This window comes from Mastacembelus armatus, chromosome 21 (genome assembly GCF_900324485.2).
Source record: "Mastacembelus armatus chromosome 21, fMasArm1.2, whole genome shotgun sequence".
In the NCBI taxonomy this organism is placed as follows: Eukaryota; Metazoa; Chordata; class Actinopteri; order Synbranchiformes; family Mastacembelidae; genus Mastacembelus; species Mastacembelus armatus.
Window position 1 is genome coordinate 26,591,977 of NC_046653.1, and position 72,089 is coordinate 26,664,065.

The 72,089-nt window shown below is 42.1% G+C and overlaps 4 protein-coding genes across 4 annotated transcripts; all 4 read right to left on the reverse strand.

The window, feature by feature from the left end:
* Window positions 1-18,798: 18,798 nt before the first annotated feature.
* Window positions 18,799-19,725, reverse strand: LOC113123182 (olfactory receptor 6N2-like). Its single transcript, XM_026295002.1, has one exon. It carries the CDS (start codon window positions 19,723-19,725, stop codon window positions 18,799-18,801), a length of 927 nt encoding a protein of 308 aa, XP_026150787.1.
* Window positions 19,726-24,379: 4,654 nt separating this feature from the next.
* Window positions 24,380-25,279, reverse strand: LOC113123011 (olfactory receptor 6N2-like; the record flags this gene model as incomplete). The annotated part of the gene is made up of 1 exon (XM_026294718.1): window positions 24,380-25,279. A coding segment is annotated over exon 1 (900 nt), but the record flags the coding sequence as incomplete, so codon positions are not given.
* Window positions 25,280-55,203: 29,924 nt separating this feature from the next.
* Window positions 55,204-56,121, reverse strand: LOC113123183 (olfactory receptor 11A1-like). Its single transcript, XM_026295003.1, has one exon. It carries the CDS (start codon window positions 56,119-56,121, stop codon window positions 55,204-55,206), a length of 918 nt encoding a protein of 305 aa, XP_026150788.1.
* A 14,978-nt stretch (window positions 56,122-71,099) lies between these two features.
* On the reverse strand, window positions 71,100-72,008 carry LOC113123184 (olfactory receptor 6N2-like; the record flags this gene model as incomplete). The annotated part of the gene is made up of 1 exon (XM_026295004.1): window positions 71,100-72,008. A coding segment is annotated over one exon (909 nt), but the record flags the coding sequence as incomplete, so codon positions are not given.
* Window positions 72,009-72,089: the final 81 nt, after the last annotated feature.

Sequence of the window (72,089 nt, forward strand, 5' to 3'; positions counted from 1 at the left end):
GCACGTCACAAACATGCCTCTGGGCCCTGGGCTCAATACTGACTCTTCTGCTCTGTTATCTGTAATGATGGTGATGATCTGACCTGTTGAATGTGTTTGTAATAAATTCCTGATATGGTGAATGTATTTTGAAATGTTTTTTTTTCTGACCTGTTGAATGTATTTTTTTTGAAATGTTTTCTGATATGGTGAAATGTTTTTTCTGACCTGTTGAATGTATTTTTGAAATGTTTTCCTGACCTGTTGAATGTATTTTGAAATGTTTTTCTGACCTGTTGAATGTATTTTGAAATGATTTTTTGACCTGCTGAGTGTGACCCATAATAAATTTTTCTGACCTGTTGAATGTATTCACGAGATATTTGTTATCCTACTGTATGTGTTTTTTTGAAATATTTTCTGACCTGTAATAAATTTTCTAACATTTTGAACGTATTTCTGTGTACAAGGTCTTTATTTTATCTCATTGTTAAAATAAAAACACACCACAAATCAATATACAACAATATCATTTATTATCATCTCAGAAATACACATTGAATACATTTAAACATGCAGTGTACTGGTTCATTACACACACACACACACACACACCCACTATCTTTAATATCATTTATCATCATCATCTCAGAAATACACATTGAACACATGTAAACTTGTTGTGTACAGATGCAGGTCTAATTCCAGCGACAAAGCTTGAGACCCTCTGGTCATTGCGAGCCAGGTTGCTGCCATATTTTTTAATAAACATACTGTAGCTCATGCCTTTCTGGATGTGGCTCAAGAAAAACAGACAGTGCTCCCCACAGGTCACAGAGAAGGGCGCCTGAACCTGTCTACGTGAATAAAGCACTCTGCTGGCGTTTTTCAGGAGAAACCGACCAATATGGGGATTGAATCTGTCTGGGGTGTGTCCGAAGCTGTCAAAAAAATATGCCTGCCGACCACTTGGCAGATATATGGCCACCCAGTGCTCTCCGGGTAAGGTTGAAGGATCGGTGTTTACAATCAGAGCGGCAGGACGTTTGGTTATTTTGAGCCTTGTCAGACGGTCACAGGGCTTCACGCCCACAAAATAGGTCCTGTCGCCAATTATCTTTTTAGCAGCACCAGTCAATTCGATAGTGTTCATGTCTCAATAATAATCCACCAACACCTGTCTGCTGTTTGACACTTCAATAACTGAATCGTAGACTGCATAACAGATCAAGTTAACGGTGCGTGCCAGGGGAGTCCTGAATCTCACTTCCAGGCGGACATTTCCGGTTTTGATTAAAGACACATTTCCCCCACTCCCGCCATCAGGCTCCAGGTTAAAGCAGAACAGCGCATAGCCCTGGCCGAAATCATCCCGCGTGATCGCCAGCTCCCTGTCTTTAAGATGGCGCCCGGTTGTCTGAATTAGTTGGTAATATTCACGCACGTACTGACCCCGGGGGAAGTGGGGCTGAAACGCCTTAGCGGGGTGGGCCTGGCCGTCAGCATAGAGACACAGGTACTCCACGTCCATATGCTCAAAATTGAACGGGTTTCTCTTGAAACTCCCTGTGAACCCCTCATTATCGACGAAACCCAGGATGACAAATTTAGGAATCTGACCCAGATATAGATTGTCCTGCCAGCACACGCGGGTTCCGGGCGGAATCGAGTGTGTTTTCAGCGCTACTCTGTCGACGCTGTATTTGGCATTTGTGTGTTGTAACACACGGCTATGTGCGAGTTTCACCTGAGCTGACAGTGTGACCTTTTTCACAAAAAGACTGGCGCTCAGGATTTTAACACAGAATTGCGTATTGGGCGTGGCCATCAGGCAGAATTCGTCTTTCGCCCTTATGAATTTCATGGAAATGTCGAGTCCGTTTAGCAGGAATTTTTCCTGAAAAAACAGGTCCACATGCACCGGTGCAATTAATTCCACAATCCTGCTGTTTTCTGTATAGCGGCCTCTGGCCCCTAAGCCCCTGTTTTCACCGTCCAGGGTATGATTATTCATGTGGCCGCTGGTGTCCTTGACAAATAGCGCGGTGCTGAACTGGGATTCCAGGGTATCCCGGCCATAATTGATTAAGCATTCAATCACACCCCTATAAGGATATGTGTTTGATGCCTGGGTGATTAACCTGTCACCCAGCATCACATCCACCTGCGAAAACAGTGTACATCCTGGATAATTCACAAAGCCCACGTCTACACCGTTTCCAATGTTTGTCCCGTCTGGATTTGTGATTTTCACGCGTAAATACAAATGAGTATCATTTAGATCCAGGTAATCTTCCCCGCTGCATGAGATGAAAAAATCAATAGGCGAGTTGTCGTTGATCGCTGAGACTGGGGGGATTTCAATGAATGTATATTTTTCGATGCTCGTTTGTGTACACGGCACCGTGAACAGATCCAGCTCAGTCTTTACACATTCAGCGGACTGGTTGTGAATGAGCGACATTGTTAAAATATGTCTTTACTCGCGCTTCTGCTGTTAGATCTCGATCTGCGCCGCTTGACAGCTGGAGCCTTTCTGCCCCGTCTGACAGAGCCACTAGCTGTTTTACGCGCCTTTTTGCTCTGACTGTGAGCCGGCTCCCCAGGAGGGCGTTTAAGGCTCCGGGGGTTATACACAGCAACACCTCCCCCCTCCTGCTTCCCATTCATCAGCTTGCGTGAAATATTACTCATTACATCTCCTGCAATATTAGCCGCTGCTGATTTTAAATGCGGCTTTGCGAGGTTAAAACCGTTTCTGAGCAGCGGAACCGCCCATCTAAACAGGTTCCGGAATAATCCACCGAGCCCATTCCCGTATTGGGTGTGGGCCCCAGCGAACCCGTGCAGCTCTCCACCGGCCTGATTCTGATAATATCTCAGCAGCCTGTCACCGTTATCGGGCGTGTATGGGCACCTCATCATGGTCTCACAGGGCGGAAATGTAATTTCACGATAACCTTTCCAAAGAGAAACGGGACGTGTTCGTCCTGGTCGTTTTTCAACGACAGCTCTATGCAATCGATCCGGTGTTTGGCGAGGCGTGTATAGTCTGGCTTGTCAAAGTGGACTGTGTGTATTTTCCCTTGTTTCTCCGCTGTTATATTAACGCATCTGAGTAACGGTGCACACGTGTCACCCACCAGCTGATGTTCGATAATGTCTGTATATACAAAGATATTATACAATCCTGCATGGATATCCGCAGGGTGTGGTGCTGTGAATATTCTCGCCCAGGTCGGGATACTATGGGCTGGTTCATCCGGATCAAAGCCCAGTATCCTGGCAAGCCGACCTTTAAATTTCAGCACCAGGCCTTCACCACCAGATATTTGGACTCTGTGTGAAATCTGATTGTAGCGCATTTTTATAAACATTGTGCCTGCGTCTAACGCACACGCGTTGTTGAATTCTTGTGCTATTCTGTCCACACTGTCATAATGTCCTACAGGGATTGTGATGGTATTTTCCTTCCCGGTTCTTGGTGCTTTTATCAAAATAGATGCGTCATCTTTGGGGAAGCTGCGCCACGTCGCGGGGTACTGTATTTCTGAAAGCCCCACTTCATACGTGTCGTCCAGTTGTATTGCCTTGGCTAAGTGTACCCTGTAACACCAAATCTTGTTATTGGGATATAATTTTGTCGATGCATTACTTGGGAGAGTTACATGGAAGCTTGCAGTCCGGCGCTTCTCCATGCTGACACTCTACTGTTTACAAATGTTCCTTTTGATCCTTCAAGCCTCTGATCACAGTAGGTGTTAATCCACCCCCCAGGTTTTGATAGTTGACAGTGCTGTAGGGTGGTGGCGCCGGGGCGCTCTTGATTACAGTGTGATCGTACTGTCCTATGGTGCTTATCTCTCTCAGATGTTCCGGATATCTCTGCCATCCACCCAGGTGTTAAATTTCTCGGGCCATCCGAGCCATTTTACTAGAAACTTGCCACGGCGTCTGGCTCTTATTTCCTCTATCTTATAGGATTTGTCTGGCTCTACAATCACCGGCTGCAGCTCCTCCTGATAAAACCCCCCTTTCACAGACTCGCCAGATAAATCCTGAAGGCTGTAAACAGCGGGGGTTGTCGGTCGGCGTCCTTTTATAGTGAAAATTTCATCTGTGAATGTCTGATGGTACCCCTTCCTGAACGCCCCTCTATGTTTTAAAATCCTTACTGTGTCGCCTATCTCAAATTTGAATGGCTGCGGGCGGATTTCATCCTTGGTCCTGTACAGCGTCTTGATCACCTCTTTCTCATTTTCTCTATTCACAGATACTGGGGATCTTTTAATTGACCTGTGATATGCCGAGTTATATGCCCGCACCAGATCGTCTATTTTATCAATATATCTTCGTGAATTAACATCTGTTAAATAACGCCACATCCGCCCTTTAAACGTTCTGTTAAACCTCTCCACGACGCTGGCTTTAGTTTCGTTATATGTAGAGAATAGTACAATGTTGTGCTTTTTCAACAACTGTTTAAAGTGACGGTTGTGAAACTCTGTCCCATGGTCAGTCTGCAGCCTAAGTGGCACTCGCCCTTCATCGAGTATGCTCTTATATGCGTCAGCTACAACAGGCCCGCTCTTTGATGTTAGACAGCGAACCCATGCATATTTTGAAAATACATCGATGCACATTAATAGATAGCGTACTTTATCGTTTTCTGATGCATATTCGCTCATATCCACAAGATCACACTGATGCTGTCGGTCCAGCCCTCCCACCAACACTCGTCGCCTGGGGAAATTTTTCCTGCTGGGTGCGTGTAAAGTGTAAGCATCTTGTCCCCATAGATATTTTTTGACATCAGATAATGCAGGATTAGCCCCTACGTCTACTCTAACTGCACTGCGCAGCTTATTAATGCCTGATAGTCCACCGGGGTGGGATGGATCATGATAAATTCTGTGCATCACCCCCTCCATCGTGTAAAATAATGACTAGTTTCTTTTCAATGCTCATGTTTTTTATTCACAATCATCATCATCAGCATGGTACAGTGTTAATGATTGAATACAGTAGCGTTTAATGAATACAGCTGTGATTAATGATGGAGAGCTTCACAAACATACACAATGAATGAACAAACATCAAAACATATAATGATGGAGAGCTTCACAGATATTTAATGAATACAGTGACGTTTAATGAAAAAAACAGATATTTAATGAATACAGTGACGTTTAATGAAAAAAACAGATATTTAATGAATACAGTGACGTTTAATGAAGAAAACACAATAACAACGGATAGACATGGTACAATGCTGTTTTCACACTACCCCTGCTGCCCAGGTGTCCACGAGGACTGACAGATTTTCAATTTCAGCAAAATTCTTGAAGCCCCAGACTTCTTCAGGTTTGATGCGTTTCTCTGAGGTCTTTTGGTTTTGCAGAATAACTTCAGCAGCCCCTGCGATCCTGGCGTTTTCGACAGCCATCCCATTCTTCCGCAGGTATGCTGATAGAGCAGGAATGAAGCGGGCCGACCACAACCTCTCCATAACAAAGTCAAAACGACGCTCCATGAATTCTGCGGGGAACCCGTAAAGACACTCGTGGTTTTCCTGGGACAGACAGTCAACCTCGCAGGCCCGGCACCATTTCTCCCGCTCGATCCAGCATTGAGCTAGCGCTCTGTACAGCAAATGCACCACTCCATTCTCCATCATCTTTACAAAGGCCGCAGACTCCTCTTCATCTCTGGGGCGCGGCGTTGATGTTGGGTGAATCCAGCGATACAATTCCTCCTCCGCCTCCAGAGTCATGGGCCCGTCAATCTCTATTTTTTTAGAAATATGAAATACAACGTTAAACACTATTGACCACACACACACACACACACACACACACACACACACACACACACACACATGACCCCCGCATAGGTCTGCAGATTCTTACCGTCCTGTCTCACAGGCTCTGGGTCGCACCTTGCTCAGCAGGCGAGAGACATGTCATCATAAAGCAAGCATCTCCTAACCCCACTAGCATCTGAGATACCCGGGTCCTCACTGATTGCATTGTCAATCTTGGCGAACACATCTTGCAGGCCCCACCAGTCAGCCCACTGGATAAAATAGAAGTCCTTAAACCATGAGATATTGTCGCCAGACCACACCGGATAGGGGTGTATGTCCCACTCTGTATGGTTACGCCGCGATACGATTTGCTCTCTGTCATCACACACTCTTATCAGAATGAAATCTGACGCATGCGCATCAAAACGATTGGCAAATACCCTGAATAACTGCTGACTGTCAGGACTGGCCCACTGTATGACATATGTATCGTTCTCAGCGCCTCGGTGGTTGAGATCGCTACATATCTCAGTGCGGAAAATCATCCAGTCCTCCACAGTCATAGCCCGCGACCCTCCCTGACCCCAACGCTCCCCGGTACACACATTTTCCCCGAGAAACATGACCCTCCCCTCACTATATTTAAACTCGTAAACATACCCTAGCGAACCCTCGTACCGCCAAACGCGGGGGCCTGCAGCATCGTCAGACAAATGCCTTCTACGACGTTTGATTGGCGCGCCAGGAATGATCGCGGGACACGTACCTAGGTCACACGACGCATGCGCCCTGTCACCGTTTCCGTCGACGCGCCCACCGCCGCATCCGCCCCTGATAACGACGTCACTAGAGATTCCGCTGCTGCCCATGGTTGCTCGATGTCGAACTTTGATAAAATCATACTGAATGACCCACATACACCTACATTTATACAACATAACTGACACATCCCATGAGTAACGTCATGACCAATAGGAAAATCGCGCCGCCCTGTGGGTGGGGAGCGTGACGACGATTTTATGGTTTATTATCTTTATGACTGTCATAAATTACGGCCATAAAAAGTGACCCCCCTTAATAGCCCCCGCCACATAAACCATTATATACTACTCATTTTCCAGCACCATGTAACTCTGACACTGAAAGAAGGTGAAACCTATGAATTTGACTTATGTGCTTTCATTCTCTGCCAAAGAGAACTATGGCAGCAACAGCTCAAAGTCTCTGTTGTGATGTGTGATGTGTACATGTGTGCAGTTGAGGGAATACCCCCCAGATGGGACTCCCCTTGTCCCAGTTGTGGTCAGGTGTGGTGGAATACCAGGCCAGGAGGCTGGACGTAGAAACGAATTCTAACTCCTTGATCTCATTGAAAACTGCAGTGGAGTAATCACCCCCCCAGGCTGGGGGTAAAAAGTGTAATTCTCTAATTCTCACTGTGAACCAAGCTACTTTGTGGATGAAAAGATATTAAGTTCTAGGGGTTGATCTAACAGGAACTGACCCAATGGGCAAATTCAAAATAAATGTACTGAAAAGACAACCTACTGCTTCTCCGGGTGTGACTCCCACTTCAGTGGAGAAGGAAAGCACAACCCCTAGTGAAGTAATACAAAAGGGCATAGTGAAGGTATTATCTGTAAATACAGTAAATAAGGCTCGAGAAATAGAGACTGGATTCACTGAAAAAAAATGAATGTTTAAATTGGATTAACCTGTACTGCACAGCAATTCAGAATGTCTGTTTTGTTTGTGTGATGGCCAGGCTACAGTTCAGCCATTCAGATTGAACCCATACAATTATCCTAAAGTACTTAAATGTGCCATTCAATTGATAACAAACTTCTGCGCTCCCCCCAATTGTACCACCGAGCGTAATTTGTTGCCGCCTGTGCAACTGGCCTCCCAGTTTCATGATGGGAATTATACTTGCTATAACAGATCTATTGGTGGTGGCCAACAGATTGGAAAGTTTGGAGTGTAAAGAAAAATGGTTTCTAAACCATACCACACCAAGAGCCGCGCTCTGGTGGATGTGTTGGAGTACTGAACAGCTGAACAGCTCAGAACAGCTGAGCGAAGTACTGCCCGAGAATAGGACTGGGATATGTAACCTAGTCCAGTTAGTGCTCCCTCAACAGAATGGACTCCTGCAGGCTGACCAATTGCACCTGAATCGAGAGGTGCAGGACAGTTTTGACAGTCTTGTGTATATCCAGTGGGTACGGAAAGTATTCAGACCCCTTTAAATTTTTCACTCTTTGTGTCATTGCAGCCATTTGCCAAAATCAAAAAAGTTCATTTTATTTCTCATTAATGTACACTCAGCACCCCATCTTGACAGAAAAAAAACAGAAGTGTAGAAATTTTTGCAAATTTATTAAAAAATCAAGGATTCACTGCGACATCAGACCAATTGTTGTTACTACAAACTGACCTGGGGGCTTGTACTGTAAACCCCCCAATATCGCACGTTCCTAGAGCACCCGTGAATTGTGAAAAACCACAAATTTTGGTTGTGGTTAATAAAATGTCTATAAATTCCTATTTATATTGATTAAACCCTAAATAAGCTTCCGAAAACACTTTAATTTCATTTCACATTGAGCTTTGATTATTAGTAAACAAATTAGTGGCCTAAATTTTTAAATTATATTGTTCTTAGTAATTTAGCATTAAAATGCATGAAAAATTATATATTGCCTTGAAAAATCCCATAAAAAATTGTGGAGGATATTTGCGGTTTCCGTGAAATTGCAGGGGTTTCCACAAACAATTATTAGTTAGATTCTAAGGAAAAATCCGTGAATGACTGAGGTCGCAAACTCTGAACCGCGACTTCACGGGGTACACTTTACCTGCTCAGAATTTGACCCGACAAAGGTGGTGTACATTAGCTGATCTATCATTCACCCTCAAGGGTCTTTGTCTACATATGTTAGAACACCTTCTGAATAGTTTTTTAACTGTACTTCAGCTGGTGGAGGAAGAACTGCAGTCAGAACACACTGTGTTGGAATAGATAGTGAACAGACCCTGGAGGCTGACTGTGTATCTGAAGGGCCTAGTTGCATTTACTACTTTTAATACTTATGTCTTTCCCTTGACTCATCCTATATTTGTTGGTGCATGACATGACAACATTGCCTGCATTTTTTATTCAACTGAATGCAAATGTTTTATTCATTTAGTTATTTATTTCACCATTTTGTTGTTTTGTATCACTGTGTAAATACAATTACAGTAAAGATTTATTCATTCTATTTTGTCCATTATAAAATTATCATTACCTACTGATTCATTAATAATTCTAAATTATATACCAGTGTGTCCTGCTGCAGAGGGTGTGGCCCCCACACAGCCCTGATCTCAACATCAGCCTGGGATCACATGAAGAGACAGATGACACTAAGTCAGCCTGAACCCACAGAAGAACTGTGGCAGCTTCTCCAAGATCCTTAGAACAATCGACCTTGTATTTTCTCTCCTCACTCTGCTGAGTGAAGCTCAGTGTTTCCTTGTGGGCAGCAACAGCATCAGAGTCTAGAAGCCAAACCTTAACACTGTACATATTCCACTTTAATGTGAAGGTCATGATTATGGGCTGCTGATTGACAGGTTAAAAAAGAAATGTGGGACTCAGAACAGAAAAGATGGAATTTGGCAGAAACCGATCAGTCATCACAATAAGAGGAGGGATTGGTGGATGCTGCAGTTGTGATGATTGCAGCAGAGCTTGCTGAGGGATTGGTGGGGCATGCTGCTTTGAGGGGCTTCTGGGTGTGAAAATGTTTGGGCCCAGTAGTGATGTGCTTCATCTGGTTGGTGAGGTTCTTGGTGATGGGGGATAGGATGCCCAGAGAAGATGGTGAACTGGGTGGGGTTTGTGGGCAGTGAATCTTCACAGGCAGTGTCTGCTAGTGGAGGGGGTGTGGCCTCCTCATCTTTGCTCTGACTTCTCTCCATGTTAGAGCATTCAGGGGAGAGTGTTGGCTCTGGATGTTTTGGTGTTTCTTCATTTTGTTTATATTCCCCTCGTATCTTGTCCTTGGAAGAGGGAAGATTGTGGCGCAGACATCACATGCAGTGATGATTCAGTGCTCTCAGTTTATAGTTCGAGGTTTGTGTTTTTAATATTGTTTATCAAACCTGTTTTTTTTTTTTTATTGAAGACATAACATCAACTATGCTATACATAAATTTACAAAACATTATAAAGGGTCATTTACTATTTTATTGCAATTTAGCATGGAACCAGTTTTGTTGTAGACTGTATATACCCAGTTGTCAGACCAAGCTAAAACTTTGTCAGTTTGATCCAACAGTTCTGTAATAAGTCCTCCTTCATGGAGGTGATAATCAGTTTGTGGTCCTGTTCAGAAGACCTTTCTCTTTCTCCATTTCTGTTTGCTGCTGCTCTCTGCACTATGCATTTTCAAAAATAGTTTGTATTAACACGTTCATTTTGACAGCCCTAATATATACAGTGGGTACGGAAAGTATTCAGACCCCTTTAAATTTTTCACTCTTTGTGTCATTGCAGCCATTTGCCAAAATCAAAAAAGTTCATTTTATTTCTCATTAATGTACACTCAGCACCCCATCTTGACAGAAAAAAACAGAAATGTAGAAATTTTTGCAAATTTATTAAAAAAGAAAAACTGAAATATCACATGGTCATAAGTATTCAGACCCTGTGCTCAGTATTGAGTAGAAGCACCCTTTTGAGCTAGTACAGCCATGAGTCTTCTTGGGAATGATGCAACAAGTTTTTCACACCTGGATTTGGGGATCTTCTGCCATTCTTCCTTGCAGATCCTCTCCAGTTCTGTCAGGTTGGATGGTGAACGTTGGTGGACAGCCATTTTCAGGTCTCTCCAGAGATGCTCAATTGGGTTTAGGTCAGGGCTCTGGCTGGGCCAGTCAAGAACGGTCACAGAGTTGTTCCGAAGCCACTCCTTTGTTATTTTAGCTGTCTGCTTAGGGTCATTGTCCTGTTGAAAGGTGAACCTTCGGCCCAGTCTGAGGTCCTGAGCACTCTGGAAGAGGTTTTCTTCCAGGATATCTCTGTACTTGGCTACATTCATCTTTCCTTCAATTGCAACCAGTCGTCCTGTCCCTGCAGCTGAAAAACACCCCACAACATGATGCTCCCACCACCATGTTTCACTGTAGGGATTGTATTGGACAGGTGATGAGCAGTGCCTGGTTTTCTCCACACATACTGCTTAGAATTAACACCAAAAAGTTCAATCTTGGTCTCATCAGACCAGAGAATCTTATTTCTCATGGTCTGGGAGTCCGTCATGTGTTTTTTGGCAAACTCTATGTGGGCTTTCATGTGTCTTGCACTGAGGAGAGGCTTCCGTCGGGCCACTCTGCCATAAAGCCCCAACTGGTGGAGGGCTGCAGTGATAGTTGACTTTGTGGAACTTTCTCCCATCTCCCTACTGCATCTCTGGAGCTCAGCCACAGTGACCTTTGGGTTCTTCTTTACCTCTCTCACCAAGGCTCTTCTCCCACGATTGCTCAGTTTGGCTGGACGGCCAGGTCTAGGAAGTGTTCTGGTCGTCCCAAACTTTTTCCATTTGAGGATTATGGAGGCCACTGGGCTCTTAGGAACCTTGAGTGCTGCAGAAATTCTTTTGTATCCTTGGCCAGATATGTGCCTTGCCACAATTCTGTCTCTGAGCTCCTTGAGCAGTTCCTTCGACCTCATGATTCTCATTTGCTCTGACATGCACTGTGAGCTGTAAGGTCTTATATAGACAGGTGTGTGCCTTTCCTAATCAAGTCCAATCAGTTTAATTAAACACAGCTGGACTCCAATGAAGGAGCAGAACCATCTCGAGGAGGATCAGAAGAAATGGACAGCATGTGAGTTAAATATGAGTGTCACTGCAAAGGGTCTGAATACTTATGACCATGTGATATTTCAGTTTTTCTTTTTTAATAAATTTGCAAAAATTTCTACATTTCTGTTTTTTTCTGTCAAGATGGGGTGCTGAGTGTACATTAATGAGAAATAAAATGAACTTTTTTGATTTTGGCAAATGGCTGCAATGACACAAAGAGTGAAAAATTTAAAGGGGTCTGAATACTTTCCGTACCCACTGTATTTGTGTGTGTGTGTTTATTATTACTTACAAAAGTAATAATAAATAGATATATACTTAAAATTACCCAATGAAAGTCAGACATTGTTTTTGAATTGTGGTTCAACAGGAGAATAAAAAAAAAACAACTATTGAACATGGCCTGGACAAAAATCATGGTATTCTTAACTTAATATTTTGTTGAGGCAATCACAGCAATCAAGTGATTTCTGTAACTCTCAATTAGACTTCTGCACTTGTCAATAGGTATTTTGGCCCACTCCTCTTGAGCAAACTGCTGCAGCTGTCTCAGGTTTGAAGGGTGCCTTCTCCATACTGCATGTTTCAACACTTTCCACAGATGTTCAGTATGATTGCAATAGGTACCACCCTCATGTTCTGCATCACAGCTTGGAAAAGCAGTTATTTGGCTGCAGAAAGGTATGCTGTATTGCTAGTGTCTGCTTGACAGATCATTGGCAGCAGCCTGCACACCAGGACATCTGCATCAGAAGATGCAAGACCTTATGCATCATGACAGATGTCACTCTCCCACACAGGTAAGGTAAACACACTGTTTACCTTACCTGTGTGGGAGAGTGACATCTGTCATGATGCATAAGGTCTTGCATCGAGAAGCACTGAGAAGCACTTCGTGACAGTGGAGAGGAAAAACTCCCTTTAAAAAACGAAAAAACCTCCAGCCAGAACCAGCTCAGTTTGGAGGGCCATCTGTCTCGACCAGTTGGGGTGAGTGGATAGAGGAGATAGAATTACCAATTATACCAATACCAATTGCCAATTACCTGGATCAGGTGTGTTCGGTCAGTCAGAAGCTGGAAGATGGCATCTCAGATGAGGGTGGAGTGGGAAAGACAAAGTGAATTGATATCTTGGAAAACCAGCAGGGTGGTGATGCTTTCGGTATGAGGGGTGGATGACAGTTCAAAGGAGGCATGTAAGATTGAATTTGGTCCTGATCCCCTGTCAGAATTTGTATTGTACATCCTGTTATGGACACTTATTTTGTTTATTTCATTTCCTGTGTTGCCCTGTGTTTGAATTTTTTCTTAATGTTTACACACTAGCTCTATCGCTTCGTTGGTTGCCTGATTCTTGTCATAATTCCATGTTGTGGCTGCCTCTATAGTTTAATTTTAATTTTCTATAATTTTAATTTTTCTGTTTTATATGTTCTTCCTATTTTCATCTGGGCACTCTAAGTTCTTGGTTTTTGCCTTCTATTAAATAAGTATTTATCCTCATCCAACTGTGCCCTGACAAGTTCCTTCTGTCTGGGTCTTATGTCTATAGTTTTAATGTTTATCAAACTGTTTTTATAAAACAAAAAATGGACCGAGTTTTGTTGCACATTGACAATCAGTTTTTTATGAACCCCAAGCTAAAACTTTTCAGTTTAATACAAACATCCTCCTTCATGAAGATGATAATGTTCAGTTTGTGTTTCAAAGAGGTGCAGACTGAACTGTATGATTATTTTAGAAGATGTAGTCTGCTCTCCTGTTGAACTCTGCAGCATTATACAGAGAGGTGGAGTTGTTTTTTAGGCTGAACTCAATGATATGAAAGAGGGTAGAGAAAAGAAAAGAGATTCATGTCAGTACAATGCAATCCAATTCAGCAGCATGACAAACTACAACCTCCAAAATGATCAACCAGTTGAATCAACACGTCTCTGAAACAGTTTGACCACAAACTGAACATTATCACCTTCATGAAGGAGGATTTATTACAGGACTGTTGGATTAGACTGACAAAGTTATAGTTAGGTGGACCTAATAGACTGACAATGGAGTGTTTATACTTTAACAATACACCCAGATATGATGCCAATATGAAAATATTCAGTCAATTAACAGTTAAGCCACAACAAACTGGAAACACAAGAATCAAACTGACAATTAGAATCAAACTGTATTTCTGGGTTCTGCAGCAAATTGCTTAGTTAGTAGTGATTACATAGTGTAGTTGAAGCTGATAATGCTCTTTACTGTGATTTAGGGTTTTAGGAACATCTTTACACTCAATACTTTTCAAGGCTCAGAGAAATCACATCTCTGTTTTATTCTGACACTAAACAATGACTGTACAACAGTTATCAGTGTTAGTACATTAGACTGTTTTACCTGGACAGAACAATTTCCTGAGGTGTTGATAAATTTCTCTCATTTTTAGTCCATATATGATTGGATTGAAAAGAGGATGATACAAAATTGATTGTAAGGACATTATTAAACGAACAATTTTTGGAAAATCAGTTTCTATTTGAAATAGAAGTACATCAAAGGAACCCAAACAAGAAAAGTTGATTAGAACAATCAGGTGAGGTAAACAGGTCTGTACAGCTTTTCTCCTGACTTCTCTACCACTTCGATAGGTGATTATAAATATCCTTATGTAGGTAAAAAGGATGAAAAGCACAGGGAGAATTAAAAGATTAACAAAACACACCAACGCATATATAATTAGCACTTCTGAACTCTCACAGTACAGTTGGCTAATTGTGCTATTACAGGTAATACCTTTGACATCAAACTTACAGAGTTTAACATCACCATTCCATCCACTTATCACTGCTAACTGACCAGCAGGCAGAATCCAAGCTACAACCAGTAAAATACAGATGTTTGTTTTTGTCATGATAGTTGGATACTGCAGAGGTTTACATATAGACACATACCTGTCATAGGACATGGCTGCCAACAGTAAAAACTCTGAACCACCTAAAGAATAACCAACTTGATACTGAAAGAGACATACAGGATATGATATGATCTGTTTTTCAGATAAAACATCAAACAGAATCTTTGGGTAAAGAGCAGTGCTGAAAAGAACAGAGTTCAGTAACAAAGCTGCAATGAAAATGTACATAGGCTCATGGAGGTTTTTGTGAATCACTATCAGACACACAATAGTAGAATTACTGCAGATTATTAGAATATATGCTGTAAACATGATCACAAAATAAACAAATCTGTATTTGTCCAGTTCCACATATGCATCAATAGTTATATATGTTATATTTAGGTTATTATCCATTAAGGTTTAAAAACAAAGTGTTAATGACAAAGACTTGAAGTATCAAAGCAAAGATCACATGAACATATTATACAGTATATCTGTCATTGGATTGTCTAATGTATTCACTGATACCCGACCTTGACATGAACTTGTGTGTGTGTTGAAATATTGCAACAAATACAAACCTCTAGAATACAAAGTGACCTGTTTGACTCTGTGGGTTGATTTTTATCAGCTTGTTTCTCCCTCCATGGATCTCATTAAACTCTCCACCAAGAGCTGTCGTCATGTGAACAACATCAGACTCTACAGGCCTGAACCAGTGGAGGCCCATGGTATAGCTGACACAGGCAGTTTCCTATAGTGCTAATGTGATGGGGGCACAGAGAACCTTCAACATGGTCTGTGGACTGTGACCTCCACTACAGGCATATGGACACTGCAACAATTAATATGTCCATATGTGCCTGAGTTGCCATTGCTCTCCTACACTGTAGTGGGCGCTGTGGACTAAACTACTGCAAACACACAGAAAGGCTTCTGTAGAAGGAGAAAGCATCCATCCATCCATCCATCCATCCATCCATCATCTCTACCCCCTTATTCCTAACCAGGGTCACAGGGATCTGCTGGAGCCTATCCCAGCTCTCTCTGGGTGAAAGGCAGGGGTCCACCCTGGACAGGTCACCAGTCCATCACAGGGCCACATAGAGACAAACAACCTCACACACTCACACTCACTCCTATGGGCAATTTAGAGTCACCAATCAACCTGACATACATGTTTTTGGACTGTGGAAGGAAACCAGGGTACCCAGAGTAAACCTACACAAGCAGAGGGAGAAAATCCAAACTCTACACAGAATGGCCCCTGATGGGTTTCAAACCAGGAACCTTCTTGCTGTGAGGCACCAGTGCTAATGACTCAGCCACCTTGCTGCCCTGTAAGGAGTATTATTATTATTTGTCTCTCACTGCCGAACGGGGCATTTTTTGAAATGGTTCCCATGGGTGAGAACTGAAAATTTACCACAGGCATCTGTTACCACGGTGAGGAGTCACAGACATGGCGCCCCCTTATGACATTAAACTTTCCACCCAGACTGACTAACATGTAAACAACTTTATCAAACTCTGGAGGCCTGATTTCAAGATTGTTGTTAGATCTATTTTAAAAACATAATGTTCATTTCCTAGAATATAACAAATGTTTTAATAAAATACTGTACACATCCATTAATATTTCCACAAAATCTGTTATTTATCACTAAACTATTTTTGTTTTTAAAAAAGTCACACCTTGTTTGTTGTGCCCAATATATCCTATGTCCTATTTTCTTAAAAGATTTTTCCCCTGTAAATAGTGAGTGGACTACTACTACTAGACTTCAATTTGGATTAGGGATCTAATCAGTTGGCGACAGTGGAGAGGAAAAACTCCCTTTAATGGAAGAAGAAACCTCCAGCAGAACCGGGCTCAGTTTGGGCGGCCATCTGCCTCAACCCGTTGGCGTGAGTGGATAGAGGAGAGAGAAAAGAACAGCAACAATAAACAACAAATAGACATTGCAGGTTGGTGGGGCCAGTAAGATAAGTACTGTAAACAACTGTACTGTAAACTTTTTTAAATAGAAACAAGAATAGGAGGTTTCACCTTGAAGTCTGTAATAGACTCTTCTATCCTGTATTAGATTCTTTCTCTTTCTCATTCACAGTTACCTGATCTTCAAACTCACTGAGTGCTCATGTCCAAACCTCAGAGACTAACATGTAAACAACTTCATCAAACTCTGGAGGCCTGAATCCAAGTTTGTTGTTCCACCTGTTTTACTGAGGATTAGGACCTGCTGTTATTTTCAATGCACTGTTACGTAAACGACATCATTCTGTTCATTTCTATAGAAATAAAATATATATATATATCCATTCACCACTGTCATTTATCTTTTCACTCAAAGTGTATCACCTGTTAGCATTTCATGTTATAAAAACATTAGTCCTTGTGATTAGTTCATACTTCATAGATCATCAATTAAAGAATGATAATTCACAGTTTGGTTCTTGTTTGGACCAGTGGGTTGTGATAAGTTTGCTACATGCTTACAATTATCACTCTAAATGCACTGGATATAACACATTTATATTGAATTCTCTTACAAACAAATCTTAATCATATGAGTGGAGCACTGAATGGACTCTTTTGAGCCATACTGCAATCCATATTTTTCATCACTATTTAGGAATGTAGTGCATACACTGCGTGGCCAAATAAATGTCACCATTTGGATTTGCAGTGGATTCAGAAAAGATTCAGACCCTCTTCGCTTTTGTTCATTTTGTTATGGTGCAGCCTGATACTACAGTTTCATTTCATTTGTTTCCCTCATGAATCTACACATGAGATAGTGAACACAGAATTTTACTAACGTTTGTAAATTTATTAAAAACAAAAACTGCAATATCATTTACATTTGGCAGCATTTACAGCCTCAAGTCAAGGAAGATCATTATGGTGTAAGTGACTGTTCCCTGGGAAGACGGCTGCGACGATGCCTGGGAGAGGAAGGCTACTAAATACCATGACCTCGTCCAACAATGCAGGGACAAAGGGTGGCAGACCGGGTTTTTCCCCACTGAAGTGGGCTGCAGAGGAAGACAGCACTTTTGGAGTTGCTGGGAGGGAGAGGGAAGCAGCTATCCACAGTTTAGTGGAAGCAGCAGAGAGAGCCTCATGTCGGCTCTGGAGTAGAAGAAAGGAGCAAAGCTGGAAGCCAGGAGGAGATGATTAGTGACTGGCCATCCTTGCTGACCCACCAACTGGAGGACATAGTGGTTTACTACATGTCTGCCATATGGAGTCCCTCAGGGCTCAGTAATTGGTTCATTCCTTTGACCTTGATTTGCACCTTTATCGCTGTCACCTCTGTCCTGGTCTGTGCTGCACTATTCTTTATTGGCCTTTGCCTTGTACATTGTCCAATGCACTTTGTGAACTGGACCACCTTTACAAAGCTTGGTGCTCTCAGTCTAATTATTAGATACTGTTTTATGGTATTGTTTCATGTAGCACTGTGGATCCTAGAGGAACGTTGTTTCGCTTCACTTGATAAGTCAGTTAAAAACTTCATTTCAGAATTAATATTATTGATGCTTTTACATGAGTATTTTCTTATATCACCTTTTATGGTCTTCTATTATATATTTCTATTTTTTGTTTTTTTATATATGTAGTACCTTTTGATCTTCCATATTTTAGTATGTTATGTACAGTAAGTGTTGTGCATATAAACAAAGTCAACGCCTGAACTATGAAATGTGTGATATAATTTGGCTAAATTTGACTTAACTTGCTTTGCTTAAGTTGCTCAGTTCCAGGCTCATCGATTCTATGTTATAATAAAATTAACCCCACTGAACGTCTTTGGGATGTCCTGGAGAAAACTTTATGGAGTGGTTTGACTGTCCCGTCACCAATAAAAGGTGCTGACTAAAAATGGAAACACTTATTGTTGCATAAGGTTGTCAGGCTAATGCCACAGTGAAAATGCACTGTAATAAAAGGAGGCCTATCAGACTATTAAACTGTTTGACATTTTTGATAATGGGCTACTGATTGACACATAATATCACACATAAAAACAAATAATGAACACATAATTAACACATAAAAAAGAAATGTGTGACTCACAGAACAGGAAAGATGGAATTTGGAGTTATAGCAAAAAAACTGACCAGTCATCACATTATTGAAGCTGACAACGCTTTTTACTGAGTGTAAGGAATCTCACCAAATTCTAACATTGAATTATTTCCAGTGATCAGACAAATCACATCTCTGCAATATTCTTTCACAATAAGGAATCAGTGTTGATGAAATTAGTTTGTTTTACCCTGAAAGAACAACTTCTTGAGGTGTTTACAAATTTCTTTCATTTTTAGTCCATATATAATTGGATTAAATAGAGGATTATACACAACTAACTGTAAAGTCATTACTAAACGTGCAGTTTTAGGGAAATCAGTTTCCAGTCGAACTGTAATAACATCATATATTACTAAAAAGAAATAGTTGAATAAAACCATCAGGTGAGGTAAACAGGTCTGTGCAGCTTTTCTCCTGACTTCTCCAGAGCTGTGATAACATATTATAAGTATCCTGGTGTATGTGAAAAGTATGAAGAGCACAGGGAGAACAACATCATTTACCAATATTAACACACCATATGCAGTTACAGCTCTGGAACTCACACAAAAAAGTTTGTAAATTGAGTTATTGCAAAAAATGACTTTCACAGTAAAACTACAGAGTTTTTGATTAGTAATCAGTGTTGCTGATCCCACAACCTGACCGGCAGGCACAAGCCAAGATAAAGCCAGCAAGACACTGACTGTTCTTTTCCTCATGATAGTTGGATACTGCAGAGGTTTACATATAGACACATACCTGTCATAGGACATGGCTGCCAACAGTAAAAACTCTGAACCAGCTAAAGTATAAAACATATAAAACTGAACCACACAGGCCTGATAAGATATGATCTGTTGTTCAGATAAAAAGTCAATCAGTAGCTTTGGGTAGATATTAGTGCTGAAAAGAACAGAGTTCAGTAACAAAGCTGCAATGAAAATGTACATAGGCTCATGGAGGTTTCTGTGTTTCCAGATCAGGTACAAAATAGTAGAATTACTGCAGATTATTAGAATATAAACTATTAAAACAACCATAAAATAAAGGTATCTGTATTTGTGAACCTCCACATGCCCACCAAATGTTATATATGTTACATTTAAATCTTCCTCCATGTTTGAAGTAAAATAAAAATATTAACACAGGCATAGAAATAAAGAAATATCATAGAGATATGCCAAGAAAAATTGAGAAAATGAAATTCACTTTCAAAGTCATAAAAATGTGTTTGTTGTTTTTGATTCTCTTGTTCACTCACAGTTACCTGATCTTCAAACTCACTGAGTGCTCATGTCCAAAGCTCAGACAGAGAACTGTTGGACCCTGTTGAATATTTTTATCACCCTGATTCATCCTCCATGGATCTCATTAAACTTTCCACCCAGACTGACTAACATGTAAACAACTTCATCAAACTCTGGAGGCCTGATTGTTGTTAGACCTGGTTTCCTGGAGTTTCTGAATTTTCCACTGCTTATTAAAAGTCATAAAATCATTCTTTTTCTTAGAAATTGACAATATGTTTTAATATAGTCTCTTGCAACAAATCACAAAATATCGCTATGTAAATGTACCCAACATTGTCATACAGTAATCCCTTCTCATGTGCATGCTGAATTAATATCTTATGTTTATACATCCTTTTAAAGTTCTCCAGTACAGTGCTACCCTTTAGTTCCTCATCTAGACCACTGCACAAATCTACCCCACACCGAGTGATAAAGGTTTTTAAAGTGGTACAAGCACCCTGTTTTTTCAGATTCATTTTTCCTCATAAGTTATATCTCCCGTTCCTATCAGTGAACATTTTTTGAATATTGTTCAGAAATAAATTGTGCCTTGATTTATACATTACTTGTAGAGATTTAAATTTAACTAGATCTTCAATTTTTATTGTTTGTGGCCTTAAACACAGTGGGTTTGTGTGGTCCCTAAACCAGCTTTATGTACAGTCCTTATTGCTTTTTTTGTAGTATAAATAGAGTGTTTAGGTTTGTACTATATATATTACCCTACACCTCAAGACAGTAACTGATGTATGTTAATTTAAGTGTGCAGTAAACAGTAGTGCTGTTTCTAGCCTGGAAAAAATGTCTATTAACATATAAAAAAGCTCTCCGTAAAGCCAGAACTACATACTATTCATCACTAATAGAGGAAAATAAGAACAGTCCCAGGTTTCTTTTCAGCACTGTAGCCAGGCTGACAAAAAGTCACAGCTCTGTTGAGCCCAGTGTTCCCTTAGCTCTCAGCAGTGATGAATTTATGAGTTTCTTTACGAATAAAATCACAACTATTAGAGATAAAATTCATCAGATGCTTCCTATACCTGCAATAAATGAATCTTCTACTACAGTAGCTCTTGAATCATCTGCAAGACCACAGTTATGTTTAGACTGATTCTCTCCCATAGATCTCTCTGAATTTACATCAGTAGTTGCTTCATCTAAATCATCAATGTGTCTCTTAGACCCCATCCTGACTAGACTGCTTAAAGGCACCCTGCCATTAATTAACTCATCTTTATTAGACTTTATCTCTAGTATCAGGCTACGTACCACAGGCTTTTAAGACTGCAATATTTAACCCTTTACTCAAAAAGCCTAGTCTTGATCCAGGAGTCTTGGCTATTTATAGTCCAATATCCATGAACTATTTGAAGATTTTCAATCAGGATTTAGAGCACATCATAGTACAGAAACAGCACTGTTAAAAGTTACGAACGATCTTCTCTTAGCCTCAGATAATGGACTTGTTTCTATACTTGTCCTCCTAGACCTTAGTGCTGCATTCGACACCATTGACCACAACATCTTATTACAGAGACTGGAGCATGTGACTGGTATCAGAGGAACACCGTAAAAATGGTTCCAATCCTATTTATGGGACAGATTCCAGTTTGTTCATGTCCATGATGAACCTTACACATGCACAAAAGTTAGTTATGGAGTTCCACAAGGCTCTGTGCTAGGACCGATTCTGTTCACCCTGTACATGCTTCCTTTGGGCTATGTCATTTGGAAGCACTCTATTAATTACCACTGCTATGCAGATGACACTCCACAAACCAGTTAACCAGACTTCAAGTGTGTCTAACTGACATAAAGGTCTGGATGACCAGTAACTTTTTACTTTTAAATTCAGAGAAAACAGAAGTTATTATATTTGGGCCTAAAAACCTCAGAAATAACTTTTCTAAAATTATAGCTACTTTAGATGGCATAACCCTGGCCTCCAGCACTACTGTAAAAAAGCTTGGATTTTTGACCAGGACATGTCCTTTAACTCACACATAAAACAAATCTCTAGAACTGCATTCTTTCACCTGTCTCAAAATGCAGAAAAACTAGTCCATGCATTTACCTCAAGGCTAGATTACTGTAACTCATTACTATCTGGATGTCCTAGTATCTCCATAAAAATCCTCCAGATAATCTAGAATGCTGCAGCCAGAGTCCTGACAGGAACTAGCAAAACAGATCATATTTCTCCTATATTAGCTTCTCTTAATTGGCTCCCTGTAAAATATAGAATAGAATTTAAAATACTTCTTCTCACATACAAATCCCTCCATGATCAAGCTTTTCATACCATAAAAACCTCATAGTACCATATTATCCCAGTAGAGTACTTCGCTCTCAGAGTGCAGGTCTACTTGTGGTTCCCAGTTTCCAAAAGCCTTTAGCAATCAAGCTCCTCTCCTGTGGAACCAGCTCCCAGTCTGGGTTCAGTAGTAGGCCGACTGGGTAGTGGTATTGATATGCTGAGTGAAGGAGAGACTACCACATGAACATATTATACAGTATGTCTGTCATTGGATTGTCTAATGTATTCACTGATACCCGACCTTGACATGAACTTGTGTATGTGTTGAAATATTGCAACAAATACAAACCACCAGGACGAGGCCCCAGGGAAGACCCAGGACACGCTGGAGGGACTATGTCTCCCGGCTGGCCTGGGAATGCCTCGGAGTCCCCCCGGAAGACCTGGAGGAAGTGTCCAGGGAGAAGGAAGTCTGGGTATCCCTGATTCGGGTACTGCCCCCGCGACCCATCCCTGGATAAGCAGAAGAAGATAGATGGATGGATGGATATATGGATATATATACAGTGGGTACGGAAAGTATTCAGACCCCTTTAAATTTTTCACTCTTTGCGTCATTGCAGCCATTTGCCAAAATCAAAAAAGTTCATTATATTTGTCATTAATGTACACTCAGCACCCCATCTTGACAGAAAAAAACAGAAATGTAGAAATTTTTGCAAATTTATTAAAAAAGAAAAACTGAAATATCACATGGTCATAAGTATTCAGACCAGTATCTTAGCTGTTCCTAGCACTGCGCTCTTCTGGACTGAGATCTCTGATGTTGTTCCTGGGATCTGTTGGAGCCACTCTCCCAGTTTGGGGGTCACAGCCCTGAGGGTGCCAATTACCACTTGGACCACTGTTGCCTTCACCTTCCACATCTTTTCTAGTTCTTCTTTCAGCCCTTGGTATTTCTCCAGCTTCTCATGTTCCTTCTTTCTGATGTTGCTGTCACTTGGGATTGCTAGGTCTACCACTACGGCTTTCTTCTGCGAAGAACCCTCAAACTCCCAGGCCTCTGGTAGAGGACCCGAGATTGAGGAAGACACACCCATAGGGGTGAGAAGGAAAAAATATTAATTATATTAATCATTATATTATATTATTATATACTAGGTATCTGTCATTTTCCTACATGAAAAGAACATCACTGGGATGTTCATTATGGAAGAGTGAAATGACAACAAACACGTTGTCTGTGTCTGTGTCTGTTCCTGAAACACAACTTTGTCAGACATGAGACTCAATTAGTGGACTTTGAGTGGCCAATGGCTTTAATGTTTCCTTTCTGAATATTGTAAAACCTGAAGGCAGCACAGAAACTTCCAACTAACTATTTCTATAACATTCAACAGCATGGACAACTTTTCCATTTTCATCATTCGGAAAGTGACAGAAACTAAAACTTTGTCACTTTGATCCAACAGTCCTGTAATAAATCTTCCTTCATGAAGGTGATAATGTTCTGTTGTGGTCAAACTGTTTCAAAGAGGTGCAGACTGAACTGTATGATTATTTTAGAAGATGTAGTCTGCTCTCCTGTTGAACTCTGCTGCATTATACAGAGAGGTGGTGTTGTTTTTTAGGCTGAACTCAATGATATGAAAGAGGGTAGAGAAAAGAAAAGAGACTCATGTCAGTACAATGCAATCCAATTCAGCAGCATGACAAACTACAACCTCCAAAATGATCAACCAGTAGAATCAACACGTCTCTGAAACAGTTGGACCACAAACTGAACATTATCACCTTCATGAAGGAGGATTTATTACAGGACTGTTGGATTAGACTGACAAAGTTATAGTTAGGTGGACCTAATAAACTGACAATGGAGTGTTTATACTTTAACAATACACCCAGATATGATGCCAATATGAAAATATTCAGTCAATTAACAGTTAAGCCACAACAAACTGGAAACACAAGAATCAAACTGACAATTAGAATCCAACTGTATTTCTGGGTTCTGCAGCAAATTGCTTAGTTAGTAGTGATTACATAGTGTAGTTGAAGCTGATAATGCTCTTTACTGTGATTTAGGGTTTTAGAAACATCTTTACACTCAATACTTTTCAAGGCTCAGAGAAATCACATCTCTGTTTTATTCTGACACTAAACAATGACTGTACAACAGTTATCAGTGTTAGTACATTAGACTGTTTTACCTGGACAGAACAATTTCCTGAGGTGTTTATAAATTTCTTTCATTTTTAGTCCATATATGATTGGATTAAAAAGAGGATGATACAAACTTGTTTGTAGTGTTATAATTAAACACACAATTTTTGGAAAATCAGTTTCCATTTGAACTAGAAGTACATCAAATGAACCAAAACAGGAAAAGTTGATTAGAACAATCAGGTGAGGTAAACAGGTCTGTGCAGCTTTTCTCCTGACTTCTCTACCACTTCGATAGGTGATTATAAATATCCTTATGTAGGTAAAAAGGATGAAAAGTACAGGGAGAATAATAATATTAATAAAAATAATCAAATTATATATATTTAGCATGCCTGCTTTGTCACACTGAAGTTTCAAAACTGCACTATTACAAACTGTTCCTTTGAAAGAAAACTCACATAGTTCAACATCAGCACTCAGACCAACTGGCACTGCTAACTGACCAGCAGGCAGAATCCAAGCTGCAACCAGTAAAATACAGATGTTTGTTTTTGTCATGATAGTTGGATACTGCAGAGGTTTACATATAGACACATACCTGTCATAGGACATGGCTGTCAACAGGAAAAACTCTGAAGCAGCTAAAGAATAATTGACATAAAATTGAAAGAGACAGGCTGAATATGACATGATCTGTTTTTCAGATAAAACATCAGTTAAAATCTTTGGGTAGACCGTAGTGCTGAAAAGAACGGAGTTCAGTAACAAAGCTGCAATGAAAATGTACATAGGCTCATGGAGGTTTTTGTGAATCACTATCAGACACACAATAGTAGAATTACTGCAGATTATTAGAATATATGCTGTAAACATGATCACAAAATAAACAAATCTGTATTTGTCCAGTTCCACATATGCATCAATAGTTATATATGTTATATTTAGGTTATTATCCATTAAGGTTTAAAAACAAAGTGTTAATGACAAAGACTTGAAGTATCAAAGCAAAGATCACATGAACATATTATACAGTATATCTGTCATTGGATTGTCTAATGTATTCACTGATACCCGACCTTGACATGAACTTGTGTGTGTGTTGAAATATTGCAACAAATACAAACCTCCAGAATACAAAGTGAACTGTTTGACTCTGTGGGTTGATTTTTATCAGCTTGTTTCTCCCTCCATGGATCTCATTAAACTCTCCACCAAGAGCTGTCGTCATGTGAACAACATCGGACTCTACAGGCCTGAACCAGTGGAGGCCCATGGTATAGCTGACACAGGCAGTTTCCTATGGTGCTAATGGACATCAGCTACCTTCAGGTCAAGGTCTGAGGGTGGCTCACTCAGTGACAAGAGGAGACTGGGGCCTGGTACCAGTCGGACATGACTCCAGCTGCGGGTTAGTGGGAGTTAAGTGGAGTTAAATAATTGATGAAGAGGGAATCACGATCGCACAAGGAGGCCTGCAGACTTTCCCAAAGGTCGTCAACATTAGTTTCTCATAACATTACTCAACTGTGTGTGGTGTCCTTTGTCAAGAACAACTTCTGTGCATTATGCTATTAGTAGTATCAACAAGAGCAGAAAAAACAATGTTGATGGTAAAATCGAGACGGAATCTCAGGTCTAGGAAAAGCTCAGCAAAGAAAAGATGATTAGAGAAACCTTCCTAACCAGCCCAGAGGAGAAGAATGTTGGAAAGAAACTTCAACAGGCCAGAGGTTTTCACTGATTACACAACCTGTGTGTCAGCAACACATATTTCAGAGGATGTAGCATTTGAAAGAGGATAAAGAGAATCACCAGGAATATAACAGAGGTGACATATGGCAGTGCGTCCACATGCTGCGGCTCATGAGTCTGCTCTTTTGGTGCCTTTTGCATTGTCTCTTTTCATGACTATCAATGCAAACTATCGCTATAACCCCCAGAACTTACTAGATATTGTCTTTATATCAAAAACACCTATCACAGACAACATTCTGTGTCACGTCTGGGAACATAGATCCCCAGCCGTCTCTTGTTTTGGAATTTTCCCCGTGCGTCTAGGCTCCCCGGACTTCCGGTGATTAGTAGTCTACTCCACTCACCTGTCTCTCTTTCAGGATTCCCTGCATATATCCTCCTCGGTCGCCACAGTCAAGTGTGGGATTGTCTGCTTCGCCAGTCGAAGAACTACGCCGAGACGTCTCTCCAGCTTCTCCGTCAGATCGCACTAAGAAGCTACGTTCCGGTCCCAGGCATTGGATCGACTCACGCCGTCACACTCCTCCTGGTATTTCCCGTGACAGTCCGTCAGAGACGATCTGTGAAGTATTACCTCTTTTCAGTTTCTGAGGAACGGCGTGAGGGTTTAAAGAGAACTGATTTACGTGTTTTGACCTGAAAGACTTAAAGAAGAATTGATCAGAGTGTTTTGCCCTCCACCATTTACCTGAGTTTTGTTTTGGAGGTGTTTTTCTTTATGTCCAAGGAATCAATGTTTGTGTTCTGCCGTTACCCGGATCCCTGACCGAGATTACACTGCACCGCCAGATATTGCTCTGCGGACCCAGCCCCGGTTCTCCCTCCATCAACCTCGACTCCCCGTGGACTTACCCGGTGTGGGCCTAGGTGCAAGCCATACAGCTGCCGACTTCCCCGGAATCTTCATGCTATACTCCTCGGTCTCCATTCAAGTCTCCAGCCCCTTGTTGTTTTGAAAATAAACTCGTTACAAGCATTCTAGTGTGTGGCATTCCTGGTCCTCTGATTTTCTTGAACCTGATAATTCTGTGTTTTTTTAACATCCCGAATGAGGTAGTGCGACCACGTGGATTATTGTTGGGCTGTACAGGAGACATAGGTGGAGAAAGGAGCAAAGTCACAAGTGAGAATGTCAATGCCGGCCTTCTGAAACAACTGAGGAAACAACCTGATGAACCTCTCATACCGAGTATCTTCCTCAACAATGCAAGATCTTTACTTCACAAGATGAAAAAACTGGAAGAACTCAGACAGGAATGGCTACGTTCATGACCGCTGTGTGTTGATAATATCAGAGACCTGGTTGAAACCAGAGATTCCTGATGCTGCAATTCATCTAACAGGACACACAGTACACAGTTGGGACTGAAATGGAAAGTCCGGTAAGAGCTGAGGTGGTGGCCTGTGCATTTACACATAAAACGACTGGTGGAATAACTTATGGACACACACTGTTCGCCAACAACACGTTGATGTCGCCACACCTTCTAGTGGACACACATTGGATTTGGTAATCCCAAGCACTGTCTCCATCAGTAACCTTCTGACGTATGATCTGGGTGTGTCTGACCACAAGGTCATTTCAATGGAGTTGCCTTGTTCCCAAACCAAAGAAAAACATTAAATGTGTTTCTGAAAAAGGACAACCTGGAGGCCTTAGCTATAGATCTTCAGCATCTCTCCTCTGCTGGTTTTAGTTGGTCGGTTGACTTTTACAATAGATCTTTGAGCAGCCTTCTCCCGTTCAGGCTCGTGGTTTACCTGTGAGCTAGGTGAAAGAGAAAGAGAAAGCTGAAAGAGACAGGCCTGATATGATATGATCTGTTTTTCAGATAAAACATCGATCAGTAACTTTGGGTAGATATTAGTGCTGTAAAGAAAAGAGTTCAGTAACAAAGCTGCAATGAAAATGTACATAGGCTCATGGAGGTTTTTGTGAATCACTATCAGACACACAATAGTAGAATTACAGCAGATTATTAAAATATATGCTGTAAACATGATCACAAAATAAAGATATCTGTATCTGGGCATTTCTACATAACCATCAATAGTTATATATGTTATATTGAATCTATCCTCCATTAAACTTCTCCAACCAAAGTGTTAACCAATAATGCAGATCATATAGCAAACATTCATAAATAATAGCTGAGAAAACAAGTGTCACAGTGAGGACTGCAGTAACAGGTTACCTGTGTTGGACTGTCTCATTCATTCACTGACACCACAGTCAGAAAGTGTTTGAGTCTGTGGAAGGTTTTTATCAGGCTGCTTCATCCTCCATGGGTCTCATTAAAGTCTCAACTAACATGTAAACAATTTCCAGAAAATCAGGAGTCCTAGAAACATAAGTGTTGCTAGTAGTATATAATGGTTTATGTGGCGGGGGCTATTAAGGGGGGTCACTTTTTATGGCCGTTATTTATGACAGTCATAAAGATAATAAACCATAAAATCGTCGTCACGCTCCCCACCCACAGGGCGGCGCGATTTTCCTATTGGTCATACCTGTGTCTGTGGGTTGTGGCGTGGTGACGCGATGCCGAGGTGGGTGTGAGGGTCTGTGTCATGTGTGGCGGGTATTTAAACACCTGCAGAAGGCGCCTGAGGGCCTTTTCTATCGCTTGTTTTATTAGCAAGAATTGTAGGGAACAACCATGATGATCTTTCCATCAGGTACGTGCGTCGTTTGTTCCTCGATTCAGTAGCGTGTATATCAGACCGTCTGCAGCGAATACATTGTATTTCAAAATAGCGTGACTCCGTCAGGTATCGCATCCATTTCGTTGGTGGATGAGGATTCTCCACAATCATCATCATCATCATCTGCTGGAGGTATGTATCCGTCATTTATATATATATTTTATAATATGTTTTTATCTTGGGTGATGCTCTTACTGTGGGGATCTAATGGAAATATGGGTCCGCTCAACAGTGACCATCGCTGAGTCGGATAATCGTGGCGAAGCATACCTGAGTGATAAAGGTGAGAGTTATTCTTACGTGTATCCCTGTTTTAAAGCAGGATCAGAAAGTTGTGGTTTTTACAAATGTTGGTGTGCTTCACAGAAAATCCTGGAGGGCCGCAGAGAGGCCGTCTGTCTTTAAAGAGACGCAGAGAGCAGGCTATTTTAACTGAAATTAACAGTCAGGGTGAGTATGTATGTGATGCCGGGTTTATATTAAAAAATAGTAATGGTGTGTGTGTGTGTGTGTAGCTGATTATCTTTTATCCTATCTGGTAATGTAGAGGGTGTCGAGAGCGCGGTGAGCGGAGGACCAAGCCCCAGCGGCCCTGTGCTACCCAGCCGGTCGAGAGTCGCGGAGCGACCGCAGGCTCCGGAGGGGCTGCAGAGGACGGACGAGCTGTGTCGTGAGCGTGTGATAAGCAGAGAGCTCTGGGATTACGATAGTGAGGGTATGAGATTGATATACAATGCATTTCAACACGTTTAAATAAACGAGTTGTTTATAACGCTGTTTTTTAAATGGTTTGTCTGTCTTTATATCTAGATGATTTTCAACCGGCCAAGAGACTGAGAGCTGGCCCTGCGAGATCTGCACAGAAGAAGAAGAAGAAGGAGGAGCAGAAGAAGAAGACCGATTCTTGTGTTACAGCGACACCGGTGGTCGATAAGGAGAGTGAACTTTGGGGATCGGAGTGGGTCGCTGAGACTGCAGCCGCCACTTTCTTTTTGGAGCAACAACAGGTGGAGGACGCTACAGCCTGGCCACTGCATCTTCAGGAGGATTCCACAGCATCTGACTCAACTCGGGGTGTGCTGGAGGATGCGGCTGTTTCATCTCAAGGTGATGTGGCTGTGTGTTTTCCTACCATAAACTTTGATGATTTGTTGCTGAACAGTCAGGACACCACACCACCCGCCGAGGTGGAGCGTGAGAGGTCGCTGTTGTATACGCCTGATGTTGCTCCAGTCCGGAAGGGTGGGAAGCAAATTTCTATGCTTGAGTGGCTAGCTGATGGTGCTTATAGCTGTAGTAGTGACTCTGACTCTGAGAGTGTTCCATCTCCTACTCCACCTCCTGTTGATCCAGTCCGGAAGGGAGGCAAACAGATTTCTATGCTTATGCGGTCGGCTGATGCTGGGTATACTAGTGACTCTGATACTTGTTCTTCATCAGATAGCGAGTCAGACAGTGATTGTTATTCTGCGGCTTCAGAGATTAGCGGTGTGTCAGCTCTAGATATTAATTCTGCTGGTGGTGCATCAGCTGTAGCACCTGCTGTTGCTGCTGTTGCTGCTGCTGTTGCTGCTACAGCAGATGCTAGCACACAGGCCAGTGCTGACAACACGGTCCTGGTAAACCAAGCTGTGTTAGAACTATTGACAAATCTCTGTGCTGCAGTGAAGCACAATGACACAAAACTCACGCGTCTAGAATCGTATGTCACGCATGCTGTACCAGTTTTAGCCGACTGCATAACAGACGCACAAACTCTGTATTCTACATCTCTAGATAGAAATGGCAGGGTGTGATAACCTGTATGGTGGGTCTGCTGCTGCTGCTGATATTGGCTCAACAACAATGAGGGCAATGACACATGATCAATTCTCACGCTGGGCTGCTGAAATGCGTACCAAAAACACACAGTTAATGAACATGTTGAACATCCATCCGCCACCAACGACAGAATATCTCAATGCCTCATTAAGCACCACAGATTTTGACAGATGGGCTGAAAACACACGCCAAAAGTTTGTGCAGCTCAAGAGAAGAATTGGCCTTCTTCCACAGGGCGGCGTGGCTAAACGCCCTGCTCTGACGCCTAATGTCCCCGGTGTTGCAGTCATTGTTCAGCAAGAAAACAATCAGAGGGCTGTGTGTGACATTGCAGATGATGATGATGATGATGATGAAGTATCTGATGATGCTGGTAATGCTGTTTCACAGCCTGCTTGTCTGATGCATGTCACTAGTCCTACATACGAGCAGGCCCTAGTACCTGATGCGATTCCCTATGATCATGGTGTGCTATGTGATGATGATGCTGCTCATGGTCATGACGCTGATGTTGATTCAGAGTCTCCTCAACAGCTGCAGGGGGAGCAGGCCTCTGTGGCTGGTTCACTGATCTCAGACCCTCCTCTGACAGAGGGGTCTACTGTTAACACCCCCTCCAGTCCTAATGGTCTTCAGCATGGCGCTGGTTTAATCACAATCATGGATATTCCAGCATTTGATGCTTTAGAATTGAGACAACCCATACACTTTAGGGACATTGACATAGATACTCATCCTGAACAGATTCCTACGCTTGTTAGGGAACGTCTAACCGGTGTTATAAATAGGGCCATTGAAGTATCACGGGCTGGTAGTGTACTGAATGTCGTGTTGAGGGGGCCCTCCCTGATTAGTGACGTGCAGGCGGTCTTGAGGACCAGTAACGGCTATGACGTCGACGCCTTTGTTGATGAAGTTGCTCAAGCGATCCAGAGCAATGATGATTCATTGTCAGACGGGGACCTGGAGTTTGTGGTCAGTGTGGCAGAAGAAGGGAGGGGTGGAGGTACAAGGCTTAAGCTGGGTAGGGTGCCTTATGGTGAAATTCTGGCTAGGAAGGGAAAGCATTTGGATGATCCTGATAATGACGCCTCAGACAACAATTTATTTTTCAGTATGTGTATTATCAGAGCCGAAAATCCCTCAATGGGGGCTCTGGAAATATTACACAGAGCTAATCTGTAGGTCTTTCCACCAAACAGCAGGTGGGTTTAAGTGATGTCACTAGATTTGAGAGGGAAATAGATGCAAAGATAATCATTTTTCATCACGGCGGCGGAGCTGGTGCTGGTGCTGTTAGAAAACGGCCAATCTGCTTCCAGACACACGGAACCCCACACCCGCGCACCGTGTGGCTTTATCTACACGCTGAGCACTATTACCTGATAACCAACCCAAAAGGTTTTTTTGGCGGCTCGTATGTCTGTGAACTCTGCTATAACACATACGAGACACCCTTACTGCATAATTGCCTACACAGGTGTAATGTATGCTTCACCACATGTGAACAGCAATCAGGCCCCACAATCAAATGTGATCAATGCAAGCGCATTTGTAAATCAATGCAGTGCTTCAACAATCACAAATTACCTGACCCTAAACACAACATGATTCCCTGCGCCACAGTTAAATATTGTGAGGAGTGTGGAAAAATCTACAGGATCTGTAAACAGAGCTCCAGCCACAAATGTACAGCACCGCGGTGTAGACACTGCGGTGCTCTTAGAGGGGGGATGGTACATCAGTGTTTTATCCAGCCACCACCGCTTAAAGAGGAAGAGGAGGAGGAACCCTCTGAAAAATACATCCTGTATGACTTTGAAACCAGATACCATGACGGGAGACATGAAGCAAATTATGTCTGCGCCATGGAGATGGATGAACAGGCTGACCCGTACCCGTTTTGTTACACAGGGGTTGGTTGTGTGGCTGCATTTATCAGCCAGTTTAGACGCAAAAAGTACAAAGGGTACACACTCATTGCGCACAACGCGGCTGGCTTTGACAGTTATGTCGTGCTCGAGTATCTTGTGAGACAATGCATTACTCCCCTAGTCATCATGAAAGGTAGTCGGGTCATTATGATGTACGACGAGGACTACAACCAGCGCTGGATCGATTCATACAGCTTTCTGCCTATGAGTCTGGCTAAGACACCTGCAGCATTAGGCTTTGAAGAAATGGCTAAAGGGTACTTTCCTCACAAATTCAACACTGTTGAAAATGAGTTTTATGAAGGTCCCTACCCCTCGCCAGAGCATTACGGGTATGACAAGATGCCTCAGAGTGAGCAGGTGAAATTCATGCAGTGGTATGATGGAGTTAAGGATGGTACTTTTAAGATGCGGGCTGAGCTGGCTTATTATTGTCGAAATGATGTTGCGGTGTTGCGCAAGGCCTGCAAGATTTACCGCACAGCGTTCATGCAGTGTACCGAGACTGACCCTTTTGTGTTCACGACTCTGGCATCAAGTTGTATGGGTGTTTTTAAGAAGCTCTTCCTGCCTCAGGACACACTGCCCCTCACCTATGATGGGATGTATCTTGAGTGTAATAAAGCTTTCTCAGATGTGTCTGTGCAATGGCTCGAATACGTGGCCTATTCTGAAAAGAGGGTGATCAGACATGCTCTGAGAGGTGGTGAACACAAGATTGGCTCCTACTGTATTGATGGATTTGATGATGCCTCAAACACATGTTTTGAATTTGCAGGCTGCTATTATCACAGGTGTATAAAATGCTACCCAGAATCAGCAGCCGAGAATAATGTCGGGCTGTATGCACAGTTTAACAACAAAGTTGAAGCTCTGCAGGTCCGTCATGGTGTCAGTGTGGTTGTGATGTGGGAGTGTGAGTGGAATCTGATAAAGCAGACAGATCCAGACGTCAGGGCCTTTCTTGCAGACTACAAGAAGCCTGAGCGCCTGAATCCTAGGGATGCACTATTTGGCGGGAGGACGAATGCTATGAAGCTCCTGCATGTGACTGAGTGTGCAGAGGGAGAAAAAGTACATTACTACGATTTCACGAGCCTGTATCCCACCGTGCAGGCTAAGAAAGATTATCCAATTGGCCATCCCGAGATAATTGTAGGCAATTTTGACAGCATTGAAAATTATTTTGGCTTTGTCAAGTGTACTGTTCTCCCCCCTAGAGGCCTGTACCATCCTGTTTTGCCATACAGGTCCCATCACAAGCTCATGTTCCCCCTCTGTCGCAAGTGCTGCGAGGAGCTGAATCAGGACACTGTCTGCAGTCACACCGACTGTGAGAGACAGCTGACGGGGACGTGGGTGTCCTTTGAGCTTGAAAAAGCTATTGAGAAGGGCTACCAGCTTGTGTGCATTGATGAAGTGTGGCATTTTCCGAAAAAGTCTAACACGTTATTTCGGGAATATGTTAAAACCTTTTTGAAATGTAAACAGGAGGCCTCTGGGTACCCCAAAAATGTCAAGACAGAGGAGGAAAAGCAGGAGTATGTCCGGGACTACGAAGCCCATGAAGGTATAAGACTAAATCCTGACAAGATCATGGTCAATAAAGCAGTCAGGAGCTGTAACAAGCTTCTGCTAAACTCATTGTGGGGGCGTTTCAGCATGAGGACCAACATGGGCACGTGTGAGTTGATCACTGAGGCTGAGCGATTCACAGAGCTAATGTTTAGTGATCATTTTGATGTCAGACAGTTTTGCTTCATATCTGATGAAGTAGCCACTGAACCATGGCTACTTCATGCAGACGGAAGGCCAATTCTTCTCTTGAGCTGCACAAACTTTTGGCGTGTGTTTTCAGCCCATCTGTCAAAATCTGTGGTGCTTAATGAGGCATTGAGATATTCTGTCGTTGGTGGCGGATGGATGTTCAACATGTTCATTAACTGTGTGTTTTTGGTACGCATTTCAGCAGCCCAGCGTGAGAATTGATCATGTGTCATTGCCCTCATTGTTGTTGAGCCAATATCAGCAGCAGCAGCAGACCCACCATACAGGTTATCACACCCTGCCATTTCTATCTAGAGATGTAGAATACAGAGTTTGTGCGTCTGTTATGCAGTCGGCTAAAACTGGTACAGCATGCGTGACATACGTGTTACGGTTCTGCCAGGAGTTTCCCCTGGCAATTACCACAATCCGTCTCACCTGTTCCCTAGTCTCTCACCTGCACCTCGTCTGCACTCTCCCTCCAGTATATATGGACTTCCCTCACTCCTACTCTCTGTCTGATCTCAGTAACATTTCCATGGACACACCATTCCTGTTTCCTCGTTTCCTGCGATATTGTGAGTACCTAAATAAAGACCTCAAATATGTTCCTTGTTTCTGTCTCTGAGAGTGTCCGTTACAGAAGATCAGACCAACACCGAACAAACCGGAGGAGATCTCCGGACTCTTTCCCGAAGCCAGAATCTCCCTGGTCCTCTCCTCAGCCGTGTTCCCGGCCGTCGTCGCAGCCATCTCAGCCACAGCTCCGCCGGAGGGCCCCTCAGCCTCTAACCCCAGCTGAGGCACGTGCCATCTGGCAGGAACTTCAGGCAAGACCGTGGAGCCTGAAGGCGCCGTGTGGCGACACACCCGTCCTCCCTCCTTCCCGCTTTCTGGAGTATCCCGAGGAGCCGATGTATCCCGAGGAGCCGATGTATCCCGAGGAGCCGATGAATCCCGAGGGCCCTGAGTATCCCCAGGACTCGGAGTTTCCCGAGGACCCGGGATTTCAGCTGTATCACTCAGAGATAAGGGATCTCCTCTATTACTCTGACGGTGAGTGCCTTGATGATGAGGACTGGGACACCTTTTGGACAGACCTCCTCATTGGGAATTCCCATCTAAACCCCTACTGTGGTACCCGTTTGGCAAGGAGGTCTGGACGTCAACCACGGAAAAGATCGTCATGCCTGTCTTCCTTGTCACGCCACTCTCCTTCGCCACAGCACTCGGTGCCCCCACAGCCACCTAACCTGCCGTCTCGACGACAGCGACGGAGTCGCCGCCTTCTGAGGGGACCAGCCCAAGAGGTCCCAGCGCCTCCGGAGTCCCCGAGGCCATCCCAGCATCAGCTTCCCGAGCCGCCTCGCCGATCGCCGCCTCCAGTACCGCCTCGCCGATCACCGCCTCCGGTGCCGCCTCGCCGATCACCGCCTCCAGTGCCGATCCCTGAGCAGCCGGTCCCCGAGCAGCCGGTCCCCGAGCAGCCGATCCCCGAGCTGCTACCATGGCGCGAACCTCCGGATCCGCTCGAGTGTCCAGAGTTATTTCTGCCGGATTTTCCGGAGCTTCCACCACCACCAGCGGAGTTCCCCGAGCCGTCCACCATGGACTCACCCCTTCCCACTCATCTCCCGGACCCGCTCATTCCCTCAGTGCTCATGAAGCCTCCGCTGGCCCCAGAGCCGGAGCCAGAGCCTCCTCAGCGGCCGGAGCCAGAGAGTCTCCAGCTGTCCGCACCAGGGATTCTTCAGTTTCTCCAGCAGTCCGCGCCAGAGCTCGAGCTCCTCCAGCAGTCCGTGTCAGAGATTCCCCAGCTTCGCCAGCAGTCCGCGCCAGAGACTCTCCCACTTTTCCAGCAATCCGCGCTAGAGACTCTCCAGCTTCTCCAGCAGTCCGCGCCAGAGCTCGAGCTTCTCCAGCAGTCCGCGTCAGAGATTCCCCAGCTTCTCCAGCAGCCTGCACCAGAGATTCTCCCACTTTTCCAGCAGTCCGCGCCAGAGCTCGAGCTTCTCCAGCAGTCGATGCCAGAGTCTCTCCAGCAGCCAAAACCGCCGCCAGAGCCAGAGCCAGAGCTTCCTCAGCCGCCAGAGCCAGAGCCAGAGCTTCCTCAGCCGCCAGAGCCAGAGCCAGAGCTTCCTCAGCCGCCAGAGCCAGAGCCAGAGCTTCCTCAGCCGCCAGAGCCAGAGCCAGAGCTTCCTCAGCCGCCAGAGCCAGAGCCAGAGCTTCCTCAGCCGCCAGAGCCAGAGCCAGAGTTTCCTCAGCCGCCAGAGCCAGAGCCAGAGCTTCCTCAGCCGCCAGAGCCAGAGCCAGAGCTTCCTCAGCCGCCAGAGCCAGAGCTTCCTCAGCCGCCAGAGCCAGAGCTTCCTCAGCCACCAGAGCCAGAGCCAGAGCTTCCTCCGCCGCTAAAGCGGTCCGAGCCCGAGTCCCTCCTGCAGTCCGAGCCCGAGTCCCTCCTGCAGTCCGAGCCCGAGTTCCTTCAGCCGCCAGATCCTCCAGCGTTCCCAGAGTCTTCTCCAGCATTCCCAGAGCCTTCCGAGTCGCCGCCCTGGAGGCGGAAACCTGAGATCCCCCAGTCACCGTTGCCACGACCGCCTTCAGAGTTCCCCGAGCGGTCGCCGTTGCCGACAGTGCCCCCGGAGCTGCCGCCACCGCAGCTGCCACTGCTGCTGCCGCGGTCCCCTGAACCGCCGCCACCGCAGCTGCAACTGCCGCTGCCGCGGTCCCCAGAACCACCACCTCTGCTGTCTCTACCGCCGCCGACGCGGTCCCCGGAACCACCACCTCCGCAGTCTCTATCGCCGCGGCCGCGGTCCCCGGAACCACCGCCACCGTGGCTGCTGCCTCGCCACAGTCTCCAGTCTCGTCAGTCCCCGGTTCCCGGTTCCCGGTCTCCTCAGTTCCCGGTCTCCTCAGTCCCCGGTTCCCGGTCTCCTCAGTCCCCGGTTCCCGGTTCCCGGTCTCCTCTGTCCCCGGTTCTCAGTCCCCGGTCTCTTCTGTCCCCAGTTCCCAGTCCCCTGTCTCCAGCCTCCACAGTCCCCAGTCTCCATGGTCCTCTGTCCTCAGGAGGGGGGTTCGGCCCCCAGGAGTTGGCCGTGGAGAGGGGGGTACTGTTACGGTTCTGCCAGGAGTTTCCCCTGGCAATTACCACAATCCGTCTCACCTGTTCCCTAATCTCTCACCTGCACCTCGTCTGCACTCTCCCTCCAGTATATATGGACTTCCCTCACTCCTACTCTCTGTCTGATCTCAGTAACATTTCCATGGACACACCATTCCTGTTTCCTCGTTTCCTGCGATATTGTGAGTACCTAAATAAAGACCTCAAATATGTTCCTTGTTCCTGTCTCTGAGAGTGTCCCTTACAATACGATTCTAGACGCGTGAGTTTTGTGTCATTGTGCTTCACTGCAGCACAGAGATTTGTCAATAGTTCTAACACAGCTTGGTTTACCAGGACCGTGTTGTCAGCACTGGCCTGTGTGCTAGCATCTGCTGTAGCAGCAACAGCAGCAGCAACAGCAGCAACAGCAGGTGCTACAGCTGATGCACCACCAGCAGAATTAATATCTAGAGCTGACACACCACTAATCTCTGAAGCCGCAGAATAACAATCACTGTCTGACTCGCTATCTGATGAAGAACAAGTATCAGAGTCACTAGTGTGCCCAAGATCAGCCGACCGCATAAGCATAGAAATCTGTTTGCTTCCCTTCCGGACTGGATCAACAGGAGGTGGAGTAGGAGATGGAACACTCTCAGAGTCAGAGTCACTACTACAGCTATAAGCACCATCAGCTAGCCACTCAAGCATAGAAATTTGCTTCCCACCCTTCCGGACTGGATCAACAGGAGCAACATCAGGCGTATACAACAGCGACCTCTCACGCTCCACCTTGGCGGGTGGTGCGGTGTCCTGACTGTTCAGCAACAAATCATCAAAGTTTATGGTAGGAAAACACACAGCCACATCACCTTGAGATGAAACAGCCGCATCCTCCAGCACACCCCGAGTTGAGTCAGATGCTGTGGAATCCTCCTGAAGATGCAGTGGCCAGGCTGTAGCGTCCTCCACCTGTTGCTGCTCCAAAAAGAAAGTGGCGGCTGCAGTCTCAGCGACCCACTCCGATCCCCAAAGTTCACTCTCCTTATCGACCACCGGTGTCGCTGTAACACAAGAATCGGTCTTCTTCTTCTGCTCCTCCTTCTTCTTCTTCTTCTGCGCAGATCTCGCAGGGCCAGCTCTCAGTCTCTTGGCCGGTTGAAAATCATCTAGATATAAAGACAGACAAACCATTTAAAAAACAGCGTTATAAACAACTCGTTTATTTAAACGTGTTGAAATGCATTGTATATCAATCTCATACCCTCACTATCGTAATCCCAGAGCTGTCTGCTTATCACACGCTCACGACACAGCTCCTCCGGAGCCAGCGGTCGCTCCGCGACTCTCGAGCGGCTGGGTAGCACAGTGCCGCTGGGGCTTGCTCCTCCGCTCACCGCGCTCTCGACACCCTCTACATTACCAGATAGGATAAAAGATAATCAGCTACACACACACACACACACCATTACTATTTTTAATATAAACCCGGCATCACATACATACTCACCCTGACTGTTTATTTCAGTTAAAATAGCATGCTCTCTGCGTCTCTTTAAAGACAGACGGCCTCTTTGCGGCCCTCCAGGATTTTCTGTGAAGCACACCAACATTTGTAAAAACCACAACTTTCTGATCCTGCTTTAAAACAGGGATACACGTAAGAATAACTCTCACCTTTATCACTCAGGTATGCTTCGCCACGATTATCCGACTCAGCGATGGTCACTGTTGAGCGGACCCATATTTCCATTAGATCCCCACAGTATGAGCATCACCCAAGATAAAAACATATTATAAAATATATATATAAATGACGGATACATACCTCCAGCAGATGATGATGATGATGATTGTGGAGAATCCTCATCCACCAACGAAATGGATGCGATACCTGACGGAGTCACGCTATTTTGAAATACAATGTATTCGCTGCGACGGTCTGATATACACGCTATTGAATCGAGGAACAAACGACGCACGTACCTGACGGAAAGATCATCATGGTTGTTCCCTACAATTCTTGCTAATAAAACAAGCGATAGAAAAGGCCCTCAGGCGCCTTCTGCAGGTGTTTAAATACCCGCCACACATGACACAGACCCTCACACCCACCTCGGCATCGCGTCACCACGCCACAACCCACAGACACAGGTATGACCAATAGGAAAATCGCGCCGCCCTGTGGGTGGGGAGCGTGACGACGATTTTATGGTTTATTATCTTTATGACTGTCATAAATAACGGCCATAAAAAGTGACCCCCCTTAATAGCCCCCGCCACATAAACCATTATATACTACTGTTGCTATTTAGTATGGTCTTGGACGTCATCACAAGAAAATCAGTTGTGTCATGGAGTTTTCTATGCTCCATAGTTTGGTGCCTTTTTCTTTTTGTGTACCTAAATTCTTAATTATAACAATAACAATACTGTTAGAAGCCCTGTCAGCCCTATGTCAGATCTATCTCTCCCTAATTATGAGAAAAAAGAAAACGATACACTGATTTACATTTTCTAAGACTATATATGACTGTAGTAAAGACTGTAAAGAGGTGGACTAATGAAACAGAGTGGGTCTTTCAAGCCTGTTTCAACTCCACTGATCGGAGTGTTTTTGAAGCTGCTGCAACCGACATGGACAAGCTCACAGAGACTGTAACTTCATATATCAGTTTCTGTGAGGACATATGCATTCCCCCCAGGACTTATTTAACATTCAGAATGATAAGCCATGGTTTACAGCAAAACTCAGACAGCTCCGTCAGGCCAAAGAGGAGGCCTACAGAAATGGGGACAGAGTCTTGTACAATCAGGCCAGGACCACACTGACTAAGGAGATTAGAGTGCCTAAAAGGAGTTACGCTAAAAAGTTGGAAGATCAGTTCACCTCCAACGATACAGCTTCAGTGTGGAAAGGACTGAAAGCCATTACCAACTACCAGTCACCATCCCGCAGCAATGTGGCAAATCAACAACTTGCTGAAGATGTGAACAAGTTCTACTGTAGATTTGAAACCTCCTACACCTGTTATGACCATCTCTTTACACAACCATTAACATCTTCTGTAACCCCCCTCTCCACCCTCCTGGACTTCAAATCAGGGAAGATGATGTGCGCCAGTTCTTCAGAAAAAACAGAAGAAGAAAGGCACCAGGCCCAGATGGTATGACACTAGCCTGTCTGAAAACCTGTACGTCCCCTGCTGTCCCCATCTCTTCACAGGAGTTGTGTGATGCTTCAAATGCTTCAAACCCTCCAACATCCCCATCCCCACTCTTCTACCTATATACCAATGACTGCACATTTAATATTTGTCTAAGTCTTGTCACCCATAATCAGATCAAGTTCGCAAAAGAACCATTAAGAGGTTTCCTAGTTTTTAATACAGTGAACTGGAAGCTTATGACACTAAACAAAAATCCGACCATCCAGATCATGCCGGAGACGCGGCCCAGCATCTACTAGCACTCCGACAAGGGATCCGGAGTGTAGCGGATTATTCAATAAACTTTTGGTGAATTTGCACTTGGGTCCAGTTCTGATTCCTGACAACAACCATCTACACTGTTTTGAGCGTGTTAAGCTCCAGGTTGTTAAGATTGCACCAGACAGCCAGTTTTTTAACCTCCTGTCTGTAAGCGGACTTGTCACCATCCTGAATGATGCCAATAACTGTGGTGTCATCTGCAAACTTCAGGAGCTTGACAGAGGGGTCCTTAAGTACTTTATTCAATCAATAAATCAATCTTTATTTATAAAGCACTTGAACACAACAGTTCAATAATAAAACACAGAAATTGATGTCTGCAGTCTATCGAGAAGTATATATCAAGCCAAAAGGTCTTTAAGTTCTGTTCAAAAGTAGATCAATCAGACATGCAAATGATTCCAAGTGGTAAAGTGTTCAAGAGTCTACTACAGCGAAGACATGATGGCCCTTTTAAGAAAGTATAAAAGTTCAGCTAAACACGGAGAAGGAAGTCCATTCATGGCTTTAAAAACAAATGGTAAAAGCTTAAACTTTATCCTTAAACCAACCAGGAACATTGCAGAGATGCCAAGATGAGTCCTATTGAAACTTGTTCAAAAGTCTGCATTCTGAAAAAGTTGGGCTAGACATTTGGTTTACTCCAAAAAGAACTCCCTTAAGGAAAGAAATCTCCCACGAAAGATAAGTCATATTGTAAAAAAACGGCAGTAGACAACAGTATGTGCACTTCTATGTGTGTCTATGTGTGTCTCCAAGCACCGACACACTGGTGGCATAGTCCTGGTGCCAAACAGAGGTGTGGTCAGCTGGGAGCTAGCACTGGTGCTAGAAATGGTGCTAGCTGGAGTTTGGGCAGACGGGAAAGAAGCTTCTGGAACAGGCTGGGGACAAAGAGTAGGATAATAGCTCATGGCTAGAGGCAGTAACCTAACAACTAGGAGTGTTAAAAAAGCGTTAAAGAAAAAATGGGAAGCATATGTGTAATAAAAGTAGGTCCAAGTCCACTAGTCTCAAATTATCACAAAAGCCAGTACACAAAACAATCTTTATTGAATAGACCATTGACAATTCATCATTCAAACATAGCTCCTGAGCTGTGATTAACAAAAGTAACGGCCGGGATAAACTAATGTTTTTACCTTGTGCACCACGTGACTCCTACAACAGCATTAGGCACTGCACTAAAACACATGTCATGTTAGAATAAAAGAAGATATAAAGAAAGAATCAGTACTGGATGCAACATTCTTTCCAGTGTGCACCCAACAGAAAATGAAAATTTAATAATGAAGGAATAAAAAACACTAACAATTGGATAGACTTTTATTACTATGGTCTTATGCAATAAATTGACAGCCTGTAGATTACAACAGTAAATAATACATTTACCACTGTAACAAATAAATAAATAAATAAACTTAATTCAGGTTGTTACAAAGGTCTTAACTTTGTAACTAATCGCATCAGAAGGAAAATATATTTCTATAGGTGTCTATAGGTGAACACTATTCATTTAGTAAACATTGGGCATTTTAAGTTAATATTGAACAAGCTACTATATTACTTCCATTTTGAATGTTAATTGTTATGTGGCTACAAATTTTTTATACAGGGATGGTCAGATTATCTCTATAAGTGTTTATTGCAAAATGTATCTGAATCTACTGCTCTATGTGATCTGTTATCTATTATATCTGTTGTTACCTGACCAGACCTGTGGCTCCAAACTATAGTAAAGAGACCTATGGTATTTTAGCTATTTTACTTTACTTGGCAATAAGCCTTACAGACTTATTCAGCAGATGGGAAATGAAGAGGGTCGTAGTAGCACATCATAATATGTCCTTTAACAGCAGTCTTGTTTCAGGCATTGTCCCCTCTTATTTGTGTGACTGCAGTACAGTCCTTAATCCTAAAAAAATAATACTGTCTAACTATCTCCCTATCTCCAAGTTCTCCTTATATCTTTAAAATATTTTGAAAAGGCAGTTCTCTCGCAGTTACAGTCATTCCTAGATTTGCATGGTGTGCTCAAGGTGTTCCAGTCTAGTTTTAAAACTTTTCACAGCACTGAATCTGCACTGCTATGAGTTTTTAATAACCGCTTAACTATAACTGACTCTGGGGATCCAGCTCTTCTGATACTTTTGGACCTTACAGCGGCTTTCGATACAGTGGACCACAGGATCCTTATTTCTCACCCTGAGCACTGTGTGGGTATTAAAGGTACAGCCCTGCAGTGGTTCACATCCTACCTATCAGATAGGAATTTCAAGGTCAACCTTGAATCAAGGTGGCTGCACCTCCTCATCAGCTCTCCTCATGTGTGGAGTTCCTCAAAGCTCAATACTAGACCCAATCCTCTTCTCATTGTACTTGCTACCCCATTTTGAGCTTCATTTTGAGATGCCATAGCATCTGTTTTCATTTTTATGCTAATGACTGTCAGATCTACCTGCCCCTGAAGAGAATTGGTGCCAGCTCTTTGGAAAAACTATTGGACTGTTACAAAGACATTAAAGCCTGGATGGCATTCAACTTTTTACATTTTAAGCTAGATCGGATCAGCTAGATCTGTGGTGACAAATCTGGGTGTAAAAATGGATTGTGATTGTGTGTTTAAATTATACAAGTGGATTAACTCAGTGGTAAAAGCAGCCTTTTTTCGGTTAAGGCTCCTCTCAAAAGTCAAGCCTTTCTTATCCCGTAACAACCTCAAGAAAGCTTTACATGCTTTTATTATGACTTGCCTCGATTACTCCAATGCACTATATAAACCAGGCCTCCCTCTCTCGTCTTCAGCTAGTACAACTTCAGCTACTCGACTACTTACAGGAACCTGCAAACGAGATCGCATCACTCCTGGGGCTAGCCTTACTTCACTGGATTCCAGTCCAGTATAGAATTGATTTTAAAATACTCCTATTTTTTTTTGAAGCTCTAAATGTTTTTGCACTGTCCTATATCTCAGAACTCCTGGCTAACTCCTAGCCTACCTGTTTTTAAATCCTGGTTAAAACATATTTTTACTCCTTGGCTTTTAAATCAACATTTTAATCATGTGTATATTGTGTAGTATTATGTTGTTTATATTGTACAACACTTTGGGTCAACCTGTTTGTTTTAAATGTGCTATATAAATAAAGTTAAAAGTTACTTTATATGTGTGTGTGTCAATGATCTACTGCATATCCTTATAACAAAAAGCATTTCTTTTTTTATTTTTCACAAACTAGATTGCTTCAATTAATAAAAAATTAGAAAAAAGATAAATTTTGAGCTGTCATACAAAACAGGTAATGCACTTTTTTTATAAATTCAAAAATGTAATATCACTATCCGTATTTCAGTCTAATTAGAAACAACTCTTAGACATCATCCAAATGATCATTAGGTGAATAAAACGATGATGGTGAGAAAGTCAAAAAGTCAGCAGGGAGAATAGTCACATGCATTTTCTCGTGACTGCTCTTTGTAACAATTACAGGAAATCTGTACTCCCTAGTATGGAAACATATGCAGAAAAGCATCTAAACAGATGTTCCACTCCACAAGGAGTTTTGTACATTCATTGTACTTATTCACAAAAAATGCACTGTATGTCAAAAGAGTTTACATACATACAGTTAATTCAAATTAATGAAACACTTTGGATTTTAAAAAGAAATATTGAATTCTCATCAAATTTGTAAAGCTGATGACAAGCTGATATTTAATATTTGATGGTGATAATTTCAAAAAACCCTGACATTCAATCACATTCCTGCATTTCATTACATAAGAAGTTCTCTGTTTGGATAACATTATTTATTATTTAAAGCTATCTTTACAGAACAACTTCTTGAGGTGTTTATAAATTTCTTTCATTTTTAGTCCATATATAATTGGATTAAATAGAGGATTATACACAACTAACTGTAAAGTCATGACTAAACGTGCTGTTTTTGGAAAATCAGTTTCCAGTCGAACAGTAATAACATCATATGTTAACAAGAAGAAATAGTTGAATAAAACCATCAGGTGAGGTAAACAGGTCTGTGCAGCTTTTCTCCTGACTTCTCCAGAGCTGTGATAACATATTATAAGTATCCTGGTGTACGTGAAAAGTATGAAGAACACAGGAAAAACTGAAACATTTAGTAAAAACAAAACACCAGAAACAGTTATTGGTCTTGATGGCACACAAAAAAGTTTGAAAATTTGGTTATTACAAAAAATGACTTTCAGAGTAAAACTACACAGTTTTTGATTAGTGCTCAGTGTTGCTGATGTCACAACATTACAAGCAGACCAAAGCCAAGCAAAAGCCAGCAAGACACTGATTGTTCTTTTCCTCATGATAGTTGGATACTGCAGAGGTTTACATATAGACACATACCTGTCATAGGCCATGGCTGCCAACAGTAAAAACTCTGAACCTGTTAATATATACAACAATGAAAACTGAACCACACAGGCCTGATAAGATATGATCTGTTGTTCAGATAAAAAGTCAATCAGTAGCTTTGGGTAGATACTAGTGCTGAGAAGAACAGAGTTCAGTAACAAAGCTGCAATGAAAATGTACATAGGCTCATGGAGGTCTCTGTGTTTCCAGATCAGGTACAAAATAGTAGAATTACTGTAGATTATTAGAATATAAACTATTAAAACAACTACAAAATACAGGTATCTGTATTTGTGAACCTCCACATGCCCACCAAATGTTATATATGTTACATTTAAATCTTCCTCCATGTTTGAAGTAAAATAAAAATATTAACACAGGCACAGAAATAAAGAAATATCATAGAGATATGCCAATAAAAATTGAGAAAATGAAATTCACTCTCAAAGTCATAAAAATGTGTTTGTTGTTTTTGATTCTCTTACTCACTCACAGTTACCTGATCTTCAAACTCACTGAGTGCTCATGTCCAAAGCTCAGAGAGAGAACTGTTGGACCCTGTTGAATATTTTTATCAGACTGATTCATCCTCCATGGATCTCATTAAACTTTCCACCCAGACTGACTAACATGTAAACAACTTCATCAAACTCTGGAGGCCTGATTGTTGTTAGACCTGGTTTCCTGGCGCTTCTGAATTTTCTACTGCTTATTAAAAGTCATAAAATCATTCTTTTTCTTAGAAATCGACAATATGTTTTAATATAGTCTCTTGCAAAAAATCACAAAATATCGCTATGTAAATGTACCCATCCCTACATTGACATACAATAATGCCTCCTCATGTGGATGCTGAATTAATATCTTATGTTTTGTTGGAACTGGAATTTTCTCCCTCAGTTTCACGTGTTCGTTTGATCGATGAAGCGGAGGCGATGAATATGGTCTCAAATAGTTCGTTTATTAAAACACGCTGAATAAAGCAGTTACAGAGCTCTGGGTCAAACTTTCCCTAGCCGATAACACACTCTCTGTCAGGGCGTGAAGTCTACTGCCTATTTTTCCCTCGACCCAGTGATAATATTACAGAGTGAAATGTGCAATCTTTAGGAAGTTGGCGTGTTCCCCTTCTGTAGGTTGAGAGCAGTGGGATGACCTGATGTATCACTGTTGCTATGCCTCCAGGCAGAGGTCAACCTGTTCCTGTAAGACAGAGTACAACAACAAAAACAACAGGCGCATCCTATCTGATGTTATGTCTTGTTCACTCTTGCACTGTGAGAAGCCTTGCAATTACTGAAAAACATGTTCATATCTAATACCAAATGCTTCAAACCTTAAGCTATAACTGTAATACTGTAATATTTCCCACAGTTTATACATGCTTTTAAAGTGATCCAGTAAAGTGCTACCCTTAAGTTCCTCATCTAGACCACTGCACAAATCTACCCCACACCAAGTGATAAAGGTTTTTAAAGTGGTACGAGCACCCTGTTTTTTCAGATTCATTTATCCTCATAAGTTATATCTTCCGTTCCTATCACTGAACATTTTTTGAATATTGTTCAGAAATAAATTGTGCCTTGATTTATACATTACTTGTAGAGATTTAAATTTAACTAGATCTTCAATTTTTATTGTTTGTGGCCTTAAAAACAGCAGGTTTGTGTGGTCCCTAAACCAGCTTTATGTACAGTCCTTATTGCTTTTTTTGTAGTATAAATGGAGTGTTTAGGTTTGTACTATATATATTACCCTACACCTCAAGACAGTAACTGACGTATGGTAATGTAAGTGTGCAGTAAACAGTAATGCTGTTTCTAGCCTGGAAAAACAGTCTATTAATGTATAAAAAAGCTCTCCGTAAAGGCAGACTATTCACAGTATTCATCACTACTAGAGGGAAATAAGAACAATCCCAGGTTTCTTTTCAGCACTGTAGCCAGGCTGACAAAAAGTCACAGCTCTGTTGAGCCCAGTGTTCCCTTAGCTCTCAGCAGTGATGAATTTATGAGTTTCTTTACAAATAAAATCACAACTATTAGAGATAAAATTCAGCATATGCTTCCTATACCTGCAATAAATGAATCTTCTACTACAGTAGCTCTTGAATCATCTGCAAGACCACAGTTATGTTTAGACTGATTCCCTCCCATAGATCTCTCTGAATTCACATCATTAGTTGCTTCATCTAAATCATCAACGTGTCTCTTAGACCCCATCCCGACTAGACTGCTTAAAGACACCCTGCCATTAATTAACTCATCTTTATTAGACTTTATCTCTAGTATCAGGCTACGTACCACAGGCTTTTAAGACTGCAGTAATCAAACCCTTACTCAAAAAGCCTAGTGTTGATCCAGGAATCTTGGCTATTTATAGTCCAATATCCATGAACTATTTTCAATCAGGATTTAGAGCACATCATAGTACAGAAACAGCACTGTTAAAAGTCACCAACGATCTTCACTCAGCCTCAGATAATGGACTGTTTCTATACTTGTCCTCCTAGACCTTAGTGCTGCATTCGACACTATTGACCACAACATCTTATTACAGAGACTGGAGCATGTGACTGGTATCAGAGAAACAGCGTAAAAATGATTCCTAACCTATTTATCCTATCTTCAGTTTTCAGTTTGTTCATGTCCACGATCAACCTTCCACATGCACAAAAGTTAGTTATGCTATTAATTACCACTGCTATGCAGATGACACTCAATTGTATCTATCTAGTTCTAGTATAGTTCTTTTCTCTCTGCTCTATCCACTCACCCCAACCGGTCGAGGCAGATGGCCGCCCAAACTGAGCCCGGTTCTGCTGGAGGTTTTTTCTTCCGATAAAGGGAGTTTTTCCTCTCCACTGTCAATGAAAGTGTTTGCTCATAAGGGAATTGTTGGGTTTTTAGTTTTAGTTTTTGTAAAGTGCCTTGAGATGATTTGTATTGTGATTTGGCGCTATACAAATAAAATTTAATTGAATTGAATCTATAAACCTGTTAACACAAACCAGTTAACCAGACTTCAAGCGTGTCTAACTGACGTAAAGGCCTGGATGACCAGTAACTTTCTATTTTTAAATTCAGAGAAAACAGAATTTATTATATTTGGGCCTAAAAACCTCAGAAATAACTTTTCTAAAATTACAGCTACTTTAGATGGCATAGCCCTGGCCTCCAGCACTACTGTAAAAAACCTTGGAATTATTTTTGACCAGGACATGTCCTTTAACTCACACATAAAACAAATCTCTAGAACTGCCTTCTTTCACCTGCGCAACATTGCCAAAATTAGGAACATCCTGTCTCAAAATGATGCAGAAAAACTAGTCCATGCATTTGTTACCTCAAGGCTAGATTATTCTAACTCATTACTCTCTGGATATCCCAGTATCTCCATAAAAATCCTCCAGATAATCTAGAATGCTGCAGCCAGAGTCCTGACAGGAACTAGCAAAAGAGATCATATTTCTCCTATATTAGCGTCTCTGCATTGGTTCCCTGTACAATACAGGATAGAATTTAAAATCCTTCTTCTCACATACAAATCCCTTCATGATCAAGCTTCTTCATACCATAAAGACCTCATAGTACCATATTATCCCAATAGAGTACTTCGCTCTCAGAGTGCAGGTCTACTTGTGGTTCCCAGAGTTTCCAAAAGCCTTTAGCTATCAAGCTCCTCTCCTGTGGAACCAGCTCCCAGTCTGGGTTCAGGAGTAGGCTGACTGGTTAGTGGTATTGATATGCTGAGTGAAGGAGAGACTACCACATGAACATATTATACAGTATATCTGTCATTGGATTGTCTAATGTATTCACTGAAAAGAATTCACTAAAGAAGCTAACTGCCCTCCATGAGCGCCTGGCAGCTCAAATGAACCAGCTGCTAATAGATGGGACCCACCCAGAATGGCTAACTGAAGGCAGGACAGTTCTGATCCTGAAGGACCCCCAAAAGGGAGCAGTCCCATCCAACTAACCTGCCTTTGCACAACATGGAAGCTCCTGTCGGGCATCATAGCGGCTAAGATGAGTAGGCACATGGCTCAGGACATGAGCGGGGCACAGAAAGGAATGGGTAAGGACACCAGGGGATCAAAACACCAACTACTGGTGGATAAAGCGGTCACTCGAGACTGTAAGACCAGGCAGACCAACCTGTGCACCACCTGGATTGACTACAAGAAAACCTACGACTAAATGCCACACACATGGATCATGGAATGCCTGGAACTGTTCAACATCAATAGGACCCTAAGAACCTTCATAAAGAACTCAATGGGACTGTGGAAAACAACCCTAGTAGCCAACCTCAAGCCGATAGTACAAGTCTCCATCAAGTGCGGCATCTACCAAGGAGATGCTCTGTCTCTGCTGCTGTTCTGCATAGGCCTGAACCCCCTCAGCCAGATCATCACTAAGACTGGCTTCGGATACCGACTGCGAAATGGGGCAACCATCAGCCACCTCCTGTACATGGATGACATCAAGCTGTATGCCAGGACTGAGTGAGACATCGACTCACTGATCCACACCACCAGGATATACAGCAACGACATTGGAATGTCATTCGGACTGGACAAGTGTGGTCGAATGAGAGGGAAGGTTGTCAGGACTGAAGGAGTTGAACTCCCAGAAGGCAGCATAGTGGATGTTGAGGGAAGCTACAAGTACCTTGGAATCCCACAGGAAAATGGGAACCAAGAAGAAGCCTCAAGGAAAGCAGCCACAGCCAAATACCTACAGAGGGTAAGGCAAGTCCTAAGAAGTCAGCTAAATGGGAAGAACAAGGTCCAAGCCATCAACACCTACGCCCTGCCGGTCATCAGATACCCCGCTGGCATAATAAGCTGGCCAAAAGAGGACATAGAAGCCACTGATGTCAAGACAAGGAAGCTCTTCACAATGCATGGAGGACTTCACCCCAAATCCAGCATCCTGAGACTGTACGCTAATTGGAAGGAAGGAGGCCGGGGACTGGTGAGCGTCAGAGCCACCATCCAAGATGAAACAACCAAGATCCATGAGTACATCAGGAAGATGGCCCCAAGCGATGGAATACTTAGTGAATATCCCAGGCAACAGAAGCCCGATGCAGAGGAAGAAGAGCAAGAACCATCATGGCAGGACAAACCCCTGCACGGCATGTACCACCGACAGATACAAGAAGTGGCTGATATCGAAAAGTCCTACCGGTGGCTGGAAATAGCTGGACTGAAAGACAGCACAGAGGCACTGATCGTAGCAGCACAAGAAGAGGCCTTGAGCACAAGATCGATAGAGGCTGGGGTCTACCACACCAGGCAGGACCCCAGGTGTAGGCTGTGCAAAGATGCCCCTGAGACAATCCAGCACATAACAGCAGGTTGTAAGATGCTAGCAGGCAGAGCGTACATGGAACGCCATAACCAAGTGGCCGGCATAGTGTACAGGAACATCTGTGCCGAGTATGGACTGGAGGTCCCAAGGTCAAAATGGGACACACCCCCAAAGGTGAGGGAGAATGACCGAGCTAAGATCCTGTGGGACTTCCAGATACAGACCGACAAACAGGTGATGGCTAACCAACCAGACATAGTAGTGGTGGACAAACAACAGAAGAAAGCGTAGTGGTAGATGTAGCGATCCCAAGTGACAGCAACATCAGAAAGAAGGAACACGAGAAGCTGGAGAAATACCAAGGGCTTAAAGAAGAGCTAGAAAGGATGTGGAAGGTGAAGGCAACAGTGGTCCCCGTGGTAATCAGCACCCTGGGGGCTGTGACCCCCAAACTGGGAGAGTGGCTCCAACAGATCCCAGGAACAACATCAGAGATCTCAGTCCAGAAGAGCGCAGTGCTAGGAACAGCTAAGATACTGCGAAGAACCCTCAAACTCCCAGGCCTCTGGTAGAGGACCCGAGATTGAGGAAGACACACACCACCCATAGGGGTGAGACGGGAATTTTTTTTTTTTTTTTAATATATACATTAATTATATTAATCATTATATTATATTATTATATACTAGGTATCTGTCATTTTCCTAAAAGAAAAGAACATCACTGGAATGTTCATTATGGAAGATGAACAACTATGAAATGACAACAAACACGTTGTCTGTGTCTATTGTCACCTGTGTCTGTTCCTGAAACACAACTTTGTCAGAAATGAGACTCAATTAGTGGATTTTCACTGGCCAATGGCTTTAATGTTTCCTTTCTGAATACTGTAAAACCTGAAGGCAGCACAGAAACTTCCAACTAACTATTTCTATAACATTCAACAGCATGGACAACTTTTCCATTTTCATCATTCGGAAAGTGACAGAAACTAAAACTTTGTCACTTTGATCCAACAGTCCTGTAATAAATCCTCCTTCATGAAGGTGATAATGTTCAGTTTGTGTTTCAAAGAGGTGCAGACTGAACTGTATGATTATTTTAGAAGATGTAGTCTGCTCTCCTGTTGAACTCTGCTGCATTATACAGAGAGGTGGTGTTGTTTTTTAGGCTGAACTCAATGATATGAAAGAGGGTAGAGAAAAGAAAAGAGACTCATGTCAGTACAATGCAATCCAATTCAGCAGCATGACAAACTACAACCTCCAAAATGATCAACCAGTTGAATCAACACGTCTCTGAAACAGTTTGACCACAAACTGAACATTATCACCTTCATGAAGGAGGATTTATTACAGGACTGTTGGATTAGACTGACAAAGTTATAGTTAGGTGGACCTAATAAACTGACAATGGAGTGTTTATACTTTAACAATACACCCAGATATGATGCCAATATGAAAATATTCAGTCAATTAACAGTTAAGCCACAACAAACTGGAAACACACGAATCAAACTGACAATTAGAATCCAACTGTATTTCTGGGTTCTGCAGCAAATTGCTTAGTTAGTAGTGATTACATAGTGTAGTTGAAGCTGATAATGCTCTTTACTGTGATTCAGGGTTTTAGAAACATCTTTACACTCAATACTTTTCAAGGCTCAGAGAAATCACATCTCTGTTTTATTCTGACACTAAACAATGACTGTACAACAGTTATCAGTGTTAGTACATTAGACTGTTTTACCTGGACAGAACAATTTCCTGAGGTGTTTATAAATTTCTTTCATTTTTAGTCCATATATGATTGGATTAAAAAGAGGATGGTACAAAATTGCCTGCATTGACATTATTAAACTCACAATTTTTGGAAAATCAGTTTCCATTTGAACTAGAAGTACATCAAATGAAGCCAAACAGGAAAAGTTGATTAGAACAATCAGGTGAGGTAAACAGGTCTGTGCAGCTTTTCTCCTGACTTCTCTACCACTTCGATAGGTGATTATAAATATCCTTATGTAGGTAAAAAGGATGAAAAGCACAGGGACAAATATAAGATTAATAAAACACACCAAAGAATATACAGTTATCACTCTTGATTTCACACATTGAAGTTTCACAACTGCACTGTTACAAACTATTTGCTTGAAAGAAAACTCACATAGCTCAACATCAGCAATCAGAACAGCTGGCACTGCTAACTGACCAGCAGGCAGAATCCAAGCTACAACCAGTAAAATACAGATGTTTGTTTGTGTCATGATAGTTGGATACTGCAGAGGTTTACATATAGACACATACCTGTCATAGGACATGGCTGCCAACAGTAAAAACTCTGAACCACCCAAAGAATATATTATATGTACCTGAAAGAGACAGATTGAATATGACATTATCTGTTTTTCAGATAAAACATCAAACAAAATCTTTGGGTAGGCTGTAGTGCTGAAAAGAACAGAGTTTATTAACAAAGCTGCAATGAAAATGTACATAGGCTCATGGAGGTTTTTGTGAATCACTATCAGACACACAATAGTAGAATTACTGCAGATTATTAGAATATATGCTGTAAACATGATCACAAAATAAACAAATCTGTATTTGTCCAGTTCCACATACGCATCAATAGTTATATATGTTATATTTAGGTTATTATCCATTAAGGTTTAAAAACAAAGTGTTAATGACAAAGACTTGAAGTATCAAAGCAAAGATCACATGAACATATTATACAGTATATCTGTCATTGGACTGTCTAATGTATTCACTGATACCCGACCTTGACATGAACTTGTGTGTGTGTTGAAATATTGCAACAAATACAAACCTCCAGAATACAAAGTGAACTGTTTGACTCTGTGGGTTGATTTTTATCAGCTTGTTTCTCCCTCCATGGATCTCATTAAACTCTCCACCAAGAGCTGTCGTCATGTGAACAGCATCAGACTCTACAGGCCTGAACCAGTGGAGGCCCATGGTATAGCTGACACAGGCAGTTTCCTATGGTGCCCATACTGAAGGACCAGCACCATTTGAGGGCTGTCAGCTCAGTTCCCAAATCCTACTGTCCATATGTCAAACTGTCTTTGAGTTGAAGGTCACTGTGCTGGGGATCAGTATTAAAACCCTCAAAAGGTCAAGAAGAACACAGGGGCTTGGAGCAGGATGCATGAAGATTATATGGATGCAGTACCTGGAAAGTGTTAATGTGAGTAGATGGCAGTGAAGCTCTGGAGACAGACTGGGAATCTGGATGGAGACCGACTGAGCTGGCTGACTCTCGGGCTAGGTGCCTGTCCTCTGACGACAGCTGAGTCAGGAATGGTTTCAATATCAAACTTTTGGGGCACTTAATGGTGCTGTATGGCTGAGAAGATCATGTATTTGGAAGGCCTAAATATATTTAATGACCTTGTCTAGTGATATGCCTCACTCTCCAGAAAAGACAAGGCAAGTCTCCACAGCAAAAAGACTGCTAGACATCAACAATGATGAACTGACAGTGATGCAATTTGGGGCCTGGTGCAAACTGGCTTGGTACAAACCAGAGGTCAAGCGAGCTGCAGAGTACTGGGTCTGGTCGATATCTTGAGTTGAAGCAGAATCAAAGCAGAGTGGAACAGATGCATGGCAATCAGAATGATCCTGGCCCCTGTCTCTGAGGCAAGAGGTAACGTGAACAGCACCTGCTGGGGAACAGTCATGTGTGAGGCTACAGAAAAGCTATGGGAACTGGCATTAGTCAGAAGAAAAAGGGGACAGCTTGTAGAAGTCTACTTGTGGTTCCTTCAGTTTCCAAAAGTTTCCCAAAAGTTGCAGTTTCCATAGAGCCGTCACCTCCTTCAAACCACCTAGAGATTGGTGTCTGTCCCTCGAACATATAAATCAAATAAATCAGAAATTAACAAAAGAGACGTTATTCATAAAAACCTAACAAAAATTAAGACCACTCCTCTTAAATTAAAACAGAACAGTCAGATGTGGATTATTAAAAATTAGGACATTTGTACCAGAAATGGACCCGGCCAAAAATAAAAACTTGAAGATTGAATGTTTACAGTCATTTAATAATATTCTGTTCTCCTAATAACTGAATAGTTGTTTGATATAAAATAATCTACTCCATGTGATTTTCTAATGGAAATGTATATCTTTATTAGAGTTATCCATATATACAGTTAACTTAACTTAATTCCCTTACTGGTCCTGGTGAAATTCTATTACCATTATATTATTAAAGTGCACACACAGTAGTGAACACCACAGGGGCAGTGGGCACTCTGCCCACCGACAGTTTCTGCCAGACCTGAGACTCCAACCCACGACTTTTGAGTTACAAGTCCGACTCCCTATCCATTAGGCCACCACTAAATAAAAGCACAATTCAGAATGAAACTTATGATCTAGAAATGTTGCGTTTTGGAATAATGGCAGAAATTGATCAGTGGTCACATTCTTGAAGTTTACAATGATTTTTACTGTGTGTCATTGAATCAAAACAAACCCTGACAATATTTTTCAGGGATCAGTCAAGTCACATCTCTGCCTGATTATTTCAGAATATGAACTAGCATTGATACAGTTACTGCATTTAATCTTGACAGAACAACTTCTTGAGGTGTTTATAAATTTCTTTCATTTTTAGTCCATATATAATTGGGTTAAATAGAGGATTATACAAAACTAACTGTAAAGTCATTATTAAACGTGCAAGTTTTGGAAAATCAGTTTCCAGTCGAACTGTAATAACATCATATGTTGACAAAAAGAAATAGTTTATTAAAACCATCAGGTGAGGTAAACAGGTCTGTGCAGCTTTTCTCCTGACTTCTCCAGAGCTGTGATAACATATTATAAGTATCCTGGTGTATGTAAAAAGTATGAAGAGCACAGGGAGAACAACAGAATTTACCAACAAAAACAAACCAAATATAGTTACAGCTCTGGAACTCACACAAAAAAGTTTGTAAATTGAGTTATTGCAAAAAATGACTTTCAGAGTAAAACTACAGAGTTTTTGATTAGCGCTCAGTGTTGTTAATCCCACAACCTGACAGGCAGGCACAAGCCAAGATAAAGCCAGAAAGACATTGATTGTTCTTTTCCTCATGATAGTTGGATACTGCAGAGGTTTACATATAGACACATACCTGTCATAGGACATGGCTGCCAACAGTAAAAACTCTGAAGCAGCTAAAGTATAAAACATAAAATACTGAACCAGACAGGCCTGATAAGATATGATCTGTTGTTCAGATAAAAAGTCGATGAGTAGCTTTGGGTAGATATTAGTGCTGAGAAGAACAGAGTTCAGTAACAAAGCTGCAATGAAAATGTACATAGGCTCATGGAGGTCTCTGTGTTTCCAGATCAGGTACACAATAGTACCATTACTGCAGATTATTAGAATATAAACTATTAAAACAACCATAAAAAAAAGGTATCTGTATTTGTGAACCTCCACATGCCCACCAAATGTTATATATGTCACATTTAAATCTTCCTCCATTAAGAAAGACAAACTATAAACTATTGATTTATGAGACAGGTATTTCATATAACAAGAATACGTGATTCAAAAACTGAGGTGTTTGACTTCTGAAGATTTTAAAAATGATGGATTCTCTTGTTCATTCACAGTTACCTGATCTTCAAACTCACTGAGTGCTCATGTCCAAAGCTCAGAGAGAGAACTGTTTAATCCTGCGACATATTTTTATCAGTCTGATTCATCCTCCATGGATCTCATTAAACTTTCCACCCAGACTGACTAACATGTAAACACCTTTATCAAACTCTAGAGGCCTGAATCCAAGTTTGTTGTTCCACCTGTTTCACTGAGGATTAGGACCTGCTGTTATTTTCAATGCACTGTTGTGTAAACAACATCATTCTGTTTATTTCTATAGAAATAAAAAAACATACATATATATATATATACATTTTCCATGGGTGTATGGGCCGTAGACACGTTTTGAAGGTGAACCTTCCGCCCATCCTGAGGTCCTGAGCACTGGGGAACAGGTTTTCATTGAAGATATCTCTATACTTTGCTCCATTCAGCTTCCCTCAACTTTGACCAGTCTCCCAGTCCCTGCCGCTGCTGAAAAACACACCCACAGAATGATGCTGCCTCCACCATGCTTCACTGTTGGGATGGTACTGGGCAGGTGATGAGCGGTACCTGGTTTCCTCCAGACATAATATTTAGAATTGAGGCTAAACAGCTCAATCTTAGTTTCATCAGACCAGAGAATCTTGTTCCTCACAGTCTGAGAGTCCTTTTTTGCAAACTCTAAGCAGCTTTCATGTGTTTAGCCTCACTGTCTCTGGAATGGGAGAGACATGCAACCAAATATTCCGGTACACCATCGTCTGCCACGTGGCGACGTGGGCCGCTCCCACAGTGGGGGCAGTGGGGGCGCAGAGAGTCAGAGAGACAACATAGCTCCTAGGATCATGCGGGCACTCAAACCCCTCCACCACGATAAGTTGGCGGTTCAAGGAGGGGTTCGCGGTCTAAATCTCTGTTAGTAAATGATTTTATAACTGATCACCAAATTGACTTACTCTATCTTACTGAAACCTATCTACAGCAGGGTGAATATGTCAGTCTGAATAAGTCAACCCCCCTCAGTCATAAAAATTATCATGTTCCTCAAAGAACACGTCGAGGTGGAGGAGTAGCTGCAATCTTCCACTCAAACTTATTATTAAACTTTCATCCTCAGAACAGTTATGGCTCATATGAGAGCCTCAGTCTTAGTCTCACATCCAAACTGGAAAACACAAAAACCAGTTCTTCTTGTCAATGTGTACTGTCTGCCTTTCCCTTACTCAGAGTTTTTAACCCTCAGGGCTCGACGAATCTTCTCCTGATAATGCAGAAACAAACTTAAATTACTCTGTCAATGTTGATCGTACAGATAAAAGCAATATATCATTCGAATCTGTAAAGGGTCTAGTTTTAGTTGTGTACCCTCATAATAACAACAAAATGCTGTGCTTTTGTAAAATAAAGAAAACCGACAGGGTGCGCTCTCTGTCTTCTCTGTCTCTGTCATCTCTCTTCTTCTTCTTCTCCTTTCGGCTGCTCCCTTCAGGGGTCGCCACAGCGAATCATCTGCCTCCATTTTACCCTATCCTCTGTATCCTCCTCACCCACACCAACTATCCTCCTCTCCTTCTTCGACCAACAGTAGTCCAATTTCCACTGCCACCCTGTAGGTCAACAGCACCAGTGATGGTCGTTGTTAACCCGGGCCGAGACCGATCCAGTATGGAAGTCGTATTTGTGATTCGCATGCATGATTTGGCTTAAATGCAACCCTCTGCATTTACCCGGACTTGGGACCGGTACATGAAAGGCAAAGGCAAAGGCAAATTTATTTGTATAGCACCTTTCATACACTACGCAATTCAAAGTTCTTTACAAGGCATAATATTACATTAAAAGCATTGAAAAGAGCATTTAAAAATAAAGACATTTAACATAAAATACATTTAAATCAAGTAAAGTAAATTAAAATAAAACATAAAAGCACATTAAGAACACAAAGATGAACAATTATTCAAAGGCAGCAGAGTTTTCAGTCCTGATTTGAATGAGCTGACAGTTTGAGCAGACCTCAGGTGTTCAGGAAGTTTGTTCCACAAGTGAGGAGCATAGTGACTGAATGCTGCTTCACTTTGTTTGGTTCTGGTTCTGGGAACACACAGTAGACCTGTCCCTGATGACCTGAGGGGTCTGGAAACCTCATAGGGAACTAATATATCTTGGATATATTTTGGTCCACAACCATTTAGTGCTTTATAAACTAGCAATAAGATTTTAAAATCTATCCTTTGACTAACGGGAAGCCAGTGTAGTGATCTAAGAACTGGTGTGATATGGTCCAGTTTCTTGGTGTTTGTAAGGACTCTGGCAGCAGCATTCTGGATTAGCTGCAGCTGCCTGATTGACCTTTTGCTAAGACCTGTGAACAAGCCATTACCATAATCTAACCTACTGAAAATAAATGCGTGAACAAGTTTTTCTGCATCTTGTTTAGACAGAAAACCTTTTATTCTAGCAATGTTTTTCAGGTGGTAATAGGAAGATTTAGTGATGGATTTTATGTGGTTGTTAAAATTCTGAGTCAATGATTACACCAAGGGTTCTGGCTTGATTTGTAGCTTTCAATGACATGGAGTCAAGGTGAGCAATGACCGTTGACCTTTCATTTTTGGGGCCAAAAACAATCACTTCTGTCTTGTCTGTATTGAGCTGGAGAAAATTCTGGCGCATCCATTCTTTGACTTGATTAATACACTCACATAATGAAATTAGAGGACTATAATCATGAGATGATACTGATATATAAAGTTGGGTGTCATCTGCATGGTAGTCATCAATGGTAGTCAATGTTGTAGTATTCCATAATCTGAGCAAAAGGCAAAATGTAGATATTGAATAAGAGAGGACCAAGAATAGACCCCTGAGGAACCCCACATTTCATTTTTGTTCGCTCAGACTCATAGTTACCAAGTGAGACAAAATAGTCTCTATCTTGTAAGTAAGATTTTAGCCAATTTAACACTGAGCCAGTAACTCCCACCCACGCTTCTAGTCTATCAAGCCGCACATCATGATCAACTGTGTCAAATGCAGCACTGAGATCCAGTAGTACTAAAACAGAGGTTTTGGATTCATCATTATTTAAATGTAAATCATTTAAAATTTTAATAAGTGCAGTCTCGGTGCTGTGGTGTGCGCGAAATCCAGACTGAAGTGCATTAAAAAGATTGTTTTGCACCATAAATCTGTGAATTTGTTGAGAAACTACTTTTTCAATTATTTTCATATATATATATATATATATATATATATATATATATATATATATATATATATATTAAAAAAATTTGTTTGTAAAATATCAAGGCAGCATGATGTAGATTTTAATTGTAGAAGCGTTTCTGCCAGAGCTCTGTGACCAAGGAGATCAAAATGTTCTAGATTCACTGGAGAACAAGGAAGCACAGGTGATATTGTCATGTTCCTAGGACTGCAGCTAGATATAGTTTGTCTTATCTTTGATATTTTGTCTGTGAAAAAGGCTGCAAAATCATTGCATGACTTTTTGGACAGCAGTTCAGAAGGAAGAGAGGGTGCTGGGTTTGTGAGTCTGTCTACAACAGAAAACAATGTGCAGGCATTATTGATGTTTCTATTGATTACCTCTGAGAAAAATGATTGCCTTGCATTTTTTAGTTTTTGGTTATAGTTACTCCGGTTTCCTCCCATAGTCCAAAAACATGCATGTTAGGTTGATTGGTGAATCTAAATTGCCCATAGGAGTGAGTGTGAGTGTGAGGTTGTCTGTCTTTGTGTGTCTCTATGTGGCCGTGTGATGGACTGGTGACCTGTCCAGGGTGTACCCCTGCCCTTCACCCGAGAGAGAGCTGGGATAGGCTCCAGCAGATCCCCGTGACCCTGGCTTTCAGGAAAAAGCGGGTATAGAAGATGGATGGATGGTTATAGTTGTGAAGACTCTCTTTGTACAAGTCGAAATGAACCTGGAGTTTGGTTTTTCGCCACTTGCATTCTGCTTGTCTGCCTATTCTTTTCTGAATTTTAAACACTGTGGCTTTTCTCCAAGGTGAAAACCTTGGTCCTAATTGGGGCAATGGAATCAATAACAGTCATAACTTTGGAACTGAAACTTCTTACAAGATCATCAATAGGGGCTGATGGCATGGTTGGTGATGGTGCAAAAACCTGAATAAATAATGCACAGCTCTTCTTGTTAATATTCCGCTTTTTGACTACCTCTGTTTCGCCTGTGTTCAAAACAGCAGGGGTGGTTGTTTTAAAAAAAACACAGTAATGATTGGAAAGAGCAACATGAAGACACTGGACTGTGCCCCCTTGTGGTTGCATTTGCCCCCTGTGGTTGCATTCTGTCATCTCTCGTCACAGACACGTAAATAAAACAACCAGAATCTCAGCGAATACTTGCCTCATATAAACATAAATATATGGCTAGAAAGCTTGAAATGTTTTCTTTTAAATGAAACAATTCAAGTCGAAAACAAATCATCACTTTTTATTTAATCCGTATGAACATAAGGAGAAGTACGTTTTCTCCTGTCTCACCTCATTACAGGTAATGCGGTCCCGCCTTGTCCTCTGTCCACTGTTCACATGTAAATAATCTCAGGTGAACCAGGTAAATATGTGCACGCCCCCGAGAAATGACACAAAATATCAAACTTCATCATAGAATTTACTCACTTTTTCTGCGCGTTTGGATAACAGAGCGTCACGGACGTGAAGAAGCGCTTCTTGTATTCCACACAGAGACAAATAGTTAAGCTTGTCCTCAGAGTAAAAACACTGATTTTAACTCAAATGAGGATCGTTTGGCTCCTCATTGTGGTGTCATTGTTTCTCTGATACCAGTTACATGCTCCAGTCTCTGTAATAAGATGTTGTGGTCAATAGTGTCAAATGCAGCACTAAGGTCTAGCAGGACAAGTATAGAAACAAGTTCATTATCTGTGGCTAAGAGAAGATCGTTGGTGACTTTTAACAGTGCTGTTTCTGTACTATGATGTGCTCTAAATCCTGATTGAAAATCTTCAAATAGTTCATTCCTGTGTAAGTGGTCTGATAGCTGCTTAGCAACAGCTTTTTCTAGGATTTTAGAAATAAATGGTAGGTTGGATATTGGTCTATAATTAGCCAAGACTCCTGGATCAAGACTAGGCTTTTTCAGTAAAGGTTTGATTACTGCAGTCTTAAAGGCCTGTGGTACGTAGCCTGATACTAGAGATAAATTTACCAAGTCTAATAAAGATGAGTTAATTAGTGTAAGTGGTCTGATAGCTGCTTAGCAACAGCTTTTTCTAGGATTTTAGAAATAAATGGTAGGTTGGATATTGGTCTATAATTAGCCAAGACTCCTGGATCAAGACTAGGCTTTTTCAGTAAAGGTTTGATTACTGCAGTCTTAAAGGCCTGTGGTACGTAGCCTGATACTAGAGATAAATTTACCAAGTCTAATAAAGATGAGTTAATTAGTGTAAGTGGTCTGATAGCTGCTTAGCAACAGCTTTTTCTAGGATTTTAGAAATAAATGGTAGGTTGGATATTGGTCTATAATTAGCCAAGACTCCTGGATCAAGACTAGGCTTTTTCAGTAAAGGTTTGATTACTGCAGTCTTAAAGGCCTGTGGTACGTAGCCTGATACTAGAGATAAATTTACCAAGTCTAATAAAGATGAGTTAATTAATGGCAGGGTGTCTTTAAGCAGTCTAGTCGGGATGGGGTCTAAGAGACATGTTGATGATTTCGATGAAGCAACTACTGATGTAAATTCAGAGAGATCTATGGGAGAGAATCAGTCTAAACATAACTGAGCTCTTGCAGATGATTCAAGAGCTATTTTAGTAGAAGATTCATTTATTGCAGGTATAGGAAGCATCTGCTGAATTTTATCTCTAATAGTTGTGATTTTATTTGTAAAGAAACTCATAAAGTCATCACTGCTGAGAGCTAAGGGAACACTGGGCTCAACAGAGCTGTGACTTTTTGTCAGCCTGGTGTGGAATGCAGACGCACCTATGGGGACTTAATATAAGATAAAGGAAGTAACTGGCCTTAGTTTGCTCAGCGATCACCACCCAGAACATATAAAAGACAACAAGGGAATAACAACTCCATATATGGTAATAGACTAAATTCCTTTTGGTGGAAAAGTACTGGTCTGGGTGGTGGTCACTAGTTATACATTGTATAGTTTCCATCTATAGGTCAGATCTCTCTGCCTGCGTGTGTGAGTTGATCTCCGGAGACGTCTCTGTACTTTTATAATAAACCGGTGTGCTGATTCCTAACTTCCACTCCGTCCTCTTTTATCCCTCCATTAATGAATTCGGGTGAAGGTCACAAGGTCTGACTTTTCAACAATTTGGAGGCTCGTCCGGTCTTGAAGAGGGAAATTGACTGAAGAACTGTCCGAAAGATCACATTGACAGTTTCTGAGGCGCGAAACAAAAGGTAAGGCAGAAACCTATTATATTAAATTCTGCTGAATTGAATACCACTAAAATTGATACTGTCGATGTGTATTTTGGATTGGTTACAAGTTGTGACGGATTGAAAGTTATAAATCAGAAGTAAAGTATATACAAAGAAAATACAATAAAAGAGAAAGTAAAATCCGTGCGTGTTCGATTGGCGGAGTATTTAACTCTCGGATTGTGGTAGATCCTACCAGTTCTCGACGGGGGCTGGGTGAACTGGGTTGAAAGACCCGGGGGAGCTGGGGAGACCCCCGAAAAAGAAATTAATAAAAAGACCTGGGCCGTGTACGATCGGCAGGCCACAGTTGAATAATTCCTCAGCCGTGTACGATCGGGAGGGAAACTGTGAATGCGTCTGTGCCGTGTTCGATCGGCAGACGCGGTGTGAGTGTAAATCTCAGCCGTGCATGATCGGGAGATATTCGTATGAATGTGAGATTGTGTGAAAGGCAAGTAATATTGCATTATTCGATGTAGTTATTGTTATTAGACAAAGGGTCTAAGGTGTATACATTGTTATAAGGTATATAAGTATAATATCTGTTATAATATAGGAATATAGACGTATGTATGGTATTAAATATAAACTGAGTGAACGAGGTAAGTAAAGATATTTATGAGAGGCATGTGGTGAGTGAAGAGGTCAGTACGAACAGGAAGTGTCTCTGAGGGGACCTTGATTCAGACTGAGCACAGAAGGAGGAAGTAGAGGTGAAGTGATTCAGAGGTTGCTCCTCCCACTATTTGGCTCCCTCTAAGTAGAGCCAAGTAGAACTGCAGAAGTTGCTGACATCCGCAGGAGGCGGGAGGTAGTGCAACAGGAATTGGAAAATTGCTCCATCTGGTGGAGGAAATATTGAATTACAACTAAATACAAACAAATAAGGAAAAGATCAAAATGGACAGAGAATTTGATCGTGAGATGAATGATGACAGATGGGGCCCACCAGAAAAATGGGTCGATCTGGGGATTCAAGTTGAATCTATTTTAAAGGCAGGAAGACTGACATGTTGGGAAAAGGATGCCCAGGCAGAGATGGACAAGTATAAGGAGATGCTGATGCAGCTCATAAAGGCTAAAGGTAAGACATCAACAGATCACACTGCCCTCATCCCATGGCTATGGACGAGGGCAGAACAGCACAGGCGTTGTGCCGAGGAGGCTAAGAAGGATCGGGACAAGGCCTCTCCTTTCCACCGGAGTAAACTGAGACAGAGAGCAACAGAAGAGGAAACTGAAGCACACCGATGGACCAATCTAGCCCTCTGGTGGCAGGGGACGCCAGCTCAGGTACACCAGACTCCCTCAGGGCTTCGCTCTCTCGCCCGGTATTTTCAATCAGGTTTTGCATCAAGTGCTATATTCCTGCGCTTTGCCAGAAGGCACCACCTTAATCCAGTATGTTGACGACCTTCTGCTCGCCGCACCCTCTGTCGCGACCTGTCTCCAGGTCACGGAGTCCGTGCTGCGTCATCCAGCCGAGAGGGGCTTTAAGGTCAGCAAATCTAAACTACAAGTGTGCCGTAAACAAGTTGCCTCTTTGGGCCGACTGATTTCGCAAGCAGGGGCGGGATTATCACCTGCTCACAGGTCCACTATCCTGCACCACCCTCGGCCAGTACTGGTCAAAGATATGCTCTCCTTTCTGGGGCTCACGGGCTACAGCCGCTCTTACATTCCCAACTATGCCAACTTTACCACTCCACTTCGACAGCTAGTCAAGGAACAGGGCATGCGGAATCTTTCAGCACCGCTCGTTTGGACAACTGAGGCAGAACGGAACTTCATCTCCCTCAAGCAAGCTCTGGCAACGGCCGCAGACCTGGCCATTCCTGATTATACTCAGCCCTTCTTCTTGGATGTTTCTGTAAAGGATGCCGTTGCCAACGGCGTCCTGTTCCAGAAAAAAGGGGGAGTCAGGAGAGTGCTGATGTACACAAGCACTGCATTGGACACCATGGAAAGAGGACATCACGCCTGCACACAGTATGCAGCAGCAGTGGCGAGGATCTTACAGAAGATAGCCCACATTGTCATGGGACACCCACTCAGGGTGCTCACCACTCACAGTGTGGTAGCTTATATAAATTCCCAGACATTCACACTCTCCTCCCTCAGACAACAAAGGTTGAGTAGGATTCTGGAGGAACCACATATTTCATATACACATTAAGGTATTAACATGGCAGACAGGATTGGGACGGGACAGGCCCACAGGTGCGAGGAAAAAGTCCTGAAAGAGGAAAAAGTGCGCCCAGATCTGCAGGCCACGCCACTGCAGGACGCACGTGACCTTTATACGGATGGCTGCTGTTTCAGAGATGAGAAAGAGGGGTTGAAGGATGCTTATGCGGTGGTGGAAGACATAGGAAGGGAGTTGCAGGTAAGGTTGGCAGAAAGGCTGGAAGGACAACAGTCGGCACAGAGGGCAGAAGTGATGGCCGTGCTGGCAGCTCTGAAATTGGGCAAGGGCCAAAAGGTGAACATCTACACAGACTCAGCATATGCGACAGGAGCCGTACATGTTGAATTAGGACAATGGCTTAGAGCAGGGTTCCTAACAGCATCTAATCAGCCCATCAAACATGAGAAAGAGATGAGAGAACTAGCAGATGCCCTGTTGGAACCGCTAGCTGTGGCAGTGATCAAGTGTAAGGGACACGATCAGTCCAACAGCCCTACGGCAAAAGGAAATCAGGCTGCAGATCAATCAGCTAAGGAAGCAGCGGGATATCAAGTTAAATTAAACCTGTTAACACAAACCAGTTAACCAGACTTCAAGCATGTCTAGCTGACATAAAGGCCTGGATGACCAGTAACTTTCTATTTTTAAATTCAGAGAAAACAGAAGTTATTATATTTGGGCCTAAAAACCTCAGAAATAACTTTTCTAAAATTATAGCTACTTTAGATGGCATAGCACTGGCCTCCAGCACTACTGTGAAAAACCTTGGAGTCATTTTTAAATAACAAATTAAATCTCTAGAACTGCCTTCTTTCAGCTGCGCAACATTGCCAAAAGTAGGAACATCATGTCTCAAAATGATGCAGAAAAACTAGTCCATGCCTTTGTTACGTCAAGGCTAGATTACTGTAACTCATTACTATCTGGATGTCCCAATATCTCCATAAAAATCCTCCAGTTAATCTAGAATGCTGCAGCCGGAGTCCAGACAGGAACTAGCAAGCGAGATCATATTTCTCCTATATTAGCTTCTCTTAATTGGCTTCCTGTAAAATACAGAATAGAATTTAAAATCCTTCTACTCACATACAAATCCCTTCATAATCAAGCTCCTTCATACCTTAAAGACCTCATAGTACCATATTATCCCAATAGAGCACTTCACTCTCAGAGTGCAGGTTTCCATCTTTTCTTCTCCTGCCCCCTTACATTTATATTCCACCACTGAATGTCACTAACCTTGTGCTCTCTCCCTCCCTCTCTCTCTCTCTCTCTCTGTACCTTCTGCAGGTGTCCCTGGTCCTGGAGCTGTATATCGCTGATGTGCAGTTACTGGCCCCACCAACCTGCAGTGTCTATCTGTTGTTTATTGCTGATGTTCTTTTCTCTCTGCTCTATCCACTCACCCCAACCGGTCGAGGCAGATGGCCGCACAAACTGAGTCCGGTTCTGCTGGAGGTTTTTTTTGCTCATAAGGGATTTGTTGGGTTTTTAGCTTTTGTAAAGTGCCTTGAGATGATTTGTATTGTGATTTGGTGCTATACAAATAAAATTGATATAGTGTTTTATAGTCTAGTATGTGCCTTTCTTTACCAATTATTGCAATGCTCTTTGCAATTTTTGATTTGATACTGGTTATTTGTGGTTTCCAACTTGGTTTATGGTCAAGTGCAAGTCCCAGAAAGTTATGTTTATGAGCGTGAATACTCATATTGCCAGTTATTTTTTTAAAGTGAATGACAATTTATTGTCATTGAGCCATCTTTTTAACCTGTTCATTTCAGAGGTAACCTTAGCCATCAACGGTTTGATTGTGGACTCTTACAAATATCTAATCCACATTATATAGTGGACAATATAATGTCCTCATTAACAACAAACTGGACTGGTCAAACAATACAGATGCACATTTCAAGAAAGGACTGTTCTTCCTCAGGAGACTTTCTTCCTTTGCCTACTGCCCTTCCCATTCTCAGAGCCTCCCCCCATTGCTGAAGCTTTTGAAACATGTTTATTATTTTTAGGAGAGATTGGAGGACAAACTACAAGAACCTGGCCTATTCTACACAGTGGAGCAGACAACGTTTGAGTCACAATTCAGGCAACCAAGATACGACAAATGGCTGCTCGGCCTGGTCTACAGATCTGAAGCTCGAATTTCTTCACAAAGTGATGGAGGTTGATGACAAGAGGGGTTTCACAGAGCACAAAACATCATTAAACACCAATCAGTCCCACCTGCAGTGCATAAGACTGTGACCTTGTTAAATCTAATGAACTAATATAATTTGAATATATCTGGGCTCTGACTATTAATTTGAAAAAGATGCAATTTCAGCAAGTTTGTCATTTTCAGTCAGTTATTTCTGTATTCCTGTGACCAAAGTTGTATTTTAGAGTGCTGCTGTAATTATATGTAAATCCTGATGAATTACAATAATTACACTGGTTTTATTTCTTTATAGCTTAAAGAACTTTGGGTCAAAATTATCACTTGATGTCAAGTTTGTTTACTTCTCACTTTAAATGGTTTATTACACTCAGGTAAAGTGAAATGGTTTTGACAGTTTTTATTTGACTCACATTGACAGAGCTAACAGAAATCAGTCAAATTAGGTTCAATCAACAAAATCCTACAACACAAACAACCTGTGCTTTGAAAAATGCACTAATTCACTCCAAGATACCACATGTTAAAAACCTCAAGAATCAGAAATATCATGTTTTGCATTATGATTACAGAAGAAATCAGTGTAGACATCGTCTCTTCATTTTACCCTGACAGAACAACTTCTTGAGGTGTTTATAAATTTCTTTCATTTTTAGTCCATATATAATTGGATTAAATAGAGGATTATACACAACTAACTGTAAAGTCATTACTAAACGTGCTATTTTTGGAAAATCAGATTCCAGTCGAACAGTAATAACATCATATGTTAGCAAAAAGAAATAGTTGAATAAAACCATCAGGTGAGGTAAACAGGTCTGTGCAGCCTTTCTCCTGACTTCTCCAGAGCTGTGATAACATATTATAAGTATCCTGGTGTATGTGAAAAGTATGTAGAACACAGGAAAAATAACAACATTTAATAAAAAGAACAGGCCAAAAGCAGATATGGCTTTAGAAGTCACACAGAAAAGTTTGTAAATTTGATTATTACAAAAAATGACTTTCAGAGTAAAACTACAGAGTTTTTGATCAGAGCTCATTTTTCCAATTCCCACCTCCTGACATGCAGGCCAAAGCCAAGCAAAAGCCAGAATGACACTAATCCGCTGTACACAACGTATCCTCTATTCCCAAATTATTTGCCAATTGTGTGTCTTTATATGCCTTACAAGATGTGTTATAAAGATGTTCATACTTCTTCACCACCTCTGGCAGCTGTTCCTCAAAACTATCCATTGCTATGACAACCGCAAGCAGAAAAAGCGGGAAGACAACATTTCCCCATTAACCATGCCCAATTCAAATTTCTGACCACACAATAGCTCTCGGACACCACACGAGAAAAAAGTTCTGCCCAGATGATGCGGTGGGAACAAGCTGTGACATCTCCCGAACCAGGGCTGCGAGAAAAAAATTATTTCATTCTTTTCTCTCAGCCCTAGGAGAGAACAGATTTCTTGCTTCTCATGGAGTATGTATAGCCCTTTACGTTCCAGGGCAGCAAGCAATTGCTTTCAAGCAGTCTTCTCCAAGACCTTGGAAATAAAAGGGAGCTTGGAGATTGGGCGATAGTTATCCAAGATAGAACCATCAGGCCCTGGTTTCTGAAGAATTGGTTGAATGTAGGTAGTTTTGAAATAGTCAGGCACACAACCATTTAACAATGAACTGTTAAAAACCTACAGTAGGAGGGGACCAACACAGTCCTATAACTTAATCAAAAATCTTGTGGGGATAAAATCAAGAGGACTGGATGCTAATGGCATGCGGAGTATAATCTTCAGAACAATGTACATAATCCACTTTAATGTGAAGGTCATGATAATGGGCTGCTGATTGACAGGTGAACATGTACAAAAGAAATGTGGGACTCACAACAGGAAAGATGGAATTTGGCAGAAACTGATCAGTCATCACATTATTGTCCCTTAGAATAGGTCACACAGTGGCCAGGTCAGACATTGATGCTGCTGCCATGAGGTGCTAAGAGAAATTGTATTTTGAAATTGTATGAACACACCAGAGGTCTTTTGCAGACAGCCCATTCATGGGAGATGAGGGTAGACCTGGGGAGGAGATTACTTTTTCCTCAGGTCGTCCTAACGGCTCTGAGGCCAGACCTAGTCATTTGGTCTGAGGAGGAAAGGAAGATCATTATGGTGTAACTGACTGTCCCCTGGGAAGACGGCTGCAACGAGGTCTAGGAGAGGAAGGCTACTAAATACCACGACCTGGTCCAACAATGCAGGGACAAAGGGTGGCAGACCTGGCTTTTCCCGACTCAAGTGGGCTGCAGAGGTTTCCCAGTGCCGTCAGCGTGGAAGACACTTAGTGCTTTGGGAGTTGCTGGGAGGGACAGGAAGGCAGCTATCCACAGGTTGGGGGAAGCAGCAGAGACAGCCTCATGTCAGCTCTGGTGTAGAAAGGAGGAGCAAAGCTGGAAGCCAGGAGGAGATGATTAGTGACTGGCCATCTCTGCTGACCCACCAACAGGAGGATGTAGTGGTTTAGGGTCAAAACGTCCGCTGAAGGTTGGACAACACTTGAGGACATCTTCTACCGGCTAAAGGGTGAGGTCACAAGCATGTCACTAAAAACTTGCATCAGTAGATGTACTTATCAGTATCAACGCTGTCTGACAGTGCTGGCGTGCCATAGAGAATACATTTTACCTTGGAAGCCATCATATGAAATCTCACCTACCTGGTACCTCTGGGCCAGACTTAGGACATGTCTGCCATACGGAGTCTTTCAGGGTTCATTTCTTTTAAATTTTTATATGTTGTCACTTGCACCCATTAACCAGAAATATCATCTCATTTCATCTGTCATATGCTGATGATACATAGTTATACATATCTGTTTCTGTCAGTGAACAACCTCATCCAAGGCTTGTTGACCTTGATTTGCACCTTTATCGCTGTCACCTCTGTCCTGGTCAGTGCTGCACTATTCTTTATTGGTCTTTGCCTTGCACTTTGTCTAATGTAGTTTCTGCACTTTGTGAACTGGACCACCTTTACAAAGCTTGGTGCTCTCAGTCTAATTATTAGATACTGTTTTATGGTATTGTTTCATGTAGCACCGTGGATCCTAGAAGAACATTGTTTTGCTTACCATGAACTGTATTCACTGTCCAGGGACAGAAAACAGAGACAGAGAGATGTATCTTCTTTCAAAAGGAGAATAAAATACTTCTCTGCATATTTTTGGTAAAGTTTTAGATGTTTAGTTAAAAACTTTATTTCTGAATTAATATTATTGATGCTTTTTCATGAGTATTTTCTTATATCAATTTTTATTGTCTTCTATTATTTGTTTATTTTTTGTTGTTTTATATATGTAGTACCTTTTTATCTTCCATAATTTAGTATATTATGTACAGTAAATGTTGTGCATATACACAGAGTCAACGCCTGAGCTATGAAATGTGTGATATAATTTGGCTAAATTTGACTTAACTTGCTTTGCTTACCTTGACCAAAAATGGCAACACCTATTGTGGCATAAGGTTGTCAGGCTAATGCCACGGTGAAAATGCACTGTAATTAAACCAAAGGAGGCCTACCAGGATATTAAAGTGTTTTAAGTGTGACATTTTTGTGTACTTAACAGATGGTGTGGCCCCCACACAACCCTGATCTCAACATTATGAACTCAGTCTGGGATCACAGCCTGAACCCACAGAAGAACTGTGGCAGCTTCTCCAAGATCCTTAGAAAAATCGACCTTATAATATTTTCTCTCCTCACTCTGCTGAGTGAAGCTCAGTGTTTCCTTGTGGGCAGCAACAGCATCAGAGTCTAGAAGCCAAACCTTAACACTGTACATTTCCACTTTAATGTGAAGGTCATGATAATGGAAATGAAATGTGGGACTCACAACAGGAAAGATGGAATTTGGCAGAAACCGATCAGTCATCACATTATTGAAGCTGACAATGCTCTTTACTGTTTGTAAGGAAACTAAACACATCCTGACATTAAATTATTTCCAGTGATCAGACAAATCACATCTCTGCAATATTCTTTCACAATAAGGTATTAGTGTTGATGAAATTAGTTTGTTTTACCCTGACAGAACAACTTCTTGAGGTGTTTATAAATTTCTTTCATTTTTAGTCCATATATAATTGGATTAAATAGAGGATTATACACAACTAACTGTAAAGTCATTACTAAACGTGCTGTTTTAGGGAAATCAGTTTCCAGTCGAACATTAATAACATCATATGTTATCAAAAAGAAATAGTTGAATAAAACCATCAGGTGAGGTAAACAGGTCTGTGCAGCTTTTCTCCTGACTTCTCCAGAGCTGTGATAACATATTATAAGTATCCTGGTGTATGTGAAAAGTATGAAGAGCACAGGGAGAACAATAATACTTGACCAAACAAACAGCCCATATACAGTTAGAGCTCTGGAACTGACACAAAAAAGTTTGTAAATTGAGTTATTGCAAAAAATGACTTTCAGGGTAAAACTACAGAGTTTTTGATTAGCGCTCATTATTGTTAATCCCATTATCTCACATGCAGAGACAAGCCAAGATAAAGCCAGAAAAACACTGACTGTTCTTTTTGTCATGATAGTTGGATACTGCAGAGGTTTACATATAGACACATACCTGTCATAGGACATGGCTGCCAACAGTAAAAACTCTGAATCAGTTAAAGTATAAAGCATATAATATTGAACCAGACAGGCCTGATAAGATATGATCTGTTGTTCAGACAAAAAGTCAATCAGTAGCTTTGGGTAGATATTAGTGCTGTAAAGAACAGAGTTCAGTAACAAAGCTGCAATGAAAATGTACATAGGCTCATGGAGGTCTCTGTGTTTCCAGATCAGATACACAATAGTAGAATTACTGCAGATTATTAGAATATAAACTATTAAAACAACCATAAAATAAAGGTATCTGTATTTGTGAACCTCCACATGCCCACCAAATGTTATATATGTCACATTTAAATCTTCCTCCATTGGGAAAAAGAAATATAAAATGTCAATTAGTAAGAGAGGCAGATAATACAACAGAAATATATG

Coding starts and splice junctions, on each gene's coding strand:
- LOC113123183 (XM_026295003.1), bottom strand. CDS start 56,121: ATGGAGGAAGATTTAAATGTGACATATATAACATTTGGTGGGCATGTG.
- LOC113123182 (XM_026295002.1), bottom strand. CDS start 19,725: ATGGAGGAAGATTTAAATGTAACATATATAACATTTGGTGGGCATGTG.